General features: G+C 41.8%; 3 protein-coding genes across 4 annotated transcripts; all 3 read left to right on the top strand.

The window, feature by feature from the left end:
* Positions 1-34,593: 34,593 nt before the first annotated feature.
* Positions 34,594-35,406, top strand: LOC118559422 (GTPase IMAP family member 9-like; the record flags this gene model as incomplete). Its single annotated transcript, XM_036130143.1, has 1 exon — positions 34,594-35,406. A coding segment is annotated over one exon (813 nt), but the record flags the coding sequence as incomplete, so codon positions are not given.
* Positions 35,407-38,120: 2,714 nt separating this feature from the next.
* LOC118559433 (E3 ubiquitin/ISG15 ligase TRIM25-like) lies at positions 38,121-71,890 on the top strand (the record flags this gene model as incomplete). Its single annotated transcript, XM_036130151.1, has 5 exons — positions 38,121-38,272; positions 69,882-70,299; positions 71,063-71,158; positions 71,312-71,545; positions 71,740-71,890. Coding segments are annotated over exons 1-5 (1,051 nt in total), but the record flags the coding sequence as incomplete, so codon positions are not given.
* On the top strand, positions 50,874-56,266 carry LOC118559432. Of its 2 annotated transcripts, XM_036130150.1 has the most exons (12): positions 50,874-50,932; positions 51,058-51,166; positions 52,123-52,181; positions 52,307-52,415; positions 53,369-53,427; positions 53,552-53,660; positions 54,614-54,672; positions 54,798-54,906; positions 55,590-55,648; positions 55,767-55,866; positions 55,976-56,046; positions 56,161-56,266. In XM_036130150.1, exons 1-9 carry the CDS (start codon positions 50,890-50,892, stop codon positions 55,591-55,593), a joined length of 660 nt encoding a protein of 219 aa, XP_035986043.1. In that variant the 5' UTR covers positions 50,874-50,889; the 3' UTR covers positions 55,594-55,648; positions 55,767-55,866; positions 55,976-56,046; positions 56,161-56,266. The 2 variants fall into 2 exon arrangements, with proteins under 2 accessions (XP_035986043.1, XP_035986042.1); XM_036130149.1 differs by lacking the exons at positions 55,590-55,648; positions 55,767-55,866; positions 55,976-56,046; positions 56,161-56,266 and adding an exon at positions 54,984-55,036.
* Positions 71,891-72,089: the final 199 nt, after the last annotated feature.

Genomic DNA, 72,089 nt, shown 5'->3' with positions numbered 1-72,089 from the left:
ATAAACTCACTCCTAAGAACTAGCTCAGTGTGTGCGTGCTGTGTCCGGGTTCATCCTAGAAAAATATCATAACACTATATATGCACATCTATGTCTAAATATAATAGTCTGTAATGTATGCAAGCTAAAAACCTTGAAAAAGAATGGGCTTGCAAAGCTTTTTTCTAGTGTTGCCACTTTGCAGCTTTAGTGTGTCCAGTTTTACAACATGGTGCAGCCTTAATTTATAGAAGGCAGATATAAGTAGTGAAATCAGCCCGAATACGTTTCCATGCAGCACAGGAATGAGGCATCTTCTCTGATCCACATTCACTACAACGGAACTGCCACATACAAAATGCCGGTGACATTGACGTGCGAACGACGCGTCTACGAATATAATGTCTATGGTAAGAACCACCAGTCCCGAAGCCATTGTTTGTTGTGGCTAATCAGCTGTTTGACAAATGTAATTTCCGGCTCAAATTCTTCTTTGGAGGTTGGCCTAATAAGTTAAAGCCATATCCCTTGCATTACTGCCACCTGCAGGTGATATTGGGTACATCCATTCCACAGTTGCCTGGTTAAGTGTGAAAAGAGCGAGAAGAATCCCGCTGCAGCCTGCGGGAAGGCTTGACATCACAGACATATATACGTAGACGCGTCATAGGGCGCAGGTTCGCACGTCAACGTCACCGCCATATTGTATGTGGCAGAAAAAAGTTGAGTTCTGTTATTGTGAACGTGAATCAGAGAAGATGCCTCATTCCTGTGCTGCAATAAATACACACACACACACACACACACACACACACACACACACACACACACACACATATATACATATATCTATATCTATCTATCTATCTATCTATATATATATATATATATATATATATATATATATATATATATATATATATATATATATATATATATATATATATATACATAGATAGATAAATAAATAGATAGATATATTTGTGTGTGTATGGGTTATGAATATAAGGATCAATTTGTTAAATCTAAACATTGTGGTCTTCATTATTTCATAAAACCGTGTCACATGTGAACCTTTAGGAACAGACTTTTTGGGTGAGTATTAAAGAGGTAAAATTAATAATATGAGAAAAAAAAAGTCCTAGTTCAATAAAGTAAAAATAAACAAACAAACACAAAAGTGATAATGTTATGATAAAAAACATCATATTATGAGAATTAAGGGGGAACATTTCCAGAATAATTACAGTTTGCAGAATTATTTCACTCCTGGAGTAATAGGGCCAGGTTAGATTATTTTAAATATTTTTATTCTTTAGGATAATAAATTCAAGAGAATGAAGCTAAAGGGATACGAAAATAAACTTGTAATATTACAAAAAAAAAATACTACGAATACAAAGTATATTCAGAGATTAAAGTCCCTCTGATACTGTTTAAGTGACTGAGTAACTGCAGATTTGCTACATTTAAGATGGCGGACGCTCTGACGCATCGCAGCATAGGCAGAACCCGCCCAATGACGCGTCTACTCTTATATTATGTCTATGGTTGACATCACTTGACATCAAGCCCCGCCCACATCAAGGACAGCCATATTGGAAATGCTGACGTAACATTTTCTAATTCTGTGATGCACCATGTCAACAGCTGCGTTAGCTTTATCTGTAAATGACCTTTCTATGTTCAGTCATAATTAGTTAACATTTGTTTATCATTTATTTCAAGCCGATGCTTTTATTTTAAAAAGGTTTGAAACCGGAAATCGGTTGTTGTAAACAATGCAGAAATAGCACGAACTCTAGAGAGCAGAGAGGTGGTATGCTCCATGGTTAAACGGAAAATATTGTAAACTTTAAAGGTACATTAGCACCTGGTTGATAAGAGAACAAGGTTGGTATTGACTTTTTCTTTTGTAAATGTATATTTAGTTAAATTTCACGGACCATACAGGTTGTTATTAAGTGTAGCAGTTTCATTTTCTTTCCAGCAGGGAGCGTTCATTTTGCACAGTGAGCCAGTCATGTTTAGTGATATGAAAGTATAAGTTTCATTGTTATATGATGTATAAAGTCACAGGTGCTTGCAATTTCTTCACTTCACTTCACTTTTCAGGCAGAGAGTCACAGTGCCAAAGTCCGACGGTGCTCAGAGTCTGTGTCACAGTCTCCAGGTTCTGCACAAGCCACTGTATCACAGTCATGACAGTGTCTTGCTGAAAAGCACAATTTATGTGTTTTCCAGTCTTCATCAAGTGGACAACGGTGAATTGAATAACTTCTAAGGCCTTGTCTGAGTTTACATAAAAAAGCAATTTTAATTGAGCTACATTTAACAAGGTTTTTGTGGTCTTTGGGATTTCCCATGGTGCACCGAGCTCCCTTTTTTCTCTCTCTCCCTCCCGGTGCAACCTCATTCCGTTAACGATCTTACTAACTGGACTCTCTCCCTTTCCCGTAGTCCTGTGCTTTCTCGTCCCCCTCCTCTCTCCTCCTATCACTCCCTGCAAGTGTTCCTAGAGCTGTAGAAGCTGGATCTGTGATTGGGAGTTTCCTGCTGTCCCCGTGTTCCTACTCTGCTACAATAGCGTACCGCAAGCGAGCTATTTTTAGAAACGTAACGTCACAATGACGTCACATCACGTGGTACGCAGTAGGGCAAACTTGCATAGTCCGCCGCTGTTTCGCTGTAAAAGAGACGTGCGTTACCCTTGCTTTTACTTGGTAAACGACTGCTTTTTCCAAATCTAAGACCATGGTTTTTAAACATTGTTGCTATGGAACGTGCAACAGCGACTCGAGGTACGCTGATCAGCCGCATATGAAGGATGTTTTCTTCAAGACTGCCAAGGAGAAATGTGTGCGCTTGGAACACCGGTGCGGTCGGCCTACATATGTAGCAAGCATTTTGTTGGAGGAAAGGGCCCGACCGAAGAACATCCTGACCCAATTCCAGCGACATCAAGTAGTGAACAGGTAAAAGTATTTTGGTGGCCGACATGTTAATATTGAAGCGCCTGCTACCATGATAGCATATAGGCTATCATGGTAGCAGGCGCTAACATGATACCCTGCTACCAGGATAGCTTACTCAAAAACATTTCAAATAAGACAAACATTAAACATATATCGTTCCCGGACGGTGATTACAAACAAAAAAAAACGGCCGACAACGCCATGACCGCAGCGCAGGAAAAAACAAAAACAAAGCTTATCGTTCGATCAACTCGGCCCGTTTTCCGGTCTTTTTAAGCCCTCGACACTCAAGCTATCGTTTGAGCTGAACGTTGGTGTGTTCTTCGACAGTTCGACCAGTAATCCGTGCGCCTGGGACATCGTCTTGTTAGAGTTTAACGGCTGTAAAGTCGGATTGCAAAAGAGGGGCCGTTGCTGCGAAGGCCTACAAAAACAGGGCTGTTGCCGTGAAGGTCTACGAAAACAGGGCTGTTGCCGTGAAGGCCTACCAAAAGTTCAGTGAGATGAATGGGGAGATGAGGTGAGGTGAATGGTGAGGTGAATGAAGATAGATGACATGGTCAGTCTCAGGGCTGATGCATGGGGCTGATGCACATGAATGAATGAATGAATGAATGAATGAATGAATGAATGAATGAATGAATGAATTAATTAATTAATTAATTACCATGAAGGAATGAACAGGGATGACAGGACGCCTGAATGATGGGACATATGACAGGACAAATTACAGGACGCCTGAACGACAAGACAAATGACAGGATAAATGAGATGGTCGGTCTCAGGGATGATGCTTGGGGATGATGCACATGAATGAACGAATTACCATGAAGGAATGAACAGGGATGACAGGACGCATGAATGATGGGACATATGACAGGACAAATGACAGGACGCCTGAACGATAATACAACTGACAGGACAAATGAAAGGATAAATTACAGAATAATTACAGACTAAATAACAGGATAAGTTACAGGATAAATCACAGGATTATTGACGGATTAATGGCAGGACAATTGACAGGATAAATGAAAGGATAAATGACAGGACAAACGGCAGGTTGAATGACAATATGAATAACGATATGAATGATAATATGAATGACAATATGAATGACTATATAAGATGATGCACGAAACATGGAATATCGACCATATAGAAAAAGGGGGTTACATGAGTGCGATGAATAATGTGAGGATAAATTATAAACCAATTTGAAAGAGTGAAACATACGGGTCTGGCGAGACTTGAATGATTCGAATCTATCACCAGTATTCGCAGTTAGATTACCTTGAAGTTGAGAGCATCGGGCAGCTAATATGAATGAATGCTCAGAACAGATATGTGAGGCATGCTGATGATGACCATCGCCCAGCGATCGGGCTCCATGAGCGTCTGCTGTACGTTAGAACAATTTCACAAATCTGTGAAACAACTGTTTTTTAAAAATCCCCCAAAACTTACGGATGGTAGCATCTGTAAAATTTAAACATATCTACAGACAAAAGACATCATTATAGGAAGTACAGGGGTTGGACAATGAAACTAAAACACCTGGTTTTAGACCACAATAATTTATTAGTATGGTGTAGGGCCTTCTTTTGCGGATAATACAGTGTCAATTTGTCTTGGGAATGACATCTACCTGTCAGTAGTCAGAGGGATTTTAAGCCATTCTTCTTGCAGGATAGTGGCCAGGTCACGACGTGATGCTGGTGGAGGAAAATGTTTCCTGACTCACTCCTCCAAAACACCCCAAAGTGGCTCAATAATATTTAGATCTGGTGACTTGCAGGCCATGGGAGATGTTCAACTTCACTTTCATGTTCATCAAACCAATCTTTCACCAGTCTTGCTGTGTGTATTAGTGCATTGTCATCCTGATACACGGCACCTCCTTCAGGATACAAAGTTTGAACCATTGGATGCACATGGTCCTCCAGAATGGTTCGGTAGTCCTTGGCAGTGACGTGCCCATCTAGCACAAGTATGGGGCCAAGGGAATGCCATGATATGGCAGCCTAAACTATCACTAACCCACCCCCATGCTTCACTCTGGGCATTCAACAGTCTGCGTGGTACACTTCTTTGGGGCTTCTCCACACCGTAACTCTCTCGGATGTGGGGAAAACAGTAAAGGTGGACTTCAAATTGTCCACAGCCCTCTACCTCTGCTTCTGCTGGATTTTTTTGGTGTTTGACCCTGGACTGTATTAAAGGAACTTTAACTTTGCATTCAAATTCCAAGTAAAAAATAAATAAAATAAATTAATAGAAAAACCTTAGAAAAGCAACCATATTTAGTTCCCGACAGTTTGTTCAAAGCCAAAACACTTTTTATTTTCTTACATCTATTTAAATCAAAGATCATGTATTCTAAACTTCTTTCAAATGGACTGGTTTGTGATGAATCACTATTATTACAAGCAATGAGATCTCAGTAATTTTAAATTACTTTAAAAAAACAAGTGATCGGATCTGTGCTTAATGTTGTAAAACAGTAAACTTAACAAGCTTTATGTAAAGCTCATTACCAGTTCCAATTTCTAACAAAGCTGAAATATTTCCATTCAAGCCATGTTAATCTCTCAGTGTATCAATTTAAATTGGGTCGGATATTTAAAGTGAAAAAAATAAATAATAGTTATTGAAGACTCTCTTTCCCTTTAGCTTTTAGTTAACATAGTTCATGCTTCAAAATGTATTTGAATTACGGAGCTGCAGTTCTCCCGAAACAAATGAACATTTTGAAACCATAACATTACTTCACACAGACAAACGTTTAGTTACATACGATACATACATACATACATACATACATACAGTTACATACAAACGATGACATTCAGACAGACAAACACACGCAGGCCTGTTTTTTCACTATCTTACACAGATCTGTGTTTTTCATATTTTTTAAACATCTATGGCAACGCCGAAAGATGTTTTCTACGTGTTAAGTTCCCGCTTAGTTTAAAAAGTGGAGAACGTGCGCTGGCTACGACCCCCGAATGTTTACATTTCAGCCCCGCAAGGATACAACTCTTTGTCTCGCAGACACCTGGACGCTTAGGGTATTTCACCGCCGGCAGGCTGTGGTAGCATTTAACACTTGTTTTATCTCCTGCTGTGCATGCGCTGGTACTTCCTCTGTTATTAAAAGTGTAAAATGGCAAAATAATAACTAATAGCAGGATTTGACAATCTTTAATAATAAACTTTGTATGCAACCTGAGTGAGTTACTGATGTGTAAATAAAAAAAGTTCAAATAACCCGGTGTGAACCTTCAATATAAAGTATCAAGGTTATTCCAAAGAATATTGCATTTGTTATATCAAACCAATAAAACCTGTTTGATATTGTAACCAACTTTTTTTTCTTAATTTTTGTATTTCATTGTAAGTTGATACTTGTTAAAAAAATGTGAGAATATAAACTGCAAATACACAATTACATCATGATGTAGCATTATATCAGAGCAGCTTGACAAGGTAAGGCTCCAAGCAATAAGCTTGTGTGATAGTTCTTACTTCAAAGGGGACATCTTGTAAAATCCACTTTTTTAGCCTTTAAATAACAAACAGCCTTAAATCGGGGGCAACCAGACTTTAGCACAGTTCTTTTTGAAAACGTTTCAACAGCTGTTTGCTGTTGACACGGATAGCAGAATTTGCACAGGCAATCTCTTAAATACATTTAGCTGTGTACTTTGAATCTCTGGGAGTACAGGGACTACAAAGTTTGGATTTAGTCCAGGTGCTGCATGATGTTTGGTTTTTCTGACTTGACTCTAAATGGGACAGCAAATACAAAGGTAGAGAAATTTAAAAAAGAGGTCTCTAGTGGAAACCAGGACAACTGGGAGGGTTCTGTTCGTTTACTGAAAATAGAAAAATCAGCATTATGGTGCGTTCAGGCCAACCTTGGTGTCTACAGCGTGACCTGTGGATGTACATATTATCCCCATGCAAATGGCGTGGTGAAGAGCAGTGAAGTAGCCAGCGGTGAATTCTGCATGGTTAGAGTGGTAGCCATGGTCTGCACTAGGGGTGTAAATAATAATCGTTTTGTATCGATGCATCGATGCAACAGCCGACGATCCGATGCATCGACACGTCCGCAAGAGTGTCGATGCATGTTTTTTTCCCCTCCGGTCTATTTTTATCTATTTGCTCCTGGACGTAATTCTGACTCCCGTGCTGCGGTGGCGCTAAACCTATTTTGCCCTCCTACATCACTATCTTTAGCCACTACCCTCTTTCCGCTTGCACACACACTCGCGTAAACAGTACGCAAGACAGACATGGCGGAGATAACGGAGGTGAAAGAAGAGGTAGGCAAGACAGACGTGGCGGAGGAAAAAGAAGATGAAAGCTGCCACCACGCTCATGTGCGAAGAAAAGCAACCCACCGTGTCAATCATCGCACCCCTCGTAACGAAGTTGCTGACGCGTTTCGAATGTGCACCAGAAGACACTCCCTTGATCAAAGACACGAAACGAGTCATGGCTGAGGATCTCCGATAACGGTATGTGGACAAGGAACCATTCTTACTCCGAGTAGCTGCGTTGGACCCTATGTTTAAAAAGCTCCCTTTCCTGAGTGATGAAAGAAGAAACCAAACCTTTGAATGCATTGCTGAAGAAGCAGTACAGCTGAAGGAACAGAGGGTACGTTGTTTCTCATCATATACTTTTTAAAATACAGTATAGCGTTTATTTATTCATCATTATTAGTCATTAGTTAGTGGTGTTGCTGTGTTTTAAGGTAATACATTGATTGTTGGGTGTCGTTTTTATGTAGTAGTAAGTTGGTGCTTATGAGTGTATATGTGTCTTACTCACTTTAATGAGTATCGTTATTTTATAGTGAATGAAGCACAGCGGTATTTTTTGTTACCATTTGCTGCTAGTGCACTTTTGCACTCATTGCACCGATTTTGTTAAGTATTGCTATCCTATAGTGAATATAGTATAGGCCTATTTTTGTTACTTAATCTGCTAGTGCACTTATGCACACATTGCTCTGATTTTGTGCAGTATTTTTTGATTCAAGGCCTTTCAGAATGTATAACACAGAGGCATTATTATTTTTCAGTCAATGAGGTTTTCATAGGCCTAGGTGGAGTACAACTTTGCTACTTCTGTTATCTGCTGTTTCTCAAATAAAATGCATAACGATATTACAGCTTTCATTAATTTATTTCACATTTGAAACATTGTCTAGCCTGTAAGGTAAAAAAAAACATAACCAATAATCGAATCAAATAGTATCGTATCGTAGTGTATTCTTGAGTATCGAAAATAATCAAATCGTTTGGTCAGGAAATCGATACTGAATCGAATCGCCATGATGGGTGTGATTTACACCCCTAGTCTGCACCGAACAAGTGGAGCAGTGAATTTCTCTTTTTCTTGAAATTCAAAAATCTGAACTTTTCTGTCAAATCACGTCACGGCAACCAATCAGGGACTGGTTGTTGAGACACACAGTTGAGGAGCAAAGTGGAGACAAATATTTTTTCAGTCAAACTAGGAAATCATAAAGTAAGGAATGATCTTTAGAGGCTTGTGGGTGGCTTTGTAAAAAGCCGTTTTAATTTAGCCCTTAAAAGGACTGTTTTATCATTCCTCGTTCGTCCTCCCCTTGTAGCTCAGGAACTGGACCAGACAGCCACTGTGTGTGGGTCGGGTAATCTGTCTCTCGGACTCTTGCTCTGCTTTATTTTGCTGCTCTTCCGGTGCTTCTGTCTAAGGGCAGTAGCAGGGACGCCAGCGCCGTTGTTCGGTTTCCCCCATTAAATGCAGCACCGTGACTTACTTGGAAAAATCCCGGTCCGCCATGCTGAGTTGAGCAGACAGGCGGACAGACATATTTGATGACACAGTGACTCACAGTGAAACCAGTGTTCACCACTGTACATGCGAAATGTACAGCACTGAACACCGCACAGTGCAGCCGGAGATTTCATAGTCTCCACAGTCGGTCCAAACACACCATTAGGCACCGACAGCAGACAGGTAGGTTGAACTGTGCTGTGGATGGCTAATGGAAGGAGTAGCTGATGTGGTCCAGGAGATAAGTGCCTCGGTGCATAGAGAGCTGCAATCAGCAGTCTGTATGAGTACTTGTGTGGGTTTCTCAATGTGTCTCTACAGGTGGAGAACAGAGGAGGATAGACAGGCAGGCTTACAGATCTTTGAAACTGTCATACACACGGTTCTAGGTGCAGGTTGTGCTGGTTTGGGTTCTTCTCTCTTCCTTTCTGCAAAGTGTGACATGGGCAAGTGTTCTTCATCTCCACTAATTAGGTGATCTACATAAGTGGCTGAAACCAGGAGGAGGGTGTCAGTTCCTTATTGCTTCCAGCGTGGTACTAGACCAACTCAAGCCGAATTTCTCATTTATTTCGTAAAACTTTACTCCGTGTATCTGTTTCCCTCCTAGCGATCCGGATCAGGATGGTTTTCGTCCTGGCCGTGGAACACTGGATCAGCTGGATCCTGGAGGGGGTATGGGAGTTTGCCCATCCAGTCTACATGTGCTTTGTGGATCTGGAGAAGGCATTCGACCGTGTCCCTCGAGGGATCCTGTGGGGTCTCTGTATGACCCGTGTCAGAATCTGGTCCGCATTGCCTGCAGTAAGTCGGACTCGTTTCCAGTGACAGTTGGACTCCGCCAAGGTTGCCCTTTGTCACCGATTCTGTCTTCCAAACTCTCATTAATGATGTTCATAGGGACTTCATCAGTTTGTTTTTATCTAGACGACATCCTGATTTTCTCCTAGAACATCAGCAACATGTCCATCAGGTCCTCCAGCGGCTCCTGTAGAGTCGCCTCTTCGTGAAAGCTGAAAAATGTGTGTTCCATCATGAGTCCATAAGCTTCCTTGGATTCATTCTGCTGTCCCTCATTCTCCCGTTGGTCCTGTTCCCTCTGAGGTCCTCCCGGATCTATCGTAAGTTCCACCTGAGTACCATGATCTTCAGCAGGTGTTTAGTAAGGATTTGACCTTAAGCCTACCGCCTCACTGCCACCATGTATTGTTTACCGGGGATGAAATCAAATTACTGTAAAAAATAAATACTCTTTATCCCTTCTGGCATCAGCGTTTGACACAGTCTATGGGGCCACAGTCTTTACCAAACTGGACCTCCGCAACACCTGCCATCTGGTTCACATTCGAGAAGGAGATAAGTGGAAGACAGCCTTTAAGAGTGCAGTCGACCACTTTGAATATCTCGTTATGCTGTCAGGCCTTACAACGCCCCCGCTGTCTTCCAAGCTCTCATTAATGATGTTCATAGGGACTTCATCAGTTTGTTTTTATCTAGACGACATACTTATTTTCTACAAGAATCTAAAACAGCACCAGCAACATGTTCATCAGGTCCTCCAGCGGCTCCTGTAGAGTCGCCTCTTCGTGAAAGCTGAAAAATGTGAGTTCCATCGTGAGTCCATAAGCTTCCTTGGATTCATTTTTGAGGCCCCTGGACCTGTTTCACCTGCTTCAAAGCCGGCTCTCCAGGCTCTAGAACCCGGCCACCAGTTTAGTGATTCAGCCTTCCCCACATTTGCCCGTCACCAGTGGCAGTTCTAGACCAAATTTACCAGGGGGGCCAAGGTGGGGCCAGTGATTTCTCACAGAGGCACCAAACAAAAGAATTAAAGAATAAAACAGGGCAATTTTTAATTGTTTAATAATATAAAGTGAGACCTCGTGATCTAGCAGATGAAAGCTGTGACCGCAGCTCAGTACGGCTGAAGCTAAATGTGAAACACCTTCATTTTTAAATCTTCGTTAGAGTAAAACTGTAACAGTAACAAATTAAATTGGTCAAAGTGACCAATCAGTTATGGTTTCTTCGCCAGTGCATATAATCGTAATAAGTGTATTTAATGTTATGTCTTTTGTCCAGGGGCCTTAACAGGGGCCAGGACCAGTTCTCTGCCGCAGGGGATTTCCGGCCTGAGTGCGAGCCATTGTGCCCCAAGTTGCCGGGCTTACTCCCTGCTTTTAAATAAAAGTTTTGCAATGTCACTGACCTGTCTTAGTTTGAATCTTGGGTCCAGTTCCTGTACGTTACACGATCTTTCACTTCAAAGAGCCAAAACCTTCACAACTGACTCATCACTACATTGTTGCATTAAATCCTGCTGTGACGGGCGTGCTTGTGGCACAAGCCACTAGAGCTACAAAAAATCCCCAAAAAAATAAAATAAAAAAAATCCTGCTGCGACATGTGCACTAATCACATGGTCTCACACGTACCTTTTCTGCAGATATAAAATGTCTTTTTTGATTTTCCACCTCATTCCTGACAAATGACGGCTTAGCCTCAGACAGACTTATAAGGAAATGCCTCCTTAATAGTTCCACAGAGGGGAAGTTTGTCTCTGCCTTTAACCCATCCCTTAGGGAGCAGTGTGCTGCACACAGTGGCGCTCAGAGAGCAATCTGTAGTAAAGCGTCTTGCTCAGGGATCCAGAGTGATAGATTGGATTTCAAACCACCAACCTTTGGGCACTCTCCAAGACACAAACACCCAGCTCTCTAACCACTAGAGAGAATTGCTTTTTCAGCATGCTGTCTCACCTTGTTGGGTGGTTCTGATTATTTTATGTTTCACTTCTTTTGTTTGTCACCTGACAGGTCCCGGCCCGTGGCAGCCCTCACTAACTCAAACAAAACTAAAAGTAAAGCCCAAACTCCAGGCTTGGTAAAACTAGGAAACTACCATGAACACACCATATTAGACGGAAAAACTAAACAAAAACATGTTTGATCCCTTTATTTCACGTGAAAAATGGAATTCAAAGAATAGTGACAAGTTTGTGTTTCATCAACGTGAGTGTCTGCTGTGGCATTTGATGCTAAACCGCTTACGGCTAAACGTCCACGGGGCTGAACAATAATCAAGAAGGATATTCACATCATAATTACATGTAAGTTAAACAGAAACAGTTTATAGTTTCTTAAAACAAAAATGTACAGCTGTAAACTGTTAGAAGTAAAGTTTTCCATCATCTAAATGTGCAGAAACACAGAACAGGTCAAAAGTAGGAGAGTCACAGAAGAATAACTTCGGTTGGACTAAAGATGTTGATTTTTACCCTGAAGCGCCTCAGTTTTTCAGGGTAAAAATCCTGACATTTAAACTCCACTCTCAGCACAAGAAGAAAAGCATGGGGCCCAGGAGCGCATTCAGCGAGCCTCCTCTGAGCTGGTAAAATGTTTGGGTCTGAAGACCTCCTTCCAAAAAAGATGGTGTTGGCCAGGCTGCTCTTCCCAGATCCAGTTTTCCCCAACAGGGCAATCCTCAGTGTGTCTGACACTAGGAGAAGAAAAATTATTTTATACAATTAAACCACTGCTACTGACATTAAATATTTCCAAAAAATTCAATTCAATTTTATTTATATAGCGCCAATTCATGAAACATGTCACCTCAAGGCACTTTACAAAGTCAAAATCAATCATATTATACAGATTGGTCAAAAATGCCCCATATAAGGGAACCAGTTGATTGCTTCAAAGTCCAGACAAGCAGCATTCACTCCTGGAGAAGCGTAGAGCTACAGGGAGAGTCGTCTGCATTGTCCATGGCATTGCAGCAATCCCTCATACCGAGCACGCATGGAGCGACAGCGGAAAGAAAAACTCCCCATTAATGGGAAGGAAAACCTCCAGCAGAACCGGGTTCAGTATGAACGGTCATCTGCCTCGACCGACTGGGGTTTACAGAAGACAGAGCAGAGATACAAGACAGACAAAAAAGCACAGACGCACACTTTGATCCAGTAATCTGTTCTACATTAGATGGTAATAGCGGGTGATCTGTCTTCCCTGGATGATGTCACAGCTAACGGAACGCCAGACCAGGTGTACATACTCTGAAGAAAAAAGAGAGAGAGCAAAAAGTTAAAAGCTGAAATGACAACAGTCATTTCAATGTAATGCAATGCAAAACTGGAGAACTGTAGACTGGAGAACAGTAGAAATCAGTAGAGTGAGAAAAATAGGCCCTGATGTCCTCCAGTAGCCTAAGCCTATATCAGCATAACTATAGAGCTAGCTCAGGGTAACATTAGCCACTCTAACTATAAGCTTTGTCAAAAAGGAAAGTCTTAAGAGTAGACAGAGTGTCTGCCTCACGGACCAAAACTGGGAGTTGGTTCCACAGGAGAGGACCCTGATAGCTAAAGGATCTGCCTCCCAATCTACTTTTAGAGACTCTAGGAACCACCAGCAGACCTGCAGTCTGAGAGCGAAGTGCTCTGTTAGGAACATACGGGGTAATCAGAGCTTTGATATATGATGGAGCTTGATTATTAAGGGCTTTATACGTTAGAAGAAGAATTTCAAATTCTATTCTTGATTTAACAGGAAGCCGATGAAGGGAAGCTAAAATTGGAGAAATATGATCCCGCTTGTTGATTTTCATCAGAACTCTTGCTGCAGCATTTTGGATCAGCTGAAGACTTCGAACTGCATTTCGTGGACTTCCTGATAGTAAAGAATTACAATAGTCCAGCCTTGATGTAACAAATGCATGGACTAGTTTTTCAGCATTACTCCTGGACAGAATGTTTCTAATTTTGGCGATATTCCTGAGGTGAAAAAAAGGAAACTCTGGAAACATGTTTAATATGGGATTTAAATGACATGTCTTGGTCAAAAATAACACCAAGATTTTTTACCTTATTACCAGAGGCCAAGTTAGGACTGAACCCTGTGGTACTCCACAGGTGACCCTAGAGTTTGAGGAAGATTTATTATTAACATGAACAAAGTGGAATCTGTCCGACAGATACGATTTAAACCAGCCTAATGATTTCCCCTTAATCCCTACAGTATGTTCAAGTCTTTGTAGGAGAATATTGTGACCAACTGTATCAAATGCAGCACTGAGATCTAACAGGACAAGTACAGACACAAGTCCATTATCTGAGGCCATGAGAATATCATTAGTGACCTTCACCAGAGCTGTTTCAGTGCTATGATGAGCTCTGAAGCCTGACTGAAACTCCTCAAGTAGGTCATTGCTTTGTGAATGTTCACAAAGTTGATTAGTGATAGGGTTATTAAAGATAACCCCTTTTATCCTAGAATGAAAAGCACACAACACAAGTTTTAATAATTTCTATAGAAAAGGACAGAAGACACCCAAACGGAGAACTACACTCCCTTAAGGTTTAGGAACGTCTGCGCCGGGTCATCTATGTCCTTTTGTCTTTATTATCACACATCAAAGAGGGGGTCAGGAGGGTTGGGTCAGATGGAATGGGTCAGGAGGTTTCAGGAATTTACAGCATGGGGGTGGAAAACAAACATGGGAGCAAGCTTTGTTGTGGCCTTCTCTGGGAGAACCATTTGTTCTCCCTGTCTAAGGTTAAATACAACAGAACCTTCCTGAAAGCAAACTCTTAAAACAAACCAAATACCTGTAACTTGATAGAAATAAAATGATTACATTCACATTTTCCAACATTTCCCCCCTTTTAATCATTTTATTGAAAGCTTAACATAACCTACTTCAAGTATTCTTTTCTTGCATTCTGCATTTTCAATGAGACTGTCATTTTGTTAAGCATTTAACAAGGGAAAAGTTAAACTACAGGTTGTATTTCTTCAAGAGGGATTTGTGAAAGCATTTGATATTGAAACATTACATTTCCCATAGTTTTAGCAATCATAGACTTTAGGCATGGAATTACACAAGCAGTAAAAACACAAAAAATAATAAGAACCACAATAATGGGTGTCATTATTTTCAGTAAAAGACTCCGCCTCTGCCTGCTCGGATGCATTTTTCTCTGCTCCCTGCTTGCTTGCATTTTCCTGCCTTTTACTTTTTATCTCCTTTTTATCTCTTTGCCAAAACCACGGAAAGTTGGATTTAGTTATTTTTTATTTATTTTCTTTTTATTTATTTTTGATTTTGCAAAGATGCCTACCTTCACCACAGTGGACCTTGACACGTTCTACAGAAGATCGCTGTTATAGAACAGAAGATATGCCGACTCGAACTGAATTATGATGTAAACGGCGCGTATGGAAATGAAACAACCCTGCCTGCGACTCCAAACGGGGACCACCAGCCCGGCAACTCTCTGAACAAACAGATCCCTGAGGAAAACGAGAATCCTTGGACCACTCTGGGTGCAAGACCAAAGGATCAACAAACCCCACGCCTAGACAAAGAAAACTGGCCGAGACTACAGAGAGATGTCCCAGGACAAGTGAAACAACAGCGGGCTGTTCCCACAACAAATGATAGGAGTAAACCTGCTGGAAATGCTGGAATTCCTTTACGAAACAGATTCGCTCCGCTCCAAAATGTGACCCAGGAGAATCATGACAACACTCAGAGGTACGTCAATGACTTTCGCTCTAATACATCAGAGAAAGGACATGCCACGGGGCCAAGGACCCTGATTTTATGCAGTGTGTCTATATGTGGGATTAAACATTTCTGTAACAAGAAAAACACAGAGGTGTTAATTTATAACGACTCGAACTATAGCCCGGTGTCTGATTTATTAGACATCCTTCAGACAGACCTTCCAAGGATCTTGAAAGAACGCCCGACCTTGGAAACACTCATTATACAAGCTGAAGCCCTAGGTGTCAGGACTCAGCTGGCAGGGCCGTGCAGCCTGTTGCCGTCTTTGCTTCGTCCACAGGTGTTCACGGTTGGCTGGTGGGCGGAGTAGGCGCACCTGCAGCTCATCAGCAGCACCGGAGCTGCACTATAAGATCTGCACTCGGACAGCGGGTGGATGCCTGAGTGTTACCGTTGTGGTATGCCTACCAGCCTCGACCTCTCGCCACTAAGACTTTGCTCCCACGCTAACAGCCACCCTTTGTGTCTCCCAGGTACCTCCCCGTGCTCCTTCGTCCTCCTTCGAGCTCCTCAGTCCTCCTCATGTCGCCTCTTGGGATTTCCCCGTTCTTCTCGAGTGGAGCCTCGCTTCTCGGACGAGACGCACTCCCGACGACTCCCAGGTTCCATCCGCTGTCCTGGATCCTCCGGTGCTGCTCGGACCTCTCGCCTCACTCTCAGCCGCCCGGACACCTACGACCAACATCCAGCTGAGTCCACACTGCCGTCCTCCCCGGTTGGGTTTTTGCACCTCGTGGTAAGCTTACGTTCCCCTAAATACTTTCCTTAGGGCTTTCCCCTCCGAAAATTAATGTTCTTCCCTTACCTCCAGATCGACCTGGTTCCCGCCGCCCGAGTTCCTGCCCGAGCTTCCTCCAGTCCGCAGATTAGCTTCGCCGCCTAGCATTCTCGCCTGTGTAAACAATAAACCCTTTAAAACTTACCTGTTGTCACCGAGTGTGTTTCTGCATGTGGGCCCGACATCTCAAGGCAAACATGACACTAGGTGACGTCTCCCGGATAAGAAAATCAAAAGTATTGAAAGAGGATTACATTCGTCTGTTGAACTTAGTTCATGGCAAAACTGTCAAGGTGCTTCTCAGCGGCCCTCTGCCGCCCGCGACCTGTGGAGATGAGATTTTTTCCAGAATTCTGATGCTAAACAAATGGCTGGAAAAAAAACATGCAAACAAACAACTGTAACCTTCATAGACAACTTTAACATATTTTGGGAAATAAGACATCTGTTCAACAGAGATGGTTTCTCTCTAAATAGGTCAGGTCCAAAACGACTGATTTCAAACATCTTCTATTCTGTGAACCATGCTCCATCAGCTTTGTTCCAAAACAAAGTACATCCAGTGCCTAAACAAAAGATAAGCCCAGTGCAGCCCAAACAAGCCAAGATAAAGACGGCCAGAAAGATGACACAGAATGAGGCGTTGTCAGAGCTACAGGACGATTCATCCCAGATCTCAGTAGGACAAAGACAGGACCAAGAACAGCCATCGTCACGAACACCAATCCAGACTACACCCGCCTCGCCTTCCTCTCCACAAAGCCCAGAGGTTCCTTTCCTGGATTTCTCTCATAACATGAACAAAGTCCTTAAGATTGGTCTACAGTTGACATCCTCTCCACATTTTAATTCTGAATACCGCAGTTCTGTGACAAAATTAGCATCTTCCAAAGGACGCAGAGGTCCAGATCCTCCTCCTCCTCTACATATCATAGAACATGCCTGTCCTGAAGACCTTCAGATAACTTCCTTGTGATATTCAGCGGGCCCTGGCAGTACGTTTATCAGTCAAGACCGCTTCCAGCATAAGCCTGGGCCTCCTGACTGAGAACATGGAATATCTGTTATGGTACGTGGCAGAAATAAGAAAAGCAAAAGGAAAACAGACAGGAATAATCAGTCGTACTTAAAAGTCATAAACAACCTGCCACAAAAGTCAGATGCAACCTGCCACAGAGACATCATCAACCACCAAATCATATAAACAGGGTTTACTAAATATTAGATCTCTGTCAGGAAAATCCCTTTTAATTAATGACTTCATTATTGACAATAATCTTGATGTTATGTTTTTAACAGAAACATGGTTACGTAAAAGGTAAAGGGCCCGATACGAACTATGTTTCTGAATGTTTACAGGCCTCCTAAGTCCACATCAAACTTTTTTAATTATTTTAGTGACCTGCTGTCTGTGATATGTGTTGATTATGACTTTTTAATTATTGTGGGAGACTTCAACTTTCACGTTGACAACCCTAAAGACAGAAGTGCAAAAGAACTGTGTGACACACTTAGAAACTTTGGTTTAACCCAACATGTTAAACAGCCAACACACAAACAGGGACATATTTTAGACTTGATCATCACTAAAGGTCTAAACATTTCACAGGTCAATGTAACTGATGTTGCCTTATCCGATCACTTCTCCGTTACCTTTGAATGTATCATTTCCAGTGACTCATTTAGCCAAAGGGACATCGTAAGAAAACGCACCTTTAAGGACAATGCCACAGAAAATTTTATTCAAGCTTACTCTGCTACTTCAACCTTGGGCTGCAACTCAGTAGATGAGCTAGTAGATAACTTTCATTCTAAAGTCTCAGACATCATTGACTGCATTGCTCCAGTTAAAGTGAAAGTTGTTTCCGGGAAGAAAAAATCTCCTTGGAGAAATGCTCCAGCAGCTAGAAGTGAAAAAAGGGAATGCCGGAAAGCTGAACGCAGGTGGAGAAAGAACAGACTCCAGGTTCACTATGACATCTATAAAGAGAGACTTTACAGATATAACTTACAACTGAAAAATGCAAGAGAATCTTTCTTCTCAGAGATCATCAAGAAAAACATTAATAATGCTCGTGTCTTATTTTCCACAGTCGACAGGTTAACAAATCCTCCTGTGTCCGTGGCTTCAGAACTCCACTCCACCAGGGCCTGCAATGAATTTGCTAACTTCTTTACTGAAAAAATCCTAAAAATTAGAGGATCAGTTTGTACATCCACACCAGCTCCAGAACCAAAGCCGTATTCAGCTGGAACTTATCCTGACAAAATGTCCCAATTCAGCCAAATAAACCACAAAAGCTTAGAGCAGATCATTCAGCAGCTAAGTTCCTCTTCATGCTGCATTGATGTTCTACCCACAGTTTTCCTTAAGAAAGTTTTACCTGTCATAGCGTCTGAGTTGACTCAGATAATAAACACGTCCCTTCTGTCAGGTGTTTTCCCCCAGTCCCTAAAAACAGCAATTATCAAACCACTGCTGAAAAAGAACAATTTAGACAAACTTCTACTCCAAAACTACAGGCCCATCTCAAACCTCCCCTTTATCAGTAAGATTATTGAAAAAGCTGTATTTCAACAATTAAACACCTTCTTAACAACGACCAGCCGCTTTGACGTTTTCCAGTCTGGCTTCCGTGCTCACCACAGTACAGAGACCGCCCTTATCAAGGTTTTTAATGACATCCATATAAATACAGACTGTGGAAGAACCACCGTGCTGGTTCTGTTGGACCTCAGTGCAGCATTTGATACTGTCGATCACTCCATTCTGTTAAAGCGCCCGGAGAACTGGGTCGGTCTCTCTGGTACAGCTCTCAACTGGTTTAAATCCTACTTAAAGGACAGGGAATTTTTTGTATCAGTAGGTAACTTTACACCAGAGATGACAAAAATCACATGTGGGGTTCCCCAAGGGTCCATCCTGGGTCCCCTCCTTTTCAATATCTACATGCTCCCTCTTGCTCAGATAATAAAAAACAACAACATCAGCTACCATAACTATGCAGACGACACACAGCTCTACATCACCATGTCACCAAGTGACTATGAACCAGTTCAGGCACTGAATAAATGCCTAGAAGAAATCAATACGTGGATGTGCAAAAATTTTCTTCAGTTGAATAAAAACAAAACAGAAGTAATAACATTTGGACCAATAGAGGAGAGATCAAAAGTTAGCACACAGGTCCAGCTGCTTCAGCTAAAAACCACCAATCAGGCCTGAAATCTGGGAGTAGTGATGGACTCAGACCTGAACCTCCAAAAGCACCTAAAGACAGTTACAAGGTAGGCTTTCTATCACCTGAAGAACATTTCTAGGATTAAAGGACTGATGTCTCAGCAGGATCTGGAAAAACTTTTATTTTTAGTCGAATAGATTACTGCAACGGTGTTTTCACAGGTCTGCCTAAAAAGTGGGTCAGACAGCTGCAGCTGATCCAGAACGCTGCTGCCCGCGTCCTCACCAAGACTAAGAAAGTAGAGCACATAACCCCAGTTCTAAAGTCCTTACACTGGCTCCCTGTATCTCAGAGAATAGACTTTAAAATACTTCTGTTAGTCTATAAATCCCTGAATGCCTTAGCACCTAAATACATCACAGACTTGTTATCGGTGTATCAACCATCCAGACCACTAAGGTCTTCTGGCTCCAGCCTACTCTGCATACCTAGAACCAGAAATAAACAAGGAGAAGCAGCATTTAGTTCCTATGCTCCACTTATCTGAAACAAACTTCCAGAAAATTGTAAAGGTGCGGAAAGCCTGAGTTCCTTTAAATCAAGATTAAAAACACATTTGTTTAGGATTGCCTTCACCTTTTCTAGTTAACTGAATCACCACTTCTTTGTTCTAATTTCTATCTACATTTTATTCCTACTTGCTTTTATTCTTTTAATTTGCTATATTTTAACCATGTAAAGCACTTTGCATTGTCCCTGTACTGAATTGTACTATATAAATAAATTTGCCTTGCCTTGCCTTGCCTTGCCTAAAAGGTGCCACCATGGTCCTGAAAAGAACCAGGAGAGAAAGTTCATACTTAGAGGAACAACATCCTGGGACATAATGTCCCACGATGTCAAATCCAAACTCTTCAATAATTACACAATTCTAAAAAAGACATCATTTGTTTTTTAGGCTCACTTACTATAGCAATTCTTCACTTCCTGTATCTTTACCTTCTTCTGAGATAACATGGTCTGTAACAAACTAATTTCTGCACCCACTGTATTTTATCTTTGCTAACTTTGTTTCCCATTTTAGCCAAAATTATGTAGCAGCTGTTTTAAATGCAATTAGAAAGCCACCTATGTACATTAATACTTTATTTCCATGCTTTAGATTAAAGCTCTTTAAGCATGTTAAAATAGCCTGGATGAAAATTGTAGAACTGTCTACAAATCCCTGTGGCAGGCGTGACTACATATATTTTTTCTCTTTCTTGTAAGTAAAATCTGAGAATCTGGACATGGTCTAATTATTCCTGCATCCAATGAAATGTTTATAACTGCCATTGTACCCTCCTGTTCTTCATATTTTAGCCCGTACTGTTTTATCCGCGGCCTGAACTTTAATTTAAGAATTATTTTAACTGGTTCTACAGTTGGCCCTGTAGACCACAAAGCATTTGGAACACCTTTTAAATCATTTTCATCGGATTCTGATAGCAAAGAATGCTGGATTATTTTGTCTCATGCCAAATCTTGGACACGGGGTTCTGCATCGAACAGAACTTTGTAAGGCTGTTTCCATAGTTCTGTACTAGGGCTATAAAGCCAGCCTGTTTTGTGTCGACACAGCTGAAAATCAGACGGTCTTTCTGCAGCTTTTAAACGCGGGCCTGTGTCTCTCCACTGCTCTTTACTGGTCTTAAACAATGACAAAAAATGTTCCCATGGTAAGCCATACAATTTTTGCATCTGTGTAGAAAGCATACCAGTAACTGCTGCAAATTAACCCCCATCTGTGTACATATTTTGTATAGCCACAATTGTAGTTTCCTGTTTTAGAAACTGTTTTGCAAACTTTTCATCTGGGGTTAAGCACACATTCATAGTGGTTTGTAGATCATCCTCTGGTTTTGATAATGTGCTTCTAGCATTTTGCATAAGTTTACTTTTCTCTTTTATTTGGAGCAGAGACGGTAAGCATAGTGCATAAAACACAGGAGGATTTTATTGTAACGACATTACATGTTCCACATGGACAGCTTTCATTCCATCCTGCGTTGGGAAAACTGCAATACCTAATTTTTCCATTAAGTCCTGTCCTAACAGATTAATGGGGCAAGTTGGTGACATTACTACAGGAGCATACAACCTTTCTTCCTGTTTGAGGGTCTTTTATTTTTATTACTTTTAACATCCATTCTTGGGATGTTTGACCATTTGCTGATTTTACAAAAATGGACATTTTAGATGCCTTTACCCCTAGATTATCTTTTATACATGTTTTATAGGCTCATGAATCGCATAGAAGAGTAACTGGCTGTCCATTAATTGTAAGCACCATGTATGGTTTTTCTTTTAATGCATTTAAAAGCTCCCGTGCTCCATACACATCTACTGTTTTTAATGGCTCTGGATCCCAATTTACTCTAGCCTCTAGTCACATTTTATATGAAGAACCGCCCCTGCGGCCTCTTCCTTGTCCCCGCAGATGAGGTGCTTGTATCTGATTGGGACATTCCCTGGACCAATCACCCGAAACCCTGACCTGCAATTCCAGCACCCCCCATCTGTTTTTACTGATTTGGGCTGAAAGCCCCCTCGGTCGCTAAGACCGCCCCTGCCTCCTCGGAAACCTCCTCGACGCTGTCAAGGCGGTCCGGTGGCTTGGAAAGCAAATATTTCTTCTGGGTCACATGAAGGATCTGCCCAGAAAATGTGCCCCCCCCTCCAGACACACCACCTCCCTTTTTAGCGTGTTTCTCGGCGTGATGCACATATACCTATTCCATAACTGTGGTTACGTTAGACGTTATCAGTGTAACTAAGTGTTTTTTTTTTAACCCACGCAGATATATGCGGCTGGAAACCTTCCATTAACAAATCTAAGTATTTTTATTGTTTTATGGATCCCAAATTTCCAATTATCCACCCTCCTGCGAAAACTGCTCCCGCGGCGTCTGCTGCTGTTCCCCATTTACGCTTGATGTTCAAATATTCTGCCTTGTGGGGTTCTGCCTGTATAATTCGCCCTTATTTTTTCCCCAATGTTTTTTTTTTCCCACTGACGACTGTAAGGCTTATCCAAACTCATGTCCATTTAAACCATATGAGTTATAAATTCCCTCCATGTCCTGGATCCATAATTCTGGATCTTCCTGCGGAGAAATTACACCTTCTACAGTCTTTCTAGCTTCTTCTAACGACCAGGGACGGAAAACTGGGATTATTTAAGGCTGCTGAGCTACTATATTAGGATTTGCGACCTGCATCATAGGATACAATCCTTTGGACCGGTCTGTTGATAACGAATGATCTGATTTAGCTACTCAGTCTAACTAGGTCTGCATACAGATCTGAAATATCCTTGGGGGGGTTTAAGAGATTATACGGTGGTGGTCTGTCTTCTTCAGTTGCTACCATAGTTTGCGTTACTTTAGTATTGTTCTGGTGAGTTCTTTTTTATTTAGAGCCTAATTTTGTGGGAGATCAACAGGTGTTGGGGGAAGGTTGTCAGCCGGACGCGGCAGCGCTGCCGTTCCATCAGCCAACCCAACCCCTCCTGCTGCACGAGGCTGTCTCTCATCCTGCCTATTTTGTGCTTGAATTAACTTACAGCGCGCAAAGTCAAGCCCTTATATAGCTATAAATATATCTATATACATACATAGACACATACACATAGACATACACACATTTTTTATTTCCCCTTTTTTTCCTCTTTCTTAGCACTTATTTTTAGCCGGCACACAACGTTTTTCTATTGATTCACCTTCAACACACCATCTATTTTATACTTCTCCTTCCACTTCTCCAAGTATTTTTAATATTAAGAAATCAGTGACGTGCGGTGAGGTTCATAGCTGGTGAGGCACTGACGTCATCAGAATCAGATTTGCAAATAGATGCATAGATTGACAGCAGTTTACAGGTTATGTTTCACTTCTGCATCCTTACACATACAAACTGTAGATCACAAAACACACATTTCCTTAAAAAACAAAATAAATGTTATTACTGTCTTACCTTTACTTATAAATGAAGTCCATGCATCGATCCTTCTGCACAAAAACATCCGTCACTTTGCGATAGAAGTCCCCCTTATCTTCCTTCAGTTTTAAAAGTCTCTCTGTCTCAATGGAGATCACTGCCAGGGAAGAAAGCCTTCCTTGATCCGTCCTGTTCCTGCTGTATGTTTTCAGTCTCTTCAGGGAATGACCGCTCCACTGACGCTGTAGTAGCTGGCACCGTGAGCACGAGCTGGAGCAACTTTGTCGCCTCAGGAACAGTTACAACAAGAGCCTTCTCGGCCAAAAAGTTGAGAAGCTGTCCAGGAGATTTGCATTCATCCCTCACCGTTTTTGAGGGATGAATGCAAGAGAGGAAAAAAATCACTATCTCTATTATAATCTATCGCTGCACTTGACTTGCTTCCAGAATCGTTTAGCCTAGCTCGCTGTCACTTACTCGGCAGTTGAGGAGTGAACAAGACGAACGTCTGGGATCTTGAGCACCCCCTGCCATGAGGCAAGAGAACTGCCTGCCTCACCTCGAACCTGTTCTCTGCCATTTATAATCGCTCATTACACGAAACACGTTACACAAACACAGTTGGTGACAAAAAGCACTGTACATTATATACATAAGCTAAATTATTGGAAATAAGTTCACATATTAAATTTGTTTAAACCATTTTATTGACGCCGTACAGCAACATGCTCTCTCCGCTTAGCAGCCAGCGCAGAGCCAGGGGTTGCGCAATCCAAGGTGAGGCAGAGCTCGCTGCTGCCTCACCGGCATCGCTTCCAAGCATTTAAATGGGAAAATAAGAAAATTCAGCGATTTTGAACAAATGAAAATCGAAATTGGTGAAGCTACATGAAAAATAAACTTTTTATTTTTTAGTACAAACCACCGGATGAATATAACAATTTAAATTACTTTATGATTATATATTTTCTTTCTTTCCATGATGGCTGGTGAGGCACTGCCTCACCTGCCTCCCCTGACCGCACGTCACTGTAAGAAATATATATGATAATATTTATTGCATTAACATTTTAAATTTACTTGGATACACAAACTTTTCATCCCCTCCGGGATTTCCCTTTCTACTTTGTGCTGAACCCATCCTAATTACTTTTGCGTTGTGTTTATCTACCTTCCAGGACCTTAATCCTTTTTTTCTTTCTTTTAAGGTACCGTTCAGGACTTTAACCTGAGTTTTTTAGCTACCTTTACTTCTACGACGGACTGAAAACCGGATGTATTGCTTCGAGGGACTCAAACCTCTCGGTTTAACTTTTCGGGGATTTTTTTTTAATCACCCGTTACAAGGGACTAAAACCGCATGCACAACTGTTCGGGGAACTTTTAATCACCCGAAACCCTGAACGACGGACTTTAACCGATCGCTTTAAAACTTACTTGCTGTGGTGTGTTTTTCTCCCGGTCGGATCCCGTCAATCCCTCGTTGGCGAAAGGAGTTAACCTATGACGCTGGCCCAGCGAGGAAGTTACCTCCCGGGACTTTAGACAGGTACTTGACTCAGACCACCGGTGGGTTTTAGCGTGTCCGCTCCTCTCGTCAGCGAGCTGATATGTTGGGATCCGGGTCACGGCACCATGCTGATAGGGTTATTAAAGATAACCCCTTTTATCCTAGAATAAAAAGCACACAAGACAAGTTTTAAACATTTCTATAGAAAAGGACAGAAGACACCCAAACGGAGAACTACACTCCCTTAAGGTTTAGGAACGTCTGCGCCGGGTCATCTCTGTCCTTCTGTCTTTATTATCACACATCAAAGAGGGGGTCAGGAGGGTTGGGTCAGATGGAATGGGTCAGGAGGTTTCAGGAATTTACAGCATGGGGGTGGAAAACAAACATGGGAGCAAGCTTTGTTGCGGCCTTCTCTGGGAGAACCATTTGTTCTCCCTGTCTAAGGTTAAATACAACAGAACCTTCCTGAAAGCAAACTCTTAAAACAAACCAAATACCTGTAACTTGATAGAAATAAAATGATTACATTCACATTTTCCAACAATTAGCAACTACTTTCTCAAGAATTTTAGATAAGAAAAGAAGATTAGACATAGGTCTGTAGTTTACTAACTCATCTTGATCAAGAGAAGGTTTCTTAAGTAAAGGTTTAATAACAGCTACGTTAAAAGCCTGTGGTACATATCCATTTACTAAGGATAGATTAATCATGTCCAAAATAGGGCCACTGATCAAAGGGAATATGTCCTTAAACAACTTGGTTGGGACTGGGTCTAACATACAGGTAGAAGGTTTAGATGAAGCTAAAATTTTAGATAGCTCAGAAAGCTCTACTGCTTCTAAACAGTATAAACACTGTGCAGGTTCCAAAGATTCCTCCAATGCTGCCTCACTTACTGAGGATGAGGTAATCATGTTTGGAAGGATGCCAGTAATTTTATTTTTATTACAATCAATTTTATTTCTGAAGAATCCCATAAAATCGTTACTACTAAGAGCTAAGGGAATGGATGGATCAACAGAGCTGTGGCTCTGGGTAAGTTTGGCAACTGTACTAAAGAGAAATCTAGGATTATTTTTATTCTCTTCAATTAATGATGAAAAATACACTGCTCTAACTCTGCGAAGGGTCTTGTTATGCAACAATAGACTGTCCCTCCAGATTAAGGAGGATTCCTCTTGGTGTGTAGAGCGCCATTTTCTCTCCAATTTCCTAACATTGTGCTTCAAGGAACGCAGCTCTGAATTAAACCAGGGAGCCAGCTTCCTGTGAATAATCACCTTCTTTTTCAAGGGAGCTACATTGTCTAATGCTGAACACAATGAGGAAGTCACACTGTTGACAAAGGTATTGATTTGTGAATGGGAAGAAACAGCATTGCTGCCATCTACAGGGCATTTCTGAAATACTGAGGATATTAAAAAGGGGACAGACTCTTTAAGTTTTGATACAGCATTATCTGATAAAGATCTACTATAATGGAACCCTCTTTTGGGGGTGGAGAACTCAGTTAGATTAAACTCAAATGTTATTAAAAAAATGGTCAGACAGGACAGGGTTGTGAGAGAATACTGTTAGTTTTTCACAATCAATGCCATATGTCAGCACAAGGTCTAAAGTATAGAGCCGAGAGTGTGTCGGTTTATGCACATTTTGAGCAAAACCAATTGAATCTAGGATAGTTTTAAAGGCTACACTAAGGTTATCACATTCAGTGTCAACATGGATGTTAAAATCACCCACTATAATAACCTTGTCAGTATTTAACACCAAATCAGATAAGAAATCTGACAACTAATCCAAAAACTGAGTGTAAGGGCCTGGTGGACGATACAAAACAACAAACAGAAGAGGTTTTATTGCTTTGCAGTTTGGATGAGGGAAACTGAGGGTTAAATGTTCAAAAGAACTGTAATTATTAATTGGCCTGGGACTAATTAATAAATCAGACTGAAAGATAGTTGCCACTCCTCCTCCTCTTCCTACAGATCTGGGAATGTGGAAATTTGAATAACTGGAGGGAGTTGACTCATTTATACTAACGTAGTTTCTGTGAGACAAAACAAATAAATCTGATTATCAGAAATCAATTCATTAACTAACAAAGTCTTTGGAGGGAGAGACCTTATATTTAATAGACCACATTTAATTCTTAATTTTTTTTGGATCAAAGTGATCCGTATGGATTTGTATTAGATTTTTATGATTTGCTCCTTTTAGATCAGTTTTTGATCTGTTAAGTTTTGGCCGTGGGAAAGACACCGTCTCAATAGGATAATGGGTGGGAAACAGTACTGAAGCTGCAGAGAGGTGTGTTAAACTACGGCTCTGCTTCCCGGTCTAGACCCTGGTTTGTCAGCATTTAGGAGAACTAATAAATCGGGCCAGATTCCTAGAAAGAAGAGCTACACCTTACAAAGTGGAATGAATGCCGTCTCTCCTGATCAGAACAGGTTTTCCCCAGAAAGTTTGCCAGTTATCAATATAGCCCACGTTGTTTTCTGGACACCACCTAGACAACCAGCGGTTGAATGACGACATGCGGCTAAACATGTCATTACTGGTCAGATCAGGCAGAGGAGTCCGACATTGTTTTAGCAAACTCACACACCGAAGCAACACCAACTTCGGTGACCTCTGATCGGCGTGACCGGGTGTCATTACCGCCAGCGTGAATAACAATTTTGCGGTATTTACGCTTATCCTTACCCAGTAGTTTTAGGTAGGATTCTATGTCGCCCGTTCTGGCCCCTGGTAGGCATTCAACTATAGTCCCTGGTTTCTTTAGTGCCACATTTCTCACTATCGAGCTGCCAATAATTAAGGTTGGCTCCTCAGCGGGTGCGTCGCTGAGTGGAAATCTATTAGAAACGCAGACGGACTGGTGGTGATCTGGGGGCTGGGATCTAGAGCTATGCTTCCTACGAACCGTCACCCAGCCAGCCTGGTCACCAGGTTGTTCGGGTGCTACTACTTTTGGTTTGCTACGTGAAGTTACTCTATGCGGCTCCGCGCTAGCAAAGGAGCGGCTATCAGTTGGTTTTTCAACAGCACGGAGCCGGGTCTCCCATTCTGACACCCTCGCCTCCAAAGCTACAACAACACTACATTTATTACATGTACCATTATCACTAAAGGAGGCAGAGAAATAACTGAACATCTGACACGGAGAGCAGCAGATAGGAGACTTAGTCAGAGACGGAGAAGCCATTATGAGGCTAAGGCTTGGCTAACGCTAGGCTAAAACTAGGCTAGCGCCCTGTTATCACGGCAAAGAACAAACTGTGTGAAACATGAGGAGTTCCCAAACGTGATGAGCAGCCACAAAAAATGTTTTAAAAGTGCTTATGTTTGGAAACAGATGTTACAGCAAAGAGGATTAAAGATAAAAAGCGAGAGAGCCTGGAGTAAAAAAAACGTCGTTCACACAGCAACAACAGGAAGTGACACAATACGCCTTACCACAAACAGGAAGCAGGAACCACAAACCACAAACAAGAGACGCCTTGCTACAGAGTTCAGGAGGCGTCTGTAGCCAGGCGCCTTCTGAACTCTGTAGCCAGGCGCCTCCTGAACTCTGTAGCCAGGCGCCTCCTGAACTCTGTAGCCAGAGTTCAGGAGGCGCCTGGCTACAGAGTTCAGGAGGCGCCTGACTACAGAGTTCAGGAGGAGCCTGGCTACAGGCTACAGGCTTCAGGTTCAGACGGCCCCTGGCTACAGGCTTCAGGTTCAGACGGCCCCTGGCTACAGGCTTCAGGTTCAGACGGCCCCTGGCTACAGGCTTCAGGTTCAGACGGAGCCTGGCTACAGGCTTCAGGTTCAGACGGAGCCTGGCTACAGGCTTCAGGTTCAGACGGAGCCTGGCTACAGGCTTCAGGTTCAGACGGAGCCTGGCTACAGGCTTCAGGTTCAGACGGCCCCTGGCTACAGGCTTCAGGTTCAGACGGCCCCTGGCTACAGGCTTCAGGTTCAGACGGCCCCTGGCTACAGGCTTCAGGTTCAGACGGCCCCTGGCTACAGGCTTCAGGTTCAGACGGCGCCTGGCTACAGGCTTCAGGTTCAGACGGCGCCTGGCTACAGGCTTCAGGTTCAGACGGCGCCTGGCTACAGGCTTCAGGTTCAGACGGGGCCTGGCTACAGACTTCAGGTTCAGACGGGGCCTGGCTACAGGCTTCAGGTTCAGACGGGGCCTGGCTACAGGCTTCAGGTTCAGACGGGGCCTGGCTACAGGCTTCAGGTTCAGACGGGGCCTGGCTACAGGCTTCAGGTTCAGACGGGACCTGGCTACAGGCTTCAGGTTCAGACGGGACCTGGCTACAGGCTTCAGGTTCAGACGGTACCTGGCTACAGGCTTCAGATGCTCCCAGACCCTTTAACACCCAGAACCTCATCAGTAACCCTTCCAGTGCCTCCGACAAAGAGAGCTTGGTCAGCCACTTGGGAAATTGGCTGTCAAGCCAAAGGTGAGGGGGTAAGAGCTTCAGAAGATGTCTGGAGATCTCCCAGTCTCCATGGTGCTCTGGGTGCTTGTCTTCTCGGCGAGACCCCCGACGCTTGTCGTCTGGGCGAGACCCCCGACGGAGCTTGTCGTTTGGATGAGGGCCGCGCCGCCGCTTGTCGTCGGGCGAGGGCCACGACGCCGCTTGTCGTCTGGGCGAGGGCCACGACGCCGCTTGTCGTCTGGGCGAGGGCCACGATGCCGCTTGTCGTCTGAACGAGGGCCACGACGCCCAGTGTCCCGATGAGCCCCAGAGTTGCGGCCTGAAAGAGGGCTCGTCTGAACCCCCTCCTCGTGAACCAGTGGTAGACCCTCCTGGGTTCCCACGTCGCAGACTGGCGGCAGACCCTCCTGGGTTCCCACGTCACAGACTGGCGGCAGACCCTCCTGGGTCCAAGCGTCGCAGACTGGCGGCAGACACTCCTGGGTCCAAGCGTCGCAGACTGGTGGCGGGCCCTCCTGGGTTGCAGTGTCTTGGGCCGGCTGCGGACCCTCCTGGGTTGCAGCGTCTTGGGCCGGCTGCGGACCCTCCTGGGCTGCAGCGTCTTGGGCCGGCTGCGGACCCTCCTGGGCTGCAGCGTCTTGGGCCGGCTGCGGACCCTCCTGGGTTGCAGCGTCTTGGGCCGTCTGCGGACCCTCCTGGGTTGCAGCGTCCTTGGCCGGCTGCGGACCCTCCTGGGTTGCAGAGTCTTGGGAAGGCTGCGGACCCTCCAGGGTTGCAGCGTCTTGGGCCGGCTGCGGACCCTCCTGGGTTGCAGCGTCTTGGGCCGGCTGCGGACCCTCCTGGGTTGCAGCGTCTTGGGCCGGCTGCAGACCCTGCCGGGTTGCAGCGTCTTGGGCCGGCTGCGGACCCTCCCGGGTTGCAGCGTCTTGGGCCGGCTGCGGAGACTGTGCTGCTTTAAGGCTGCCGGAAACCGGCACTGGAGCTGAGGTAGAGGGCGGGTCCTCTGGGACAGGTGCAGGTGCCGAGGCGTCAGCTGGACCCTTGGGGACAGGATCGGGTCTATTATAGAAAGCCTGGAGAGCCGCTCTATAGTGCCCCTCAACCTCCTTTAATTTAGCCTCCAGCTCCTCTGAATACTGGCTGAAAAGAGCCTCCCTAAGGTGTTTAATAATAGGGGCAAAAGTTCTTATCTGGTTCTCCAGAGCCAGATCCTCAGCATCACGGGTGCCACCAGGAGGCGCTGTGGGCTGCTCAGCTCTGGGGAGCACCGGACTCCGATCCACTGGGCAGGAAGTGGCAACGGACGGGCGCGGTACTGGCTCGCCTGTTGGCCGAACAGAACGGGTGAAGGAGCGACCCACAGGTTTCCGTCCCCTCCTCCGACGGTGGGACGGCAGGACTTGCTGGAAGTTAAAATCTGTCGGTAGAGCCGGGATCGGCGGAGCCCACAGCGTTCCCTGCATCTCCTCTTCTGGAGGGAGAGAGAGAAAAAGATCCGGGCGAAGATCCTGTACCACCTCCGCTTCGACCTCCAAAAACAAAGTTGGGTCAGGATAAAACCCATGGGCGGAGCCGACAGCGGTGTCGCTGGGTGAGTGATCCCTACTATTCCGAGCAGAACCTGAATTAGTTAAAAAGAGCCCTCCCAAGCGTAGGCTCCCAGCAGGCAGCGAGTTACTGCTGCTGCGGCTACTGAAGAGATGGCGTATGGGACCGACACCAGGGGGACAGAACGCCAATCTGGAACCCTCCAAAGCCATAGTTTGTGGAGGGGAAAAACAAAAAATTTAAGGGGAGAAAAAAAAAACCCTCTACAAGCTTGTTTGGCGATAGGTTTTAGGGGGGCCAGATCATTCTGTTATGAACTAGAATCAGGCAAACCCAGTATTCAAACCAAACAAGCGAGGTATAAGCAAAAAACAGGATTTTAATAATGAAACAGGGACAGGCGGGCTCAATGATCAAAAGGGCAGTCCAAAATCCGGTACACAAAAGGCAGTCCAAAATAGGCAGAGGTACAGACAGGGCAAAAGCAAGCTCGGATAACCATGGGACAGAATCAGGTCGGTAAACCGGTAAATCAGTCAGACAGGGCAGGAAAAACAGATCAGGGAACAGGCTGGCTCAGAATCAAAAAGGCTCTCAGGTTAGCATCAACAGGTCAATCAAGAAAGGAACGCTGGAACAAAACTCACCGTGAGCTCGTTAATGATCTGGCGGAGAACTAAAGACTGAGGCAGAACTATATAGTGAAGTGCACAGGTGAAATGGAGTGAAAACTAATTACAGGGAAACAGCTGGAACTAATCAGAGGCAGGGAAGTGACTGACAGAGAACTGAATTGATAGATTGGTGACTGCTGACAGGGGAGTGACAAGCTAATAGGGTAAAAACAGGGAGGTGAGCTGGCAGGTGAACAGAACTGAGCTAAAAGCTTACAGAACCCTAACAGATAGTATAAAACAAAGAACAAAATCAAACCACAACAAAACTCAAACTATTCCATAATTCAAAACTAAGACAGAACCTAAAATCATGACAGGAAGTCAGCCAATAAAAATAACAACAAAACATAGTATGTGGTTATTATTTGGTTGAGTCCCTGGTTTGTCTTAGAAAGATAAATAACCAGAACAGGATATCACCATAGACCTAAAACATCTGTTTTGAAACTCTATTAGAGGATATTCACCTACTGAGCCTGGTTTGGCCTTTGTGAAACAGATAGAGCCAGGATGCACTGATCTTACTAAAGAAAACCTGGCTTTATCTCTTTTCTTCAATTTCTAAATTCTGCTTTTGTGAAACAGGTTTCTGTGAATGTCCTTAAGGTGATAAAAGGCTGACTGAATTTTCTTTAGATGTTGTTGAAGGTTCAGGTCTGGGTCCATCCTACACCCAGATTTTAGGCCTGATCAGTGGGTACAAACTGAAGTAGCTGAAGCTGTGTGTTAATTCTTGATTGCTCTTCCGTTGGTCCAAAAATTATTATTTCAGTTTTGTTTTTATTCAACTGTAGAAGATGTTAGCACATGTAAAGTAGTAGAACACATTGGTCCTTTGCTATTTAAATTGGCAGCCAAAGTTCTTTCTTTAAACAAGATTTTCTGTGAAAGAAGAATGTTGTATGCTAGGTTATTTGGAAAACTTTAATAAAGTCACTAAAATCAGTTTCTGACTACTTTAGAGAGAATAAGGGTAGTTGTATTGTACAGACTGCGAGGCTAAATGGAGGATATCCTGACTATTGTAATAAATCAAATATAATGAAATGCATAAAGCTAATCTTTAATTATTATTTTGTTTATAAACAATATGCTGTGAACCATAGTGAATTTTGGAATTAATCAAATTTATTGAAACGTGTTAAGCTAATCTATATTGATTTATTTATATAAAATAACATGCTGTAAAATAGTAATGTGAATGTTCTGGACTAACTCAGATATACCGAAATGCATAAAGCTAATATTTAATGATCATTTAAATATAAGAATAAAATCTCCTGGGCAAGGTACTTTTTATTTTGAAATCTAGGCAAGGCTTAGAGTTTGATGGAAAGGCTCTTAATCTCTCTCTAATCTGAACCTCTCACTTTAGGAACAATAAATAAATGGCATCATATTATTTAAGTGGTAAATCAAAGAAACACTTTCTGATGTGGCATACTATTTTGGATCAGCTTAAAAAGGTAAAACTATGTACTAAAGATCTGTGTGACAGTATTTACGTCCAAGGAAATGGCCCTGGAGCAAAATCAAAAGTGAAACCAAACTGCAGAGCAGCTTTGACATTTAAGAGAGAGCAACACTGCGTTTAAGATCAAACATTTCTCAGAAATCCAACAACTGACAACACGGTCTCCACACTGCTTTCAGATCCTGTTGGTCATGGCACGTAAGTAACTTTTAGTTACCATAATTTGTCAGGAAAAATAAACAAATAATAACAGCATATGTTTTTAACATTGACTAATGATTTCCTGTATTTTCCTGGTCTTTGGTCTGTCTACACCGGAGACATTTTGTTTTTCCCCGAACACCTTTTATGGAAAGAAGCCATGTTAAGATTTTCATTAACATTCTGTGGGAATGTAGTGTTGTTATTTATGTGGAGGAAATAATTCATGAGGAATTTGGTTTCAACATTATAATTGTTATTTTAAGACGTTTGAGGAAAGCTTTTTTAATGGTTCATTGAAGCAAGTGTTTCTTTGTAAGACACAGAATTGCTTATTTTATTATATATATTAAATAATACAGGGATTGTAACTATAAACAAAAAGAAAAATATAATCTATAGTGTATACAATATGTTAAGGGTAAGGAGTGAAATGATGTAGGTAAGGCAAGGTCAGGCAAGCTTATTTGTATAGTACATTTCATTAACAAGACAATTCAAAGTGCTGTTCATAAACAGACCAAATAAAAGAATATAGAGGAAATCACATTCCAGTGGAATATTAGCAGTGGGTTAAGATATAAGAAAAGTTGGACTACAAACTTGAACCTTCAAAGGCAACTCTAAATAAATAGTCTTTTGACTTGAACGAACTCAGGGTTTCAGCACTTTACAGTCTTTTGGGAGTTTGTCCCATATAAGAAGAGCATAAGAATTAAACACTGCTTCCACTTGTTTGGTTCTGGTTTGCTGGGTAGATTTTAGCTAAAACACTTGAGAGGTCTGGAGGGTTGATACACCATCCAAACCACATAAAGTCTTTGATATATTTTGGTGCTAAGCCATTTAGTGTTTTATAGGATAAAATAAGTGTTTTCTCTTAGATAATTGAGCCATTGTAAGAACTTTTCAAACTGGGCTGATGTGATTCCTTCAAAAGGCCACACTAGAATTAGACAAGTTGAAATTGAGGATAGAATATTTAACTTGATTAAGACGACCAAAAACTAATAAAAAAAGGAAATATTTATCATGGAGTGAGGATCTAGTGGTTAGATAAGGAAACTTATGGAGGAAGAAAGCTGCCAGATGTGTTTAGATTTTAACAATTTGTATTTGTATTTTTTTATGACTAAAAAATACTGTGCAAAACTTCTGCCATCATATATGTGAATCTCAAAACATTTGTGGGTTAGGATTGTTTTTATGTGAGTATGAATCTGAAAGCTGTGAGTCCAAGGTATTGTGAATACAACTCTAATTTATACGACTACAAGTCTTCACTGCTTCTGTGGTTTTAATTAAATGTGTCCATGGCAATCTCAAGCTTGTCGTATATTACATCTTTTAATAAGCTGGATATACAATTTATGCATGTCTAATATCTAGAATGTTCTACATTCTGCCAATATTTAATTGGATAACTTTTATTTTCTTCAAGGATCAAATGAAACAAAGATTGTCCTACTGGGAAAAACTGCCGTTGGGAAGAGCAGCCTTGGCAACACCATACTGGGAGACAGTCTGTTTAAAGAAAAATTATCTCCAACATCTGTTACAAACATGTTTAATGCTGAATCTAAAGATATCAATGGAGAACGTGTCACAGTTATTGACACTCCTGGCATCTTTGACAACACATTGAAGGAAGAGGATCTGAAGGCTGAGATGATTAAGTGTATCGAACATTGCTCACCCGAGATTCATGCATTTCTCATTGTGCTAAAAGTGGACCGATACACAGACCAGGAGAAGGAAATCATTAAGATGATCAAGGAATATTTCTCAGAGGAAATTCTGAAACATGCTGTGGTTGTGTTTACACATGGTGACCAGCTTGAAGAAGGGCAGACCATTCAGGAATTTGTTGAAATGAGTGCCGATCTGAAAAAGCTGGTGGGGATGTGTGGTGGCAAGTGCCACGTTGTTGATAACAAGTACTGGAAATACCAGCAGGATGGATACAGGAGCAACAGGTTTCAAGTGAAGCAGCTTCTCAAAACAATAGAAAATATGAAACAAAACAAGGGCGTCTACACAGACGACTTACTTGAGTTAGCAGGGAAAAATAAATCAGTATGGAAGATTTTGAAAATCTCAGCTAAAATCACAGTTGGAGCATCACTGGGAATGTTAGCTGGTGCCTCAGTGGTAGTTCCAGGACTTGGTTTAGGCACCGCAGCAAGCATTGGAGCACTGGCTGGAGGTGCACTGGGGGGAGGGGGGTGGGGATTGTGGGGGGGAGAGTAGCTTGCAGCGGTGGATGAATAAAAGAAGCTGTGTTGAAAAATAGCTGAAATAATAGGCATGATAGATGAGAAAATGCTAAAAATGAACAATCAACATGCAAACTATTCCATTCCATAATAGGATTTTAAACAATGTTGTTAAAGCTAAAAATTAAAAATACTTTAATTAAATCACAAATGGAAGATGCTGGAGACTGTATATTTGCTTTTTATGTTTGTTTTTTTTCATTGAGGGCTAAAACTGGAAAAGGGGGAAAAACTTTAAAGAAAACTATAAAGAAATGCAGTAAAATGATTGTATAATTCTAATTTTATTGTTTTTGTGAGAAACTGTTCCAAATGCTTGATATCATGAGGCTGCTTGTACATTTTTTCAAAATAGCAATGGAGAAGATTGTAAATAATGTAAAATCAATAAACCAATGAAGTAGAAAATGGTTATTTAAAGTTAAATTAGCTATGATTTTTGCCCAACCAATCTTTTTAAAGTAATCAAGGTCTGAAATCCAGCTATACTATAGTCTGTAAATAGATCTTTTGTTTTGCATAATGTAGAAAACAAGTAGATGGTCTCTAACTATTTGATGGTATGTTCAAATGGCTATGTTAATATTAAAGGCTTGATTAAAACCACAGTCATGAACAACATTGTGTCTTCAAACTCATTTGTGGAACAAAAAAAACCTTAAACTCTTCTCACTGTTAAGCCCCTTTCACACTTTCAACCTTACCCAGTAATTAAGTTACTGGTAATTTACTGGGTCAGGGTTATGTGTGAATAAAGCCAGAACTGATTTACTGGGTAAAACTGGCCTGGCAAGACCTAGTGTCATACCTGGTAATTAACTGGAGCGCTTTCGTGTGATTAAAGACCTTACATTTCTGGGTAAGGCACACATTTGCATGATTATGTAAGACATTCATAGTCTTTGTTTAGCTCTTCCAGTGAGAAATGTGCTGACATTGTATTTCTTCTGTACTTTTCATAAATCACATCAATCACCTATGTGGTCACATCTGAGCATTGGCAGGTTTATCGTCTGCTTCACTGAACACCAATGGTCATATTGTATTTATACTAATCGTTAAAAATAGAAACGTAAGGCTTTATTTACTAACAAATTGAGCAAAAACAAACCTTAAAATGTCAAAATAATACCTAAAACACAAGTAGGATGTGATAAGATCTTAAGATCTTGCCGTATTTAGTTGAATCCTCCTTACAATGTCAAATCATGGCCTGCAGCCTTGTGAAAATGAACTACAAAGTGTGCCATCTCTTCTCTCCAGACATTTTTATGGATTTCTGTGAGATGGCTGTGCTAATATGTTATGTCATCCAAAGAACTCTGGGATACCTAAAGGGTTCTTATCGCCGATAAGGAACGTCGCAGGGTTCTTAGGCAAAACTAGCCGTGAGAGGAAACTTACAGGTACCTTTTCTGACCTCCTTCCTTACTGACTGTACTATTTGGAAAGCACTTGTCATGTTAACCGCTGTCACGCTTTCGCTTTCACAAAAGAGTTTTTATTCAATAAGAGTATTCTGATGGAGCCTGAGATAGAAAATACAACAAGCATCACACAGATCAGTGCATAGATCTGTGTACCTGACTATTCTTTTTAGGTAATATTTAATAAAGGAGAATGAGAAAAAGCCTAGGTTTCTTAGTATAGTTGCCAAACTTACACAGACATAGCTCTGTCGATCCATCCATTCCCATAGGTTTCACCAGTAATGACTTTATGAGATTATTAATTAATACAGTTGATTCTATTAAAAATAACTCATTAGCATCCTTCCAAACGTGATTTCCTTTGTAGAGATCTTTAGAACCCAATCTCTGTTAAGACCAGTTGAGCTTTCTGGGTTATCTAAAATACTAGCTACACTGACTAATTGCGTCACGCGAGACCTGAGCTGTGAGCAATTCAAATTCATGCTGGGATATCCGGAGTCTCGACCGCTGCACCGGCGTCACAGTGCGTTCTAGATGACAGGTACTGGCTATTAGTCTTAATTCTATGAAGGATGTTTAAAATTTCGGTCTCCAAAAAAAACCACTTTTGGTCTCCAAAAGGGGGGTGCGCACGCCCCCCACGCCCCCGCCTGGATCCGCCACTGGTGATGATGGAGGACGGTGTTAGCACTTCTGCTGCTCAAGTAGGCATAACAATCACTTAGCCGGACAAAAACAAAATCTGTCTCCAAATCAAGTTTTCAACCAAAGCGCCAACACATTTATTTTAAAAACTTTTTGGATTTGCAAAACATTTAGAAAATCATGCATTCATTTCCTTTTAGTCCACAGTCATGCATTGCATTGTGTTGCTCTGTCAAAGGAAACCCCAATAAAATCCTCAGAAATCTGTCTGTCATTTTCCACGCTTGAAGTGTGCATGTGAACGCTTCCAGCATGTTGACTTATTTGTGAACTTGAACGCATCCATTATGTAACTACATGAAGCACTGGAGCCTTCCTCATACCTGCGTGCCGTCTAAAACAGGTACTTCAGGTCTGTTGCCAGTGGAATCTGTTAACCATTTACCTAGCCGCCACACCCATGAAACAAACTTTCCATTTGTGGGTGATACCATTAAATATTACCATCGTTACATAAATATGGACGTCCTGACAAAGCCCGTTCTATCACAAGCCGGCCCCTGATTGACTGCTGGAGATGGTCACCAGCTCCTCCACGACCTAAGCCAAAATGCTCCCGGAGAAACAGCTCCAGTGCAGCGTCTGCCAGCAGGTGTTCACCGACCCAGTCACCACTCCCTGTGGACACAATTTCTGCCAAGCCTGCATAGGGCAGATGTGGGACCGCAGTGACGTCTGCCAGTGCCCCACCTGCAACAAGAGGTTCCCCTCGAGGCCTGAAATGAGCATCAACACGGCCCTATATATATATATAAAGATATAAATCTTGTTTAATTTGCTGCAATATGGAGACTGCACAGATGTAGCTATAGTTTTATAGTTTGAACATTTGTGTTATTTATACTTAAAGGCGTACTATGCAACATTTTTCAGTTAATTAATGTGTTCCATACCGTTTTGGATGATTAAATGAGTAATTTCAGGTCGAACAAAGGTTTTCTCGGCCACCCTGGTGGTCTGCGGCGGGGAGTGAGGGGTGGGTTAGGCGGGTTGCCGAGGCGGCCGCCTCGCCAAGATAGCGCTGCGGGAAGCTTGTTGTTCATACTTTCACTGTGTTAGTCATTGTTTGTACTGCCGTTTTTTCCACTTTTCGTTGCATTCGCCTGTCTGCTAAACTCAAAACAACCGCGCCTGGCTTGACGGAGAAACCAGAACAGCTGAGCATCTTTACGACAGTGCACTTTTACTTTCGCCCTCTGGGGGGAGCCTCGCTGGAAAATCAACCCTGGTTGCATAGTATACCTTTAAGATCACTGAAACGGAACTCAGCAGAAACATATTATCTTACTTTTGTTACTTGTACACTGCCTTGATTTTATAGAATATTGTGCTGGCTTTATGTGACCTGATAAAAGGTTTTGCTAGTACATCTATATAGGTGCTTGCCGTATTTACCTCTTTCATTGTTAGTTTCCTTATCACGATGTCCCCAGACTGCTTCCTTCAGTCTAAAGTCTTCGTTGCAGTCCATCAAATCATGGTTGTTAAAGTTTAGCGCTACGGCTGATGTCTTATCTTGCTTTAGGTATTAGCTCAAAATGCATGACTGCGGACCAAAAACAGCAGTGCAGAACAATAAATGTTGCATTTTGAACTGCATGAAAGTCTTTACAGATTCTTTAAATCATATCTGTGGTTATATAGGATTGATTTATATTGAATGTGACAGTGGAGTTAATGTACAGGTGTGAAGAAGATTATGTAATGATGCAAGCTGCTGTCTTTTGAATTAGCTGCAGTTTATGGAGGGTTTTGAAATTGTAACGTGGAAAGATGAGTGGACTGTGGACCAGTTTGGCAAAAGTGCAAAGGAAGAACTTGCTTGATGCTGCAAGTATGAAAGTTAACCAGGTGATGTTATGGATGTGGAAAGTGAAGGAGATTATAGAGAGGGATGTCCAGGATGGCGGCAAGGCTCTGAAGCTGGAAGGTGGGAGAGATACAGGAATTGTCAATGGAACTAGCAGATTGGGTTAAAGTGGACTTTGCACAATAAGCAAATGAGGTTATTAAGGTGGCATGACGTCCACGGCCCGGGAATATATGGGCTGACTAGAAATTTTTTCAATCAAATTGATTATTTTTGCTTTAACCCCTAAATATTATGGATTTTTCAAAATACATGTCTTGTGTCCTTCACATTTGTAAATTAAATTTTTTGTTTGTTTTTAAAGAGTATTATTACGTTTTCTGCTCAAAGCGGTTAAAGTAAACTAATACCCACTCCCGAGTCCTGACAGTAGATGGCGCAAGTTTAAAAACAATAGTCTAACCTACTGGATCTAGCTAGCTGCTTGAAAGTGCACCTGCTAGCTAACCATTATTAATAAAACTTTTATTCATTAATAAGACTTTTGAAATGATCCCCCCCTCTGTTTTTTTTTTGCAAATCGCACACTGGGTAAGCCCCAAACTCAAGGCTGGGTAAAACCAGGAAACTACCATGAACACACCATACGATAGACGGAAAAACAAAACAAAAACATGTTTAATCCCTTTATTTCACGTGGCAAATGGAATTCAAAGAATGACAAGTTTGTGCTTCATCAACATGAGCGTCTGCTGTGGCATTTGATACTAAACTGCTAACAGCTAAACGTCCACGGCGCTGAACAATAATGAAGAAGGATAATCACATCATGATTACTTGTAAGTTAAACAGACACGGTTAATAGTTTCATAAAACAAAAATGTACAGCTGCAAACTTTTAGAAGTTTTCTGTCATTGAAATGCGCAGAAACACAGAAAAAGTCAAAAGTAGGAGAATCACAGAAGAACAACTTCAGTCGGACTAAAGATGTTGATTTTTACCCTGAAAAGCCTCAGTTTTAATGCTGCAACATTTAAAGCAGCAAGTCCTCGGCCAACTATGTAAATCGTGACTGTACGGCTGTCTGGTTGAGACAAGCTGCAGAGAATCAGTCAAATGCTGGAAACTGATAAACTTATGAAACGGACTGATTTAAACCAATTCAAGAATCAAGAATATGTGTCGTCATCATGGTATCATTTTGGTGAGAGGCCGGCTCAGAATGCACATAGATCACAAAAACACATATACACAAGACATAATGTTTACACCTTTTTTTATCTGGCCTTAGATGATCTGTGTAGGATGTTCTCTCCATCTGCTCCACAGAATAATCCCACTTGCAAACAACACCAAACCAAAAATGAACACACGCTTTTCTCTTGTATATGTGACCAAACTCCTAAACAAACGGTAGACTAATACTTGTTCTTTCTGCTGGTGTTTCCGCAAGCTGGTGGTGTAACAGCCGCCATTGTTTTTTGCCACCATCTTTTCAATGGTGTTGATCAGCTGTGCCACCTGGAACCGGTTGCTTCTGGTCTCGTCCTGCTGGTTGTTTTTCCAGTATTTATTATCAACGACATGGCACCTCTCTCCGCACCTCGCCACCAGATCTTTCAGAGGTCGATTTCGTTCAATAAACTCCTCGATCTTCATTTCATCAGTCAACTGGTTGCCGTGTGTGAAAACGACTACAAAAAACTTAAAAACGTAAGCAGAAAAACAGTCCTGTATGTTCCTGATGACCTGTTCCTCCAGTGACGTAAATTTCTCCACTCTCAGCACAAGAAGAAAAGCATGAGGCCCAGGAGCGCACTCTGAGACACACCTCACTATCTCACCCTTCAGCTCCTTCTCAGACAGACCTGAATGGAAAAAGCCAGGAGTGTCGATCACAGTGAGGCTCCTGCCATGAACGTGTCCCGTCTCTCCCTGACAGCGAGCCTCCTCTGAGCTGGTAAAATGTTTGGGTCTGAAGACCTCCTTCCCAAAGATGGTGTTGGCCAGGCTGCTCTTCCCAGATCCAGTTTTCCCCAACAGGGCAATCCTTAGTGTGTCTGGCACTAGGAGAAAAAAAAAATTATAATGGATTTACCAATTATTTTATACAATTAAACCACAGCTGCTGACATTAAATATTTCCAAAAATGCAATATACACTCCCTGATTCACAATCTATAAGACGGTTGACACAACAAGCTAAGCTCCATGTGCAGACCCCCTTTTTATGTTAGTCAGAAACATTTTGTGGTCCATCACCCTGTCCAGTGGATTTCTGAAGAGTGGATATTTTTCCTGTTATTTGTTTACACCCCTTCATTTTTTTATTCTTTTATTTTTTTGCCACACGTGTCATGTTTACAACCACAAACTTAAATGTATGTTAAAGTGCACAATACTCTGAAAAGTGAGGGGTGCATACTCACCTCTCTGAGTTACTGTAATACTTTATTAAAACCCCTTTGGCTCCAATTCCAGTTGTCTCTCTTTTGGGGAACGTCTCTGCCTGCTCTCAGATGTTCTGGTTCTGGTCTATTCTGCAGAACCAGAACCAGAACCAGACATAGAGAAGCAGCATTTAGCTTCAAAGTTCCACAAAATCTGGAACAAACGTCCAAAAAACTGCAAAGCAGCAGAAACACAGAGTTCCTTTAAGTCGAGACTGAAAACTCACCTGTTTATAATAACAGGAACACTGACCAACATGTGTGATGTCATGTGTATTGATATTTTCACCTGTGTTAAGAAAAAATCTTAGTCAAGCAGAGTGGTGTCTGTCTCTCCCTGCTCCAGCGTAAGATAAACATGGAGTTTTATTGCCCCCCCGGGGGGTCAGAAGGAGAGGGGGTCAGTCATCCTCTCCCTGAGCGAGCAGGAGGAGTTATAAAGTTGATAAAAAGGAATGTCTTGGTAAAACTTACTTCAGACAGACTTCACGACCACACGGTGAAATCATCTTGATTGGTAAATGTATACTCTGTCTCCATATTTAATTTCTATGAATTAAATACGCACATTAACTGTTCTACCTCTTGATTAATGTTTTCTCATTTGCGGCCAAATCTGGAACCGGGATAAGATTGGTTTTCAATAGACATGTAACAGCAGGCCGGTAAACCCAATCTTTAACACCTGACACAATTTAATGTTTATTACTGGTCTCATAATGAGTAATCGTTTCAATGTGTTTATGATGATTTTATGTTTTCATGATGTAAAGCACTTTGAACCGCCTTACTGCTGAAATGGGCTATACAAAGAAACTTCACTTGACTCCCTCATCTGGAGTTGTTCTTTTATGACAAATAATAGCTCAGTCTCAGTCAGATTGGGTAAACAATAAATGTCAAGTCTTGTTCTTAATTAGATTTAGGTCTGGACTTTGGACCAAATCCACCTATTAATTACCTCTAAACCATTCCTCTATTGTTAAAGTTCCACATCAAACTCAAGTCATGTTGAGCTCCCCTGACCTGCAGCAGAAAGACTTCCCCACAGCATCATGCTGCCATTACCATCTTCACCATTGAGGCGGTTGAAAAGGGAAGCAAATGCACGGCAAACTAGATTTGCTTGTAAAATATTTCAATAAAGATGCACTTTCCTTTCTTCCTTTTCACAGCAAGCTTCTACAGCGTCATATAATTAAAATCCCAATGAAAGACGCTGAAGTTTGTGATTTTAATGTGGTGATTCCAGCGGATGAAAACTTGTTTAAAGGTACTGCAGAAGCTCTTCTTATGTAATCGTGTTGTTTCCGTCCTGCAACACTCTCGGTGCACAGTGAACGATTCTTTGCCTGCGAGGAGAAACAACATGGAGGAGCCACCGTCTAGGAGACGCTGCTATAAAGCTGATCTGAAACTAAGACAGTTCACCTCTGTGCTGTTCTTTGTTTTGTTCAGACGGCAGAGTAAATGTTCTGTTTCGTTTCAGATTAACAAATCTACACTCTGACTGACGGAAGAAAAACATGACTCACCATTCATGACAAAGAAGAGATTGGAAACGTGTTTCACAGAAATGCTGTTGATGGTGTTTGTCCTCACTGGGCGATTTCTCTCCTGTTGCACTCAAACGTGGCTCAACAACTTAGTTTCACTTTTGCTCTGGCTGAACTCCAGGACCATTTCCTGTAAACCCCCAAGGCTACAGAAAGGGTGTGTGCTATGTCATTTAAGTTTTAAAAACGACCTTGTTTAAAGTGCATTTGTTTTATATTTCAATAAACAGAGCAGAAATTATGACAAAAAAATCTCATTAATTAATATTAGTCCACCCTGATTGTAGGCTGTTTTGTATAGATCAACATAAAAACATGGCCTGTCCTGTCCTAGAGACCTGTGTTGATAAGTCTGATCTCCATAAATGCTGCTTTTTACTCAACGTCATCAAGCACAATCATTATTGACACACTACAATGTAGTACTGTTAAAAATGTCGGTTTAGGCAAGGCAAGGCAAATTTATTTATATAGCACAACTCAGTACAGGGACAATGCAAAGTGCTTTACATGATTAAAATATAGCAAATTAAAACAGAATAAAAGCAAGTAGGAATAAAATGTAGATAGAAATTAGAACAAAGAAGTGGTGATTCAGTTAACTACAACAGTTGAAGGCAATCCTAAACAAATGTGTTTTTAATCTTGATTTAAAGGAACTCAGGCTTTCCGCACCTTTACAATTTTCTGGAAGTTTGTTCCAGATAAGCGGAGCATAGGAACTAAATGCTGCTTCTCCTTGTTTAGTTCTGGTTCTAGGTATGCAGAGAAGGCTGGAGCCAGAAGACCTGAGTGGTCTGGATGGTTTATACACCGATAACAAGTCTGTGATGTATTTAGGTGCTAAGCCATTCAGGGATTTATAGACTAACAGGAGTATTTTAAAGTCTATTCTCTGAGATACAGGGAGCCAGTGTAAGGACTTTAGAACTGGGGTGATGTGCTCTACTTTCTTAGTCTTAGTGAGGACGCGGGCAGCAGCGTTCTGGATCAGCTGCAGCTGTCTGATCCACTTTTTAGGCAGACCAGTGAAAACACCGTTGCAGTGATCAATTCTACTAAAAATAAACACATGGATTAGTTTTTCCAGATCCTGCTGAGACATCAGTCCTTTAATCCTAGAAATGTTCCTCAGGTGATAGAAAGCTGACCTTGTAACTGTCTTTAGATGCTTTTGGAGGTTCAGGTCTGAGTCCATCACTACTCCCAGATTTCGGGCCTGATTGGTGGTTTTTAGCTGAAGCGACTGAAGCTGTGTGCTAACTTTTGATCTTTCCTCTATTGGTCCAAATATTATTACTTCTGTTTTGTTTTTATTCAACTGAAGAAAATTTTGGCACATCCACGTATTAATCTAAGTAATTGACAACAGGGTTTCTAACAACGGCTGCAAACTAGTTTAAGGAAACAATTTTTTAGGGTGACCAAACGTCCGTATTTCCCGGGACATGTCCGTATTTCACGTCCTGTCCTGGGCCTCCCGGGTTTTTTTTTAGAAAGTGAGGAAATGTCCTGTTTTTTAAATTACCTTCATTGGACCATTAAATTGACAGGCACTAGGGCACTGCGCACGGCGTTGCGTGTGACGTAATCCCTGAGCCGCGTCAGTGCGGGCAGCCCTGTTCTTAATCAGAAGAACGATAGCGTGGCTGTCAGTACGCCAACAACATGCCGAAGCTCAAATGTATGTTTACCGACGATTTACAAAAGAGTTTCCCCGCTTTCAGACCGGGTCGAGACAAATGGGAGGCCTTTATTGTGCTATTCATTCATTACAGGAATTGTTAAGCATTTTTTAATAAATAAATTTTGAATAAAATTATAATTTGTTATTGGAGTTATTGCTGATGACTTTTACTGAAAAGCATTTTTAATAAACCAACTTTAAATATCATGTTATTGTAGGATTACGTAGGCCTATGTTAAGTGAGTGCATGCCACAGACATCTCTATGCATGGGAACAGAGATCCCCCCCCCCGCGCTCCAAGGTGTCCTGGTTTTCCCAAATGAAAATATGGTCACCCTAAATTTTCTTCCCAGTTTTGGTAAGAGTTACATTAAGCCACTAAAACAGTGATATGCAGTCAAGTAAAAAATATCATTGTTGTAAATAAAGCGTCTGAAAGTGTAATTTGGTTGAGCTTGTCCAGAAGTCTATATTTCAGATTTCAGACTCTGGCTCAGGCTTGTTATCACACAAGTCTGCTGTCAACATACTGGACTTCTTTTCATTTTGGAGCAAAATTAAACTATATTTTCACTACATATATTGTACTAGAGGAGCAGAAGTGAAGGTTGCTGATAAAGCTGACTTTCCTGTATTCTGTCGCCACCCAGTGAAAAGCTTATGGCTGGGCGTCACGGTTGCACATGGTGCCCAAGTCAGACGGCCAGTGGCGGCCTTGTGGGGATTTCCGTCGTCTAAATAACGTCACAGAGAATGACCGTTATCCTATCCCCCACATCCAGGATTTCTCTGCCCATCTCTCCGGGACATTCATTTTTTCTAAAGTGGATTTGGTGCGGGGTTATCATCAGGTCCCCGTGAGAGCTGAGGACATTCCTAAAACCGCGGTGATCATTCCGTTTGGCCTGTTTGAGTTTTTACGCATGCCATTCGGCCTTAAAGGTGCAGCTCAAACATTTCAGCGGTTGATGGATTCCGTTCTGCGTGGGTTGTCCTTCGTTTTTGTGTATTTGGACGACATCCTTGTGGCCAGCAGCTCGGCCGAACAGCACATGTCCCACCTACGTCAGGTTTTTCAACGTTTGGCGGCACATGGCCTGATTGTCAACCCCGCAAAATGCCAATTTGGGTTGCCGGTCATTGATTTTTTTGGGGCACCGCATTTCTGGCAGTGGTGCGATCCCATTGCCACAGAAAGTTCAGGCAGTAGCCAATTTTCCCCGCCCCCAGACGGTTAAAGCCCTGCGCTCAAACAAAGAAAAGCCACCGACAGCATCGACTGGGTCCCTGAACGCCTCCAGGCATTTGGTGGCGCTAAGCCAGCTTTGGCCGATGCTGCTCTTCTGGCCCACCCTTCCCAGTCAGGACAGATCGCTCTGGCAACTGATGCATCTGACGTGGCTGTGGGGGCGGTTTTAGAGCAGCGTGTCTCTGGTGTTTGGCAGCCGCTTGCCTTTTTCAGCCGCACTTTGCGGGACAATGAACGGAAATACAGCGTTTTTGATAGAGAGTTGCTTGCTCTCTACCTGGCTACACGCCATTTTAGATATTTTCTGGAGGGCCGCTCATTTACTGCCTTTGTGGACCACAAGCCCCTCATCTTTGCCATGTCCAAAACATCTGACCCCTGGTCCGCACGACAGCAACGCCACCTTGCCGCCATTTCTGAATTCACGACTGACATTCAGCATGTTGCTGACAAGTCCAACTTAGTGGCTGACTGTCTGTCTCGTGCGCTGATTTCCCCAGTTTATGTCGGTATCGATTTTTCTGCTATGGCTGCAGACCAGCGCGGTGATGCAGACATCCTTGCGTTACAGACTGGGTCCACGGGCCTCCGGCTGGAGGAAAGACAGATGCAGGAAGGTGGTCCTCCTCTGATCTGTGATGTTTCTACTGGCTGTCCCCGCCCTCTGGTTCCTGTTTCATGGCGCCGCCGGGTATATAAAATGGTAGCCTTTAATTATTATACTTTATTTAAAAAAGGCCCTTGTTATTTACCTGACTCCGCCAGATAGATTTGCTCCGCATATCCATCTGGAAACCTTCCGTTGAAGTAATTTTGGGAAGGGGCGAATATACTGGTTAGCTGATTGGCCTATGTTGGTGATAGACGGGCCAAATAAACCAATCAGATCAACGAAGCATATGACGTACTCGTCAACATGCTTCGAGCGACGACGAAAACACAACCACAAGCCAAGCTACTCTTGCTGCTGCAGGTAAAGGCTCGTTAGCTCAGCAAAGAAATACTCTGTAATTCCGATAAAACTTGCTCGATAGCCACGCTAACGCTAGTTTCATCGGCTGAAGCCGCCATGTTCTTTAGACTGAACTGTGGCGCTTCTCGTTGCGTCACACCTCAACCCGCCTCAAAGCCAACGCTGATTGGACGTTCGTTTGGTGAACGGCTCCAAATTTTCTTTAACGGAGAGTAGCCAGACTGATCTGCGAGTGAAACCTTGAAAGCTCGCGAGATCAGGATGGTCTCACGAGGCTACATTGTTATGTCAAGAGATCCAAATTTCGGTGTCATTCCTTAGGCACTGGAAGTAAAGGACACGTGCAAACTGGGAATTTTAACAAAAAAAAATCTTTATCCATAAAAAATGAAAATTTTCCTTTTCCAAGTCATACACAGTTTACACGGTAAAACTGTATTGCTCCGTGTCTAGATAATCCATCCATAGTTTTTTCTAATACAATATACGGCTCGAGAGGAAGCAAGCCTTTTTTAAAGTAAAACTAAACTTCACAATAAAATGGCCTGAACAAATCTTACTGAATATGATAAAAATAAAAAGCAAACCATCATACAAATAACTTAAATATTTTCGATTTATGACTCTAACACCACTTTTCCTCTTTAAAAGTCACTGTTAAATGATGTGTTTGTCTGTTTATAACATCCACCAAGAAAAATCTCTCTACAATGACACTGTCGCGCAGCTCTAAAGGATCCTGTCTATTGCGCAATACGCAACTAATTCGAAAAACTCTGCAAATTATTCTTGCACCTTCCGCAACAGGTTACAGTCGTAAAAATGGACATGGCTAAGACAGAGATCCCATCTCCTCCGCTTATACAGCTGCGATCTAATCTTGTTTACATGATGTTGGTTCGTGGCCTTTTGAGGCTGGAGTTTCAGCAGGAATGATGACCAAGGGGCAGTATGTGGAAGCAGCAATACATTTATTTGGTGGAAGCAGCAATACATTTATTTGTTGGTAGCAGCATTCACTCTGCCAACCAACTACCAACCAACCAACAACCAACACTTTTTACAGACACAATCACTGCCTTAAATACCCTCTGCTGATTAAGGGTTAAACCATTCTGCACTAAACAATTTACTATTAACTTTACCTATAAAATACAATATTTACATTATATAAATACACATACACATTCCCACCTATTTTTATAAATATTTTATCTTTTAAACCCACACCTAAAAACCCCTTAAAACAAATGTGCAAAAGTTCCCCCCTGCTTTTCCCATGGTCTCTCCCGGAACCTATAAATGGTGTCTGGACCCCCGGGGAAGCATTTGTCCAAACACCCTGGAGAGGACATAGAAAACAGGTAAGTCACCAACTTCTAATACTTTGTTTAGTCTCACACTTCTCACAGATTCTACACCACCATTTGCTTAAGTTTCCTGACAGTAGACCTTAGCTCTAAACAACAATTCTTCTTTTCACAGAGCCCACACCATTTCCCAATGAGGAGCAGCTGTGCAGAGCCTGAACAAAAGGCTACATGCTAATTATTAAAATATCCAATAAATATTCAATAAATAGTTAAAAACTTCTTGTGTGCAAATGGTTATTTCTGTGCAAAGTCATGCTTAAAGTGCTGTGCAAAACAAAGTGCTAATTAAGGTGCAAGTTTACAGTGCAAAAGTATTCTTAAAGTGCAATACCAGTTACTTCTCCTAAAAAACAGTCCCAGTAATGAAGGCCTCTTCATTACACATGAAATAAGCCTGCTCACGAGCAGGCTCAAGCTGGCGCACATGTTGCTATGACAGCAAGTGCAGGAAGTCTTTCGAAGAACCAAACGATCCAAGATCATGCCAATTCGTCAACAATCAAATCCTGCTAACTGAGTTAGCGACGTACGAAGAACGGACCCCAGGCCTCCCTTGTCATCATGGAAAGAAAGAAAATATATAATAACATAATATGAATTTTGATTCACTCAGTCATTTGTAATAATTTTTTATCTAATTTCCTAATTTTTATCATATTCTCTTCAAAATCGCAGACTTTTCGCTATTGTTCATGTAAACCCTTGGTGGCGCTTGATAGCGAAGCCGGTGAGGCCGCAGCGAGCTTGGCCTCCCCTGGGATTGCGCAATCCCATGTAAAATGCGCTGTCTTCCATTCCGTGAATACATCTTCTTGTCTCTAGATCATAAATGCAATTTTCAAACAGTTATGAACTGAATTTCCACAATTTAATATATGTGGATTACGAGTTGTGTTTTGATCATCAAACTGTGTGCAGATAACATGTTTTTTGTGCTGCTGAGCGATCATAAAAGCCAAAGAACTCGTTGTAGGTGAGGCCGGCAGTTCCTTGGCCTCTCGGCAGGGGGCGCTCAAGGGGCACCGCTCGTGATCCTAAAACTGTAGAGTGACAGCAAGTTATGGATGTTTTATTAGCGAGTTTTGCTAAACAAGTAAAGCACTAAAAAGACTCTAAACATACAGCTGGAACAGGACTGATCAAGGAAGGCTTTCCTCCCTGGCAGTGATCTCCATTGACACTGAGAGACTTTTAAAACTGAAGAAGATAAAGAGAACTAGAGAGCCAGGAGTGAAAGCACTGAGCATGACAGTGTGGGATGGGAGCTGCACTGCATTAAATGCGGGTAGTGTAGCTGATTAATTGATCAATTATTGAATAAAAGGCTCCTTTTTGTTGCATTTAATTTTTGGCCCTGTGTTTATTTCATTGCGTCATTATGCTGAAAAAAAAAATCCTGGTGAGGACCCTGGTAGTGTCTTGCCTAAAGACACTAAAATGGTCAGACGAGGGATTGAACCGACAACCTGCCAGCTGCAGGAAACGCCCCCTAATTCCCTCCTCCCACTCTAACAAACTACCGTCTAAATGCAGCTGTTGGTTTTACATGTAAAGTTTGTGGCACTTCAATGCAAAATTTGGAGAAACCGTAGGTGGTATGAAAATAGTGTCTTCAATTTTAAAACAATATGATGGATTTCTCTAAAAACAGAAAGTTAAACTGTGTTTCTACTTGAAAGTATGACAACATAGTAAAACCTCAAAAATAGTGAATTTTAATTTCTATGTCTTTAATGGGGCATAGAATTGTATTATTTCTGTAATTGTTGCTATGGTAGGCCCCAACAATTGTGTTTTAAAAAATGTACACAAATACACTTAAAATGTTTATTTTTGAACAGCTGCTAGGTAATTATGCGTCTGCATGATGCCAAAATGATTTCATTCAAATATCAGCACTTAAGATATCCCTTAGCAGACATTTGAAAACCCACTTTCCATATATTACGGCGATAGAGAAGTACTTGCTTAAATTTATTACAGTTTTTGAGATACTTTGCTCAGTAAGTGTGAAGATGTTTTCCTGTATTTGGAAAAAACAAAAGGTATGAACCTGATTCTTTGTGTAATCTGCTGATTTGACTTAATGCACTAAGATGATTTCCACTCAATTTGATCGTAATTTAGTTTGACTTGTTGCTACTAATTTGTGAAAAGGTAACACTATCAAACTTAAATATCTGTTTTTACAACGTTTTAACAGAAAAGCCCTCCAGGGGATGTACGCTCTGGAGATGGTGATAGCGCAAGTCTGCAGAAGAGGTAAAGTTTTATAACAATCCTAACTTGTTTCCACATAGTTTTAATTTATCAGACTTTATTTTCCTGTAACAAATGACTTGGACACCCACAAATTTGACATTTTCTGCTTATTTTTCTGATATCAGGCTACAGAGAGAGGCATGGTCTCCCATTTCCACCACAACCCCTGATACCAGCGAGGCTCCCAGGACTAGAAAAACCTCCTTCTGGCAACGCTGGTCTCTTCATAACAAGGTATGTATAGCAGAGCTGATCATTTTAATTAATAAGCAGCAAAGAAAAGTGGTTGTAATTTGTGAGTGTCAGCACAGTCTGAGCTCATCTGTGTGGATTTAGAAGAAAAAGCAGACCCATCTCCCACAAAATGTGGACAGGGTCACAATCCTGTCACCCTCTGTGACAGAAAGGAGGTAAAACAGCAGTTTTCATCAACAGCAGTTTTATATTTTATTATTTTATGTAGGAAAAACTCCCTAATTCCCTCCTCCCACTCTAACAAGCTACCGTCTAAATGCAGCTGTTGGTTTTACATGTAAAGTTTGTGGCACTTCAATGCAAAATTTGGAGAAACCGTAGGTGGTATGAAAATAGTGTCTTCAATTTTAAAACAATATGATAGATTTCTCTAAAAACAGAAAGTTAAACTGTGTTTCTACATGAAAGTATGACAACATAGTAAAGCCTCAAAAATAGTGAATTTTAATTTCTATGTTTTTAATGGGGCATAGAATTGTATTATATCTGTAATTGTTGCTATGGGAGGCCCCAACAATTGTGTTTTTAAAAATGTACACAAATACACTTAAAATGTTTATTTTTGAACAGCTGCTAGGTTATTATGCGTCCGCATGATGCCAAAATGATTTCATTCAAATATCAGCACTTAAGATATCCCTTAACAGACATTTGAAAACCCACTTTCCATATATTACGGCGATAGAGAAGTACTTGCTTAAATTTATCACAGTTTTTGAGATACTTTGCTCAGTAAGTGTGAAGATGTTTTCCTGCATTTGGAAAAAACAAAAGGTATGAACCTGATTCTTTGTGTAATCTGCTGATTTGACTTAATGCAGCACTAAGATGATTTCCACTCAATTTGATCGTAATTTAGTTTGACTTGTTGCTACTAATTTGTGAAAAGGTAACACTATCAAACTTAAATATCTGTTTTTACAACTTTTTAACAGAAAAGCCCTCCAGGGGATGTACGCTCTGGAGATGGTGATAGCGCAAGTCTGCAGAAGAGGTAAAGTTTTATGACAATCCTAACTTGTTTCCATGTAGTTTTAATTTATCAGATTTTATTTTCCTGTATCAAATGACTTGGACACCCACAAATTTGACATTTTCTGCTTATTTTTCTGATATCAGGCTACAGAGAGAGGCATGGTCTCCCATTTCCACCACAACCCCTGATACCAGCGAGGCTCCCAGGACTAGAAAAACCTCCTTCTGGCAACGCTGGTCTCTTCATAACAAGGTATGTATAGCAGAGCTGATCATTTTAATTAATAAGCAGCAAAGAAAAGTGGTTGTAATTTGTGAGTGTCAGCACAGTCTGAGCTCATCTGTGTGGATTTAGAAGAAAAAGCAGACCCATCTCCCACAAAATGTGGACGGGGTCACAATCCTGTCACCCTCTGTGACAGAAAGGAGGTAAAACAGCAGTTTTCATCAACAGCAGTTTTATATTTTATTATTTTATGTAGGAAAAACTCCCTAATTCCCTCCTCCCACTCTAACAAACTACCGTCTAAATGCAGCTGTTGGTTTTACATGTAAAGTTTGTGGCACTTCAATGCAAAATTTGGAGAAACCGTAGGTGGTATGAAAATAGAGTCTTCAATTTTAAAACAATATGATGGATTTCTCTAAAAACAGAAAGTTAAACTGTGTTTCTACATGAAAGTATGACAACATAGTAAAGCCTAAAAAATAGTGAATTTTAATTTCTATGTCTTTAATGGGGCATAGAATTGTATTATATCTCTGATTGTTGCTATGGGAGGCCCCAACAATTGTGTTTTTAAAAATGTACACAAATACACTTAAAATGTTTATTTTTGAACAGCTGCTAGGTTATTATGCGTCCGCATGATGCCAAAATGATTTCATTCAAATATCAGCACTTAAGATATCCTTTAGCAGACATTTGAAAACCCACTTTCCATATATTACGGCGATAGAGAAGTACTTGCTTAAATTTATCACGGTTTTCGAGATACTTTGCTCAGTAAGTGTGAAGATGTTTTCCTGCATTTGGAAAAAACAAAAGGTATGAACCTGATTCTTTGTGTAATCTGCTGATTTGACTTAATGCACTAAGATGATTTCCACTCAATTTGATCGTAATTTAGTTTGACTTGTTGCTACTAATTTGTGAAAAGGTAACACTATCAAACTTAAATATCTGTTTTTACAACTTTTTAACAGAAAAGCCCTCCAGGGGATGTACGCTCTGGAGATGGTGATAGCGCAAGTCTGCAGAAGAGGTAAAGTTTTATAACAATCCTAACTTGTTTCCACATAGTTTTAATTTATCAGACTTTATTTCCTGTAACAAATGACTTGGACACCCACAAATTTGACATTTTCTGCTTATATTTCTGATATCAGGCTACAGAGAGAGGCATGGTCTCCCATTTCCACCACAACCCCTGATACCAGCGAGGCTCCCAGGACTAGAAAAACCTCCTTCTGGCAACGCTGGTCTCTTCATAACAAGGTATGTATAGCAGAGCTGATCATTTGAATTAATAAGCAGCAAAGAAAAGTGGTTGTAATTTGTGAGTGTCAGCACAGTCTGAGCTCATCTGTGTGGATTTAGAAGAAAAAGCAGACCCATCTCCCACAAAATGTGGACAGGGTCACAATCCTGTCACCCTCTGTGACAGAAAGGAGGTAAAACAGCAGTTTTCATCAGCAGCAGTTTTATATTTTATTATTTTATGTAGGAAAAACTCCCTAATTCCCTCCTCCCACTCTAACAAACTACCGTCTAAATGCAGCTGCTGGTTTTACATGTAAAGTTTGTGGCACTTCAATGCAAAATTTGGAGAAACCGTAGGTGGTATGAAAATAGAGTCTTCAATTTTAAAACAATATGATGGATTTCTCTAAAAACAGAAAGTTAAACTGTGTTTCTACATGAAAGTATGACAACATAGTAAAGCCTAAAAAATAGTGAATTTTAATTTCTATGTCTTTAATGGGGCATAGAATTGTATTATATCTCTGATTGTTGCTATGGGAGGCCCCAACAATTGTGTTTTTAAAAATGTACACAAATACACTTAAAATGTTTATTTTTGAACAGCTGCTAGGTTATTATGCGTCCGCATGATGCCAAAATGATTTCATTCAAATATCAGCACTTAAGATATCCTTTAGCAGACATTTGAAAACCCACTTTCCATATATTACGGCGATAGAGAAGTACTTGCTTAAATTTATCACGGTTTTCGAGATACTTTGCTCAGTAAGTGTGAAGATGTTTTCCTGCATTTGGAAAAAACAAAAGGTATGAACCTGATTCTTTGTGTAATCTGCTGATTTGACTTAATGCACTAAGATGATTTCCACTCAATTTGATCGTAATTTAGTTTGACTTGTTGCTACTAATTTGTGAAAAGGTAACACTATCAAACTTAAATATCTGTTTTTACAACTTTTTAACAGAAAAGCCCTCCAGGGGATGTACGCTCTGGAGATGGTGATAGCGCAAGTCTGCAGAAGAGGTAAAGTTTTATAACAATCCTAACTTGTTTCCACATAGTTTTAATTTATCAGACTTTATTTTCCTGTAACAAATGACTTGGACACCCACAAATTTGACATTTTCTGCTTATATTTCTGATATCAGGCTACAGAGAGAGGCATGGTCTCCCATTTCCACCACAACCCCTGATACCAGCGAGGCTCCCAGGACTAGAAAAACCTCCTTCTGGCAACGCTGGTCTCTTCATAACAAGGTATGTATAGCAGAGCTGATCATTTTAATTAATAAGCAGCAAAGAAAAGTGGTTGTAATTTGTGAGTGTCAGCACAGTCTGAGCTCATCTGTGTGGATTTAGAAGAAAAAGCAGACCCATCTCCCACAAAATGTGGACAGGGTCACAATCCTGTCACCCTCTGTGACAGAAAGGAGGTAAAACAGCAGTTTTCATCAACAGCAGTTTTATATTTTATTATTTTATGTAGGAAAAACTCCCTAATTCCCTCCTCCCACTCTAACAAACTACCGTCTAAATGCAGCTGTTGGTTTTACATGTAAAGTTTGTGGCACTTCAATGCAAAATTTGGAGAAACCGTAGGTGGTATGAAAATAGAGTCTTCAATTTTAAAACAATATGATGGATTTCTCTAAAAACAGAAAGTTAAACTGTGTTTCTACATGAAAGTATGACAACATAGTAAAGCCTCAAAAGTAGTGAATTTTAATTTCTATGTCTTTAATGGGGCATAGAATTGTATTATATCTCTAATTGTTGCTATGGGAGGCCCCAACAATTGTTTTTAAAAATGTACACAAATACACTTAAAATGTTTATTTTTGAACAGCATTGCTAGGTTAATATTTTTGACTTGTTGCTACTTATTTGTGAAAAGGCAACATTATCAAACTTAAATATCTGCTTTTACAACTTTTAAACAGATAAGCCCTCAAAGTGATGTACGCTCTGGGAATGGCGAAAGCTTAAGTCTTCAGAAGAGGTAAAGTTTTATAACAATCCTAATTTGTTTCCACATGGTTTTAAATTTTTTTTTTCCTTGCCACAAATGACTTGGACATCCAAAACCTGACATTTTCTGCTTATCTTGCTGATATCAGCCAGCAGACAGAAGCACCCTCTCCTTCTACCATCACAACCAGCGAGGCTCCTAGAACTAGAAAAACCTCCTACTGGAATTGTTGGCGTCTTCTTAACAAGGTATGTATAGCAGAGCTGATTATTTTAATAAATAAGCAGCAAAGAAAAGGGGTTGCAATTTTAAAATCTCAGCATGGTCTGACTGATTTCATCTGTGTATATTTAAAAGAAAAAGCAGAGCCATCTCCAACAAGATGTGGACGCGGTCACAATCCATTCACCCTCAGTGACAGAAATGAGGTAAATTAAAACTTCATCAACTGCAGTTTAATATTCTATCATCTATTTTTAAGTTGTCGTTATAGAGGTGTATGCCACCACAGAATTAATTTTCTTTTTTTCTTTATTTTACAGTTGTTGCACAAGTGAGAAGTCTCAGGGAGGAGAGACTGGTGTCGAGTTCAGGGCCTCACCTGTTCTTGACAGTCCTGTCTCTGCTCACCATGAGCCGCATCTCCAAGTAGTCCAACAATGCTCCACCACGTATGAGTTTCTTTACATTAGACTTTTAGAGGTCAACCCAGTTTCAGTCATTACAAAGTAAAATATAAATATACAAATACAGATGTGAGATTGTTTTGCCCCAGGAATCATTGGTTACTTGTTCAGTTTTTTCTCCTCTTGTCCTCAAATTAAACTAATAACTGTCATGTGGACAGTCTTAATTTTTTGTGTCTTCTTCATAGTATACAATGCACTGGTGATTTTGGGGATGTCGAAGATGGAGGACTGGATGGTTCTCCGGCATCTTCCAGAGAAGGAGACTCCCAAACTGGCCAGAACAGCAGAGTGGAAGAGACTGTCTTGTCCTCTACTGCCACAGCACAGATGTGAGTTATTATTTAGAGCTCAATAATATTGATATTTTATAGTTTTTCCAAGTTTCAAATGAAAAGTCATGTTGATCTGTTTTTGTGTGGTGATTTTTGTGTTGCTTCATTACCAGCATAAACAACCAAGAGGACTGCAAAGAAAGCGAGGCTGATGTCCAAGACAACATCCAACCTGCGTCTGAAAGTCAAGACAAGACTCCGGAGAAAGATTGGTATGAAAACTGTCTAGTCTGGATTCAGGATGTTTGAATAGAATCATGCATATGCACTTACACACTTAGTATTTTTTTTTCTATTTTTCTGTTGACAATTTCTCTGTTTCAACACTCAATATATATTTGACCTCCCTTAACTATCACAAAATAGTCTGCTGCAGAATTAAAAACTAGGGTACTTGGCATATTATGGTCTGCATGTTTACGTATTAAGAATGTTGTGTAATTACAGACGTCTGAATGTATTTGCGTTCTCTTTCCAGCCCTTGAAGAGCTAACGCACCTGCCATCAGGGCTTGCAAAATGAGTCACATTTCTTTAACTTTTCCACATATAGTCACATTACAACCAAAAATACAAATACATTTTATTGGAGTCTTATGTGAAAGACAAAGTGGTATACAACTGTGATGTAGCAAGAAACTAATACATGGTCTCTTTTTTTAACAAATAAAAAACTGAAAAGAGCAACGTGCAAAAGTATTCAGCACCCCCCAGTAAATATTTCTTGGAACCGCGTTGTGCTGTAATTACAGCCGCAAGTCTCTGCCAGTTTTCCACGTCTTGTGACTGAAATTTTTGGCTATTCTTCTTTGCAAATCAGTCCAAGCACAGTCAGATTAGATGTAGAGCGTTTGTGAATAGCAGTTTTCAGACCTTATCAGATCCAAAGATTCTTGATTCGGTTTAAGTGAGAGGTCGACCGATACAGGTTTTTAAGGCAGATACTGATTATTTTGACAACATGCAAATCGGTACCCGATACGTGAAAAGTAAAAATAATACAATTGAAAATGTTGAGTACAACACAAAGTATCTATCTTTTAATAATAATATTATTAATAAACATAAAGACACTTTTGACATTCTCTTTAATTTCATAGTAACATCTACCCAATTATATTTAATTACTCAAATGCAGACTTTGGTGAATTAAAATCTGCTATTAATTTGATTATTAAAATTGGCTGATTACAGCAAGTGTTTTCAAAGAACTGACCCAAATACTGTTCTTATACTGCTAGACCAAAAAAAGTTAAATTTGTTATTGTTAAAGAGTCAAATTTAAATTATTCAAAATAATCTATAAACTTGGTGAATACAACAATTGAGCTAAACCCTTTTTTAAATTTTGGATCTAAAATAATTTACACGTTAATTTTCTACAAAATATCTGACATTTAAAATAGTTATATTTTGCTGAGCAGGTAAAACATTAATGTGATTGTTTTGGTTTTAAAAAACAATTGTGTTCATTTTTCGTTCCTTTGACTTGACAATTTTGTACCAAAAAGTTAGGACACCTCTGCTGTAGAGGCAACTGCAGTAAATGGATGAAAACTCATTTTACATGTCAGACATGTATGAAAAAGGGTGAAATAAAAAGCTTCTAACTTGTGCAAAGCTCCTTTTAAAAAACACAAAACATTAACGATGGCTAGCAAACAATATAGAACATTTAAAATATAACAATAAAAAATAAACACTTAATTGTTTGTGCACTTCATGTAGCAGCACAAGGCCTATGTAGTGCAAATTACGTTCCCGAGAAATGTTCTGTTTGACTTATATATTAAACGTATTTGCTCTACTTAAAAAAATGACCATGTTTTACTATCCTATCCATTCTGCTTCAACTGGCCTAAAGGAAACTGTCAAAGACACCGTCTTACTTCAACTAGCTTTGTGACTCTCAAACTAAACTTAATAACAGCGACAAAAGATTTTCTTGTTGTGGGGAGGAGGAGGAAACCTCCTAGACTGACCACTGCTAAACATTATTTTCTGCAAAGTTAAATGCTTCAAGTGTTGTGATTATTTTTATGCACATACATGGCTTCATATCAACGAGCACTAACACAGCGGTGGCAGGTGGCCAGCTGGAGATCAGACATGTTTTTTTAGACAGTGGAATGGAGTTTTATACCGACTTTAGCAGCTTAACCACCATTTACAAACCAGCATTGACCTGCGAGTTTCATTGAGTGGAAGTAAAAACCCTGCTCCGTTCTCAGTAAAACAGCTGTTCCCACCCGCTCACAGTGACGACATTCAAAGGGCAAATACCGCTAAACTGTCAATCAGTCTGACATTAGCAGGCGCTCTCTGCCAGGGAGGCAGCGGCAACGTATGCGCGTCACGGGACGTCAAAGCATGGTGGCTGAATGCGCCAATGGATCGGCCAATGCATGCAGTGTATCGTCCCATCCCGATACAACAGAAAACACAAATATTGTATTTTTAACTGTCTGATTTAGTATTTGCCCTTTGAATGTCTGTCTCGGTCACTGTGAGCGGGAGGGAACAGCGGTTTCACTGAGAATGGAGCAGGGTTTTTACTTCCATTTTCACTCACAGAAACTCGCGTGTCAATGTTGGCTTTTAAATGGTGGTTGAGCTGTTTAAAGTCGGTATAAAACTCCAACCCACTGTCTAAAAAAACATGTTTGTTTCCAGCTGGCCACCGCTGTGTTAGTGCTCGTTGCCATGAAGAGTCGGCGTGTACACGCATGAAAACAATGACAACGCTTATAGCATTTAACTTTGTAGAAAATATTGTTGAGCGGTGGCCTTTTTCTCCCTCCTCGTCCCCACAACAAGAAGTTCTTTTCTCGCTGTCATTAAGTTTAGTTTAAGAGTCCCAACGCTATTTGAAGTAAGACGTGTTGGAGCAGGAAAGATGTGACAGAGTGGTGTAGATTGGCTACGAGCGCTCTTTCTGTGTGCGTATGTGAGCGTCTTTCTCTGTGTGTTTATCTTTGACAGTTTCCTTCAGGCCAGTTAGAGCAGAATGGATTGGATAATAAAACATGGACATTTTTTAAGTAGAAAAAAATAAGTTTAATATATAAATCAAACAGAAGATGCTTTCTCTGCCTGTTAGCCAGAGCTTCCTACACCTGCTAGCCAGAGCTTCCTACACCTACTAGCCAGAGCTTCCCACGGCTGCTAGCCAGAGCCTCCCACGCCTGCTAGCCAGAGCTTCCCACGCCTGCTAGCCAGAGCCTCCTACGCCTGTTAGCCAGAGCCAGAGCCTCCTACGCCTGCTAGCCAGAGCCTCCTACGCCTGCTAGCCAGAACCTCATACGCCTGTTAGCCAGAGCCTCCTACGCCTGCTAGCCAGAGCCTCCTACGCCTGCTAGCCAGAGCCTCCTACGCCTGCTAGCCAGAGCCTCCTACACCTGTTAGCCAGAGCTTCCTACACCTGCTAGCCAGAGCTTCCTACACCTGCTAGCCAGAGCTTCCTACACCTTCTAGCCAGAGCTTCCCACGCCTGCTAGCCAGAGCCTCCTACGCCTGCTAGCCAGAGCCTCCTACGCCTGCTAGCCAGAGCCTCATACGCCTGCTAGCCAGAGCCTCCCACACCTGCTAGTCAGAGCCTCCTACACCTACTAGCCAGAGCCTCCTACACCTGCTAGCCAGAGCTTCCTACGCCTGCTAGCCAGAGCTTCCTACGCCTGCTAGCCAGAGCCTCCTACGCCTCCTAGCCAGAGCCTCCTACGCCTGCTAGCCAGAGCTTCCCACGCCTCCTAGCCAGAGCTTCCTACGCCTGCTAGCCAGAGCCTCCTACGCCTGCTAGCCAGAGCCTCCCACACCTGCTAGCCAGAGCTTCCTACGCCTGCTAGCCAGAGCTTCCTACGCCTGCTAGCCAGAGCCTCCCACACCTGCTAGCCAGAGCTTCCTACGCCTGCTAGCCAGAGCTTCCTACGCCTGCTAGCCAGAGCCTCCTACGCCTGCTAGCCAGAGCCTCCCACACCTGCTAGCCAGAGCTTCCTACGCCTGCTAGCCAGAGCTTCCTACGCCTGCTAGCCAGAGCCTCCTACGCCTGCTAGCCAGAGCCTCCTACACCTGCTAGCCAGAGCTTCCCACGCCTCCTAGCCAGAGCTTCCTACACCTACTTGCCAGAGCTTCCCACGGCTGCTAGCCAGAGCCTCCCACGCCTGCTAGCCAGAGCTTCCCACGCCTGCTAGCCAGAGCCTCCTACGCCTGTTAGCCAGAGCCTCCTACGCCTGCTAGCCAGAGCCTCCTACGCCTGCTAGCCAGAGCCTCCTACGCCTGCTAGCCAGAACCTCATACGCCTGCTAGCCAGAGCCTCCTACACCTGTTAGCCAGAGCTTCCTACACCTGCTAGCCAGAGCTTCCTACGCCTGCTAGCCAGAGCTAGCAGGCGTAGGAAGCAGCGTTAAAAAAATCCTGTATTGGTCGACCTGTAGTACACACCATTAATGTGTAAATGCTGTGATTTTTTTTTTCCAATATACACATTATGTGACATGATCCAAGCTTCCCCTATTTCATTTGTTGCTACTAAGCCCAGAAATGCAGCTTCCTCTTTACTGTCATCACCTGCTGCCCATATTTCCCTTATTGTTCCAGATCTGCACACTCTTGCATAGTGACCCTTCTTTTTACACCGATTAATCAGTGCATCTCTGGCTGGGCACATATTTTTACTGTAAAAGGGAATCTTTGGCTTTAATGACGTCCACGTTATATAGATTTTCCTGCTTAAAGCAATTGGTCGCATCAGAGAAAAGGAGGCTGAATACCTTTGCACAGAGCAATTTTCATTTATTTGTAATGAATGTTTTACATCATGTAGGATATTCCTTCTACGTCACAATTGTATATGTTATGTTGGACTTTCACATAAGATTTAAATAAAATAGTATTTTATGTTTGTGGATGTAATGTGACAAAATTTGGGAAAGTTTAGAAAAGGGCCACTGGAGGTGCTCCTCACGACTTACACGGCAGTGAAGGTCGAACAACGGCTTCCTTGGATCCACGCGTCACACTGCAGGAAGGTGCCGCCACCACCAGGGGCCGACAAATCGCAGGACAAGAAAGATCACACGCCAGGAATCATCGTCATCGACCTGAGCCACCGAGCTGGCTGTGAGGACAGCGGCCCACCACAAGTTTTGTTTTTTTTCCTTCTTGCTGACTGTTCCTTGTAATGCTTTTAAAAATGTTCCTGTGGGTTTGATGATATTGATTTGTTTGATTTGCAATTTTACAGTAGTATTGTCAGATTGTTGTTTTTTTTCCCCCGTTACTTTTTCTGTTTTTATTTTGTTTTATTATCAGTTTCGATTTAGGCATGAATGAAAATGTTTAGTTGTGTTACTTCAGTTTTGCTTAAGCAATGTTTTAATTGATTGTTTTAATTGATATTTGGAATTTCAAATGTTTTTCCTGACATGATTCGTATTTGTTCTCACTGCTTGATGAAAGAAATGGAGAAGTTTTCTCACACCAAAGATCACTGATTTATGCAATTTTTGTTTATTATGGAAGGACAGACCGGGATCTGATTGGCTCTATAGATCCTTTAAAATTAGCTAGTAATGGTAACTCCTAGATTCAACACAGGGTTTTCTGGCTCAGATTGGCCGAGAGCAGATCTCCCTGGGGGTCTCACCAATTTTTACTACCCCTGTGTGTAGCGTTTTCTGGAGTTTCCCCGGCCACACTGAACCTCTCCTGCTTTTGCTCCTGGTTTGGTAAGTTTGAGGGTGGTGGATGGTTATCCATCGAAGTGGTGAGTGGAGGCTCGAGTAGGAGGGTTTTCAGGGTGGGGAGAAGGTAGACGGATTCGACCTAAATTAGTATACAGGCTTAGCTTAAGTAGTCTAATATACTAAAATAATGTGCACATAGGGACCTAAAACAGGCCTTACTTAATTAGTTGAACCCTAAATTGTAGGTGAATGCTAAACCTTTGATCTTGTGTGTTAAAACTCCATGAAGCATTCAAGCTGATCTTTACTAAAAGTTCCAGCACACGTGATTTGTAACTGTTATGAGTCCTTGGTGTTGTATTTGCATATTTATGTGACGAGTTATCTTGTTTTTCAATAAATACTGTTTCTCAATAAAAGTGCTGGAACTTCATCACTCCACCGTCTCCTTATTCAATAACTCTGGGAAGTCAGTAGTTGTTTAGAATTCCATCCACAGGGAGCTGAAGAGTTTCTAAGACGAAGTGGGTTAAAGCAATATCTTCCAAAGGGCGTGATATAGGTTGTGAGAAGCACTGACTCCCTGGACAGAGGTATTTGCCAAAATCCTGAGTTTGCATCGAGTTTGCACCCTCTAGCTATCCTAGGGTGTGCTCCACTCATGACAATATGTGTCCTTATTTTATAACAGAATTGCTCAATTTAGTTAAATCGACACACACACAAACTTCTTCTCTGTTTGGTCTGGGTACTGGGACCATACGTGCACACCAGTCAGTAGGCTGCTCTACTCTAGAGATTACCCCTCTCTTCTGTTTGAGCTAGTCCTTTTTTACTCTGAGTAACAGGGAAGAGTGACATGTTTTGGGGTTGACAGAGCAAATGGTTTAGCATCTGCCTAAAGATCTATTCTGTATTCACCCTCCATGCAATCTAAGCCGCTGAATAGTTTTGGGAACTGCTCCTCTACTGCTTCTACCCTGGCCACCAACCCAATTGCTACGCTTGCTGTGCGGCTAAGTAACCCTTGTGTCAGATCGGCTACTACATACACAGGCTGTACTGTAGTTTTGCTGGGAGTGCTCAGGTTAGCGGTAAACTTCCCTTTAACTGCTAGTGGAGACATACCTGCACCATACAATGTATATTTTGTGGGTTGCAGCTGTGGTGTCTGTGACAGAGAGACGTACACTTTTCCTGGCAACACGGTTACATCCGTTCCTGTGTCTATTTTGAGTAAATAGTCCAGATTGTTCACTTTTACTTCAGTGATCCAAGCTTCCTCCATTTCATGTGTTGCTACTGAGCCCAGAAATGCAACTTCTTCACCGTCATCACCTGCTGCCCATATTTCTCTTGTTCCAGATCTGCACACTATTGCATAGTGACCCTTCTTTTTACACTGATTACTCAGTGCATCTCTGGCTGGGCACATGTTTTTACTGTAAAAGGGAATCTTTGGCTTTTATGATGTCCACATTATATTTATTTTCCTGCTTAAAGTTAACTTTAAGAAGATCCTGCTGTTTCTTAACAAGCTCACAAGCCACAATGTTCTGCCAAGGCATTTAATTATGTAATAAAACCATCTGCGGTTGCACTCGCTTCTTGTTACCTCTTAATAAACTCAGCACGTTGAAAGCTAATGTTCCTTCTGACAACAACGTGCACATCCAGTTAGTATTTGGGAGTATGGTACTCACTTCATCATCGCATAGTTTCAGTGAAGGAATCATTTCCTATCCTTTGTCGCCCATTGTACATATCAGAGGGTTTCCCACTTTTTTAAAGTGGGTAAAAAGTCCCAATTCGACATTCATCAGATCCGGTGATGCTTTAAACATTACCAAACACCATCTAGTGTATGCCGTGCCCAAGGCTGACGACATAAAACAGCATCAACATGTTGCTGAGAAAATAATACCGGCTAAATTTACCTCTGATATTATTTCCAGATCTTGTCAGTTGATATAGCTGGTAACTCTACCTTGCTTAGAGTCGGTAACAATAACATGTTTTTAAATCCTTTAATAAAGACAAGTGATTCAATTGCAAATACTAGCTTATATGATTCTATGTTGACACAAATACAAACCCAGTGGATATGATTATGCTTTCACAACTTTACTTAACTTTACAAAAGGGTGGTGACTAAAGAACAAACATGCCAAAAAATAAATACATTTTTAAGTAATTTAACTAAGCAAAGTGTTAAAGCTCCATGTATCAAGTTGCAGGTGCTGAACTCCTAACCAGCTTTGGGGCCGCAGTCCTGAAGCCCATTCTGACCACTGACCCCTCTGCTGGGAGCTACTTAAGGATGTCTCCCTGTGGGGAACAAGTAAAGTGCTGAATTAATTGTTATTGTTGTGTGGGAAGTGAGGGAGGAAAAGCACCTGTTTTATTGGGTACCACATTTACTCTCTGGGGAGACTGGAGACGCTCCTGGCTATTACCCAGCTCTATAGCGCCCCCTACTGAGTCATTCATACAGTTCAGCATGGAATCAGGTGGCGCGACAGCCAAGACGCAACCAGCAACCTTTGAGATGAGATGAAGCTCTAAACAACTGACGATGGACCTCTATGATGATTTTTTGTATAAAAAAACTACACTGATATTTGATTTTATCTGTTAAGAATGAAAGAAAACTAAATCAATACCAAGCCAACACCCTGTCCAGGGGCGTAGGAAGGTTTTAAAATGTGGGGGGGCAAATAAGATGGATAAGGTATTATAGCCAAATGGCGAGCGGAGCGAACCAAAAAATATTTTGGGTCCATAGGCAAGGAAAAGTGAAATGCACCCCTATTTAACATGTTTAATGAGCATGCTGATTAAAGAAGCAATCGGTACATCTACATCTACATCTTTAACAGCACTGTAGGCTTAAGAGTTATTTTTTTGAGGCACATCATTATCTTCTCAACATTTAGGAGGTATTTACCAAACAAAGAACTACCCCAAGAGGCAACAGATAATGACAGATTACATTTGGTATTATCTCCAAGACATAGAACAATGTTTAAATATATATATTTAATAATATATAATATATTTTTATTTGAAGGTCCTTTTATGGGGGCCGCCATCTTGGTGAAGAACAGTACTGCCACCTCCCAGTTTGTGACGTCACTGTGCGGGATCGGCTGTAGAGCAAGTCCCAATGCCCTATCTGTCCCCTTGTAAATAAATACCGTTTTCATGCCAAAATATATTTTTAACCTCTTAAACAAGGATAGACATGGTATGAAGCCTTTAAATTTAAATTATTACTAATTTTACATTTTAGAGACATAAAAAGACAACAAATAAGCATTAAAGTACGGTTTATGGGTTGGGTTCTGCAATGTTATAAGATAAGTATAAAACTCATCTTTAGAACCAATCTCTGCTCAAAATGGTGATCTGCACGCCTAATCTACTTTCAGCAGTTATCATCAGTTATTGCAAAATACGGTCAGATCGGCTCATTCTGAGTTTACTCTGCTCCTGTCAGGATGAGCTGCAGTGCGTTATGAGGCGGAGTGATATTTCGGCGTCACTTAGTTTAGAGCAAAAACAATCGACTTCACTTTCAGAAACAATAATAATGAATTTGAACATTAAAAAGATAATGAAATAACCAGTAGACTTCAAGTAATTAAAAATTGAATTAAGAGAAAACAAATTAATTTATAATAAGAATTTAATTCTATGACAGTAACACTATCAATTAATTAGGTAGCCAAATACTTCTTGATATTGATAGCTTTCTTATTGTTGTATTTATCAAAATAATGGAAAAAGTTCAAATGAAATTTTATCTCAAAAGTGTGTGTGTGTGGGGGTGGGAACATACCTTTTGCCCCCCCCCCCCTTGTCCAAAAACTGAGGGGCACTTGCCCCCTTGAACCCCCCCCCCCATTCCTCCGCCACTGCTATATTTCCTTTACATATACTGTCCTGGAGGAGCAGAAGTGAAGGTTGCTGATAAAGCTGACTTTCCTGTATTTTGTTTCCACCGAGTGAAAAGCTTATGGCACTACAGAGAATAGAGACACGTTTGGGTGCAGTTCAGTCTGGACTGGGACTAAAAATGTGTTATCGCGCTCCAGTTTTTTTTTTTTTAATTAATTCCAAACCTTTTTTTAAATACCACACCATGTCAGGCTTAAATATATCAGGATCTCTGCTGTGTTTTCATTGGTGGAAAATAATCATAATTAACAGAAATAAAGGCTTGAAAGCATCCACCTGGGTGTAAATGATCTATGTAATGTGCTTCACTTAGTGAACTGATTTACTGGAATAAATTAACCTTTTAAATATTATTTCAATCTGAAAAACTCACACAGAAAGAAGAGACAATTAGAAGAATTTTATTGATACAATATTTTAAGACTTTGCCGCTCAGACCTCGGCAGGAAACATTGATGCTGAATAATACTTCAGTATGCATAAGCAGGTGTATGAGAATAGGAATGATCCCCCAGGCCTGAAACTGGTGGTGGAGTGGAGATAGATGAAGTTGGTTTAGTCCATAGAGGCTGGTTTGCAAGATGATCTACTTGAGCTGAACTGATGGGATCCAGTGGACTGCATAAGCTGGTACCAGTACTTCACTCAGGGACCCGAAAGATAGATGTCCCACTTGGATAAACACAGGTTTGCATGAACTGTCCATGATGAGCAAGCATGAAGCGACTGTGGAGAGGAAAAACTCCCCTTTAGGAAGAAACCTCCTGCTGAAACAGGCTCAACATGGCAATTGAGAAGTGACAGGGAATTCTGTAAGAGTCCAGGAGGAATTACACTCTGATAGGGACGAGGTTAAAGGAGGACCATAGGAAGCCAGACGGAGCTTGCTATGATGGTGGAGAAGGGGATGGAGGTGGGTTGAATCAAGTCATCAGAGTCCAAATCAGACATTGCGCAGCCACTCCTTGCTTGCTGGGAAGAAGACTGAGATGTGGATTTGAAATTCTTTTAAGATAAAGAGCAGTTCAAAGCTGATTGGCTTGCGTCAGAGGCGGATGAGTCTCTGATTGGATGGAGGTAGGCAATAGAGTTTCTTCAATTCAATTTCCGCTTAAAGTTCCATAATTCATTGAATGGGTCTCTGTATTATAAGCTGTAATGTCCCTGACTGACAGAAAAATAAGAATTTCTAATAATTTTTAATCATTTAGCAACCAGTTTTAGTAACCGCCAGCAGATGTTTCAGATGTGGGAAGATCCCTGAGGACAGCGGGAGAGGAGGGTGTGGTTGATGGAGGTCAGTCTTTGGAGATGAAGTCAGACTGGAAGTTAAAGAACCTCCTCTTAAACTGTGTTCTGTAACTCAACAAACCCGTGCTTGTGCATTTGTGAGCACATCCTCACATATGTGTATTACCCAATGCGCAGCAAGCCCTTTCATCCCCATCATGTAGTCAGATGGTGCCAAATGAGCTTTGAATACTGAAAACTGGTTTGATTCAATGTATTACAGAGCAAGGTTAGCAAAAGTCTTTTCTCTTATTTTGATATTTTTGCCCCACTAAAACACAACCTTCCCTGTGCTTCGTTAGGATTTCATGTCCCTGAACAACACAATGTAACACACAATTGTAAAGTGGGAGAAAATATAGATGGTTAAGGGAACAAGTCATGCAATGTATTGTGTTGCTATGTCAAAGGAAACCCCAATAAAATCCTCAGAAATCTGTGATTGTTCACAAGAACCTGCATTTGTCAAGTGATTGACTCTTCTCCGAGGTCATTTTCCACACTTTAAGTGTGCATGTGAAGGCTTCGCTTCCATCATGCTGACTTCTTTATGAACTTGAACGCATCCATTATGTAACTACATGAAGCACTGGAGCCTTACTCATACCTGTGTGCCATCTGAAACAGGTACTTCAGGTCTGTTGCCAGTGGAATCTGTTAACCATTTACCTAGCCACCACACCCATCAAACAAACTTTCCATTTGTGGGGGATCCCATTAAATATTACCATCGTTACATAAATATGGACGTCTATCACAAGCCGGCCCCTGATTGTTGCTAAGGTGACTAATTGTTGGTTGAGCTGTGAGTGGGGATCTTAAGATTCGGGCAGATCCAGTGAGTTAGGAGAGGGAGGGTTTGGCTGATCAGTAACTGTGTTCCTTGTGTCACGGTTTGCTCCTCAGTGTAGTTATTCAATCTCATAAAGCAGGAAACACACCTGCTCTGTGGTCAGAAACGACGAGACTACCGCTGCAGCTACGAAAGGTAAGCACAGACAATTTGCTGCTTAAGCTAAAAATCTAAAGTGTTTACAGAAGTGTGAAGCAAAACGGCTGGGTTGATTGGTAAAGGTCAGGTTCAATAGTTAAAGCAGGGATGGCTGAAAAGAGGAAAGTTCTTGGATAATTTCCTCTGTGTCATTGTCAAATAACCTTTTTGTGGTCCAAATAAAACAGAAAGTTTTGCGGCTATCTTAGTAGGATGGAGCAGGAGATGGATGGAGATGATGGGTTGTTGCTCTGGTCAGTCATGGTGAAGATAGAGCTGACCCAAGTGGGAATATATAACACTTCTGGAGACACCTCAGGATCCTTCAGAACTCTTGTCACTCCCCCAACAGGAATGGTTCTATAATAAAAGAACCTGCAGGGAGCACAGATGAAGTGGTCTGGTAAATGTTGAAGGAAACCAACGGAACCACTGCATCGCTAAAGACCCGTTTCATTTTCCAAAGGTCAAGGGTTCACTGCTGATTTCAGCATGTGAACGATGTATATTTCAGGGACGAAAAAAACAATAGCAACCACGTCAAAAAGCAGAAAATCAAATGAAAGCTTCGACTCTTATGCTTGACATTTGTTTTGCTGCACCAGTGTCTGCTTGTCCTCTTTGGGAATTCAGATTTCTGCTTGTGACTAACATCCACGCGTATAGACCCCCTCTGTACTCAGCTACGGGCTGAGACCTGTCTGAGACGACGTGACAGACTGACCGAGGCTTTCACTGGAAGCGTGACTGCGCTGCTCACAGACCTCTGGCATTAAGCTACAATCTACTGAGCCGCTCTGCTGTGATAATAGACATTTTCAGAGCTTTGCAGCTTCTTGTGTCTGGCGAGCAGCAGAGACTCTTTGTCGGTTTCGTTTTGAGGACACACTGGCGTTGTAATTATATTGTGACAGTAACTTCAGTAATGACTGGGTGTGCCTGTTAGTTTAACACGCAGGGACAGACACGCCAGCTACACTGAATATTATCTGTCTAGTGGATGAAACCTGAGCCACAGGAAAAACGGATCTAACTTCAGCATATTTACATTGTCACCCATGACCAACATTTGGAGGTTTATTTTTCTAACTAACTTCCTTCTCCATTCTAACACCCAGCTGTTTTTATCTCTTGCCCAGCGTATTACCAGCCACCTAAGCCAAAATGCTCCCGGAGAAAACAGCTCCAGTGCAGCGTCTGCCAGCAGGTGTTCACCGACCCCGTCACCACTCCCTGCGGACACAATTTCTGCCAAGCCTGCATAGGGCAGGCGTGGGACCGCGGTGGTGACGTCTGCCAGTTGCCCCGCCTGCGACAAGAGGTTCCCCTCGAGGCCTGAAATGAGCATCAACACGGCCCTCAAAGAGCTTGCGGACGCTTTAAGACAAATGGCCGCCGGCCCTCCGGCCTCCGCTCCGGCCGCGGCCAAGCCGGGTGAGGTGGCGTGCGACGTGTGCGCCGTCGCCTCGCTGCAGGTCAGGGCCCTCAAGTCCTGCCTGGTGTGTCTGACGTCGTTCTGCGACGCCCACCTGGAGCCGCACCGGAGGGTCGCCACCCTCAAGCTGCACAAGCTGCTGGAGCCCGTGACGGACCTGCAGGACAGGATGTGCAAGAAGCACGAGAGGCTGCTTGAGATGTTCTGCCGGGAGGACCGGACGTGCGTCTGCCAGTTCTGCACCGAGACGGAGCACAAGGGCCACCGGGCGGTCACCATAGAGGACGAGAGCAAGGAGAGGAAGGTAGGTGGGAACTTCTGAGGGCCAGAGATGCTGGACTAGTTACGTTCTAACGAGAGTTAAGTGTAAAATTTACAGAAATAGTTATTGAATATCAGACATGAAACTGTCTGTCAGCACAATGTAGGCTAAAAATTATCCACTACCCTACTAAAAGCTGCACTTTTACTTTTTGGTCTTCATAATGAATAAGCTGTTAAATGACAGGAAGCGTCCTGTATCATAAAATCATAAGTTCAGCAGCTTTTTCTGGGAAAGTCGACCGCTGCGTGGTTTCTCCATCAGTTTGCTACAAGGCCTTCTCCTCTATGTATCAAACCCACGTTCTGTCCAGGGCCGGACTATCCATAAGGGCCAGTGGGCCAGTGCCCAGGGGCACCAACCATGGGAGGGGTTCAATTTATGAAAAAATATATTTTTCATAAATTGTTATATTATTTACTTGAAATTGTTGAAAGACCATGCATTATTCGTTTTGTGAACACTGAAGTGACAATAATAATAAATGATAAATAAATCAAGATTTTTTTTTTATTTCAACATTTTAAAATGAGATATTTGAATATTGCTCACTGCTCAAATGCCTACATGTAGTTGTGTAAGTTAGTAAATAGTAAATTACAATACAGAAATCCCCTTGATTATGTCTGATGGTTTTGACCGGAGGACAGCACGGGTAGGGGGGGAGGGGGGGGGGGGGGGCTTTGAGGTATAGTGCCCAGGGGCACCACATTGTCTTAATACGGGCCTGGTTCTGTCCATTCAGGCCCACATGAAGCAGACCGAGGCAGAGTTTCAGCAGACCATCCAGGAGCGGCAGAAGAAAATTGAAGACATCAAAAACTGTCTGAAGCTGAGCACAGTAAGTGACGATAGAAACAGTGAACAACATTCCTCTTCAGGGTCCCCCCCCCCCCCCCCCACCCCCCCCCCCCCCCCCCCCCCACACACACACACACTATTTTAATCTATTTGTTTCATTAAAACAAGTTTTAAAATGTTGGGTTAATTCCAGCTGAGTGCCGAGAAGGAGAAGAAGGCGAGCGACAGTCTCTTCACGTCGTTGATCCACTCGACGAAGGAGAGACAAGCCGAGGCCAACGCAGAAATCGAGGCGAAGCAGAGAGCGGAGGAGAAGAGGGCCGAGGAGCTCATCGACGAGCTTCAGCTGGAGATCACCGAGCTGCAGAGGAGGAGCGCTGAGCTGAAGGAGCTGGAGGACACCGATGACCACCTGCACCTCCTGCAGGTCAGCATCAACCAGACTCTGGTGATGGACGGCTGATTTTGTCAAAAAAAAAAAACAACAACAACAAAGATGGCTGATACAGTTATACTCTACAGCAGTTTCACCACTTTGTGAAGTATATTTGTGGTTTTTGAGCCCTTTTTTTAGATCTTTTTTTTAATAATACACTAATACGCATATTCCCTCTTCGTCAGAGATTGCCCTCTGTTGTGTCGCCTCGACCCACCAACAGGGAGTGGACAGAAACCAGGATCTACCCTGAGCTTTGTGTGGGAACAGTGAGGAGAACGCTCTCCAGACTGGCCCACACGCTGAAGAAGGATCTGGATAGCTTGAAGGAAGAAGGTAAACAACGTCGTAGATAGCTTTAAAAAGAGCCAAGGATGAAACCATACCCGTGTTGTTTGTCAATATAATCATTTCTATGTGCTATTTGTAATTGGGACCTTTTCCCCTGGTTCTTTTAATTTTATAACCATGCAACTTAAAGTTCCGAGCATGGCCATGAGAGGCAGTGTTGTCTTAATTAGTCTAATTTTAAACC

Source organism: Fundulus heteroclitus, unplaced genomic scaffold (assembly GCF_011125445.2).
Source record: "Fundulus heteroclitus isolate FHET01 unplaced genomic scaffold, MU-UCD_Fhet_4.1 scaffold_282, whole genome shotgun sequence".
NCBI lineage: Eukaryota > Metazoa > Chordata > Actinopteri > Cyprinodontiformes > Fundulidae > Fundulus > Fundulus heteroclitus.
This window is presented reverse-complemented; position numbering and strand designations above follow the sequence as displayed.

What these genes read in the sequence shown, in the direction of transcription:
- LOC118559432 (XM_036130149.1), top strand. Translation starts at nt 50,890, where the DNA reads ATGTACGCTCTGGAGATGGTGATAGCGCAAGTCTGCAGAAGAG. An exon ending in AGCGCAAGTCTGCAGAAGAG is followed by an intron (nt 52,182 to 52,306) that starts GTAAAGTTTTAT and finishes TTCTGATATCAG; the next exon opens with GCTACAGAGAGAGGCATGGT. An exon ending in AGCGCAAGTCTGCAGAAGAG is followed by an intron (nt 54,673 to 54,797) that starts GTAAAGTTTTAT and finishes TTCTGATATCAG; the next exon opens with GCTACAGAGAGAGGCATGGT.